The sequence below is a fragment of the Myotis myotis genome, unplaced genomic scaffold, assembly GCF_014108235.1.
Source record: "Myotis myotis isolate mMyoMyo1 unplaced genomic scaffold, mMyoMyo1.p scaffold_m19_p_19, whole genome shotgun sequence".
Lineage (NCBI taxonomy): Eukaryota > Metazoa > Chordata > Mammalia > Chiroptera > Vespertilionidae > Myotis > Myotis myotis.
In genome coordinates, this window is record NW_023416323.1 from 19708553 (window position 1) to 19769500 (window position 60948).

A 60948-nucleotide genomic window follows, 5' to 3' on the forward strand; every position below is an offset into this window, starting at 1 on the left:
CCTGCTTTGTTGTGTGTTTTATAATTTTTCTTTCTTTTTATTGAATTTATTGGGTTGACATTGGCTAATAAAACTATATAGGTTCCAGGTGCTATTGAGGCCCGGTGCTCAAACACACACACAATATAGATATACAATTCTATAATATATCAACTGTATATATTATATGTGTGTTCACCACCCCAAGTCAAGTCTCCTTCCATAACCATTTTCTACATAGTTCCTGTCATTATCCAATCCTCCTAAGTAATAAAAGAGTAACATGCAAATCGACCAAATGGCAGAACAACCGGTCGCTATGATGCATACTGATAACCAGGGGGCAGACACTCAACGCAGGAGCTGTCCCCAGCCCACAGGCCCTGATCACCCGATAGGGGCCTGCCAGCCAACCTCTCGGTCCCTTCCCCTGGCTAGCAGGCTCGGATCGCCTGATTGGGAATGGGGAACTAGGGGAGGTGGGGGGATGCGGGACGGCACCAGGCCAAGGCCCCCACACCGCCGGTAGCCTCACACACAGAGGGCAACCCGCAGCGGGGGGTGAGGCTGGCAAGCAGGCAAGAACGGCCAACTTCTCAGTCCTTTCCCCCAGCTGGCAGGCTCCGATCACCCAATGGCAAACGGGTTACCAGAGGTGGGTTGTGGCATGGGGTAGGACTGGTAAGCAGGCAGGAACAACCAGCCTCTTGGTCCCTCCCCATGGCTGGCAGGCTCCTATCGCCTGATGGCAAACGAGAAACAGGGGATAGGTGGTGGCAGGGCCAGGGACAGCAGCTGGGAAGATGGCCCTGATCACGCTGAAGACGCTGCCCCCTGGTGGTCAGTGCACTCGGCCAGAAGCTGGGCTCACGGCTGGCAAGCACAGCAGCGGTGGCGGGAGCCTCTCTTGCCACCGCCACCGGGGCAGTCAGACATCCATTGAGGGATCCCAGACTGCGAGAGGGTACAGGCTGGGATGAGGGACCCACCCACCCTGAGTTCACAAATTTCGTGCACCAGGACTCTAGTATCATATAATATCTCATATTATATATTCTAGCCCTTTCCACTATCTGATTTTGCAATATATGCACTATGAGATGTATATGTCTACCTCTCTGTCTCTCTGCCTGTCTGTATGTATGTCTCCTCTTTCAGAGCCAACAAATTTTATGTGAATGATATCCCTATGCTATACAATACAGTAACCCTGCACATTTGAATGTCTACTGCATGAGGGCAGAGACTTTGCTATCTCTTTTACCACTATGACCCTAATCACTAGAATAGTACTAAAACATAGCTGTGCTCAATAAATATTTATTGCTCAATAATATTTGTCTAATTAATGTATGTCAACCTGGAGAATGGTCACTAAAGACTACATGACTCTGTCCTTGGCCCTATCCAAAGTATTAACTCTGACCCAGATAAGGAGAAATAAAATAAGAGAATTTATTCTGAGTCCATGTCAATAAAACATTTATTATTATTATTATTATTATTATTATTATTACCACCACCATCCCCTACTATGCAATAGGCACTTACATTATTGTTAATGCTCAGAACAAACCTAAAAGGAAGAAATTATTATCATTTTAATTTTCATTATGAGCAAGCTGGGCTTGGGAGTTTAAATAACATGCCAACATCAGATAGTGGGTACATGAAGCTGGAATGAAAAAACAAGATCTGGCCCTAGCTGGTTAGGCTCAGTGGATAGAGCATCGGCCTATGGACTGAAGGGTCCCAGGTTTAATTCCAGTCAAGGGCAAATGCTCCGGTTGTGGACTTGACCCCCTCATATCATTGATGGTTCTATCTCTCTCTTCCCTCTCTAAAATCAATAAAATTATATTTAAAAGAAAACTGAAGATTGCATACAAAATTTCTTTTAAAAACACACACACAAATAAGATCTGTCTCACTGCAAAATGCAGGTGTTTTTGGTTTTGATTTTTGGTTTTTGGGGGTTTTTTACAATACTGTGATAACACTTATAGCACTTATGGAAAACCTACTTAAAGTTCCTGCTGACATAAAAGCCAATACATTGGATGAAAAAATCAAGATTTTATATATAAGAGTTTGACAGATTTGAATGGCAGGTCAGAATTCAAAAACATATATAGTAAGTATAAAAGTAAAGTGCCATATGTCAATTTTAAGAATTAAATTCACAAGTATATGGCAGGTGGAGGGGGAGAAACAGTCATTTATTTAAATAGGCCACATGGCACCAATTGACCAACAAGTTCAGTATGACCCAACATTAATATGTGCTGTTAAATTAACTAAAACAATATTGAATTATATTATGAGAGACTTTGAAAAGAAGGGGGGATCCAACCCTATTCTGAAGAAGCTAAACCAGGAAAACCACAACCAAAATAGAGTGTCAAGAACTCTAGAATGGTGAAAATCTTGTTATGAACAAAACTAGTGTCCCAGTGCACGGATCCATGCACATTAAAAGGAAATTAATTAGAAGGTGGTGTGTGGTGGTGGGGGGACTGGGCCAGACAGGCCGAACAAGCCCTGGAGCCAACCTCCCACGGACCCTCCATGGCCGGCCGCACCTGGGGTGGTGCTATAGCACAAAGGGCTTCTTCAGAATGAGCAGGGTCCCTTTGACAGTTGGGGTCCCTGGGCCTGACTTGCAGGGACCAGGCCAAAACCAGCTCTCCGACATCTCCCGAGGAGTCCCTGAGTGTGAGAGGGTACTCTGCAAAGTTTTTGTCATATAGGGTGTGGAATGCAAATGCAAGTGTGCAGTAAACCAGATTCAGGGCCAACAATGCCCCAGCAACAACATAACCCATGGCTGAAGGTGGAACTATGCAGCCCACAAGGAATCGGGCTCATTCCTCTCTGCTTTCGGGGTGCGTCACTTGAGAACCGCTGCTGCAATGTCACTACAGCTCGGCAGCTCCTCCTGCATTGAGCGTCTTCCCCCTGGTGGTCAGTGCATGTCATAGCGACCAGTCAATGGTTGGACACCTAGCATATTTGGGTTATATATATATAGACTAGAGGCCCGGTGCACAAAAATTTGTGCACTCGGGGGGGGGGGGTCGGGGGGGTCCCTCAGCCCGGCCTGTGCCCTCTCGCAGTCTGGGACCCCTCGGGAGATAATGACCTGCTGGCTTAGGCCTGCTCCCGGGTGGCAGAGGGCAGGCCCAATCCCTAGGTGCAGCCCCTGGTCAGGCTCAAAGCAGGGCCGATTGGGGAGTTGGGGCGCCGCCCCCTGTCATGCACAGAGCAGGGCGGACTGGGAGGTTGCGATGCCACCCTCAGTCATGCTCAGGGTAGGGCCAATTGGGGGGTTGGGGCACCGCCCCCTGTCACACTCAAGGCAGGGTCGATGGAGAAGTTGCGGCGCTACCCCCTGTCACGCACAGAACAGGGCCAATCAGGGGGTTGGGGCGCTGCCCCCTGTCACGCACAGAACAGGGCCAATCAGGGGGTTGGGGCGCTGCCCCCTGTCACGCACAGAGCAGGGCCCATCAAGGGGATGAGGAGCTCCCCCCTGTCACTCACAGAGTAGGGCTGATAGGGAGTTGGGGCACCGCCTCCTGTCACACACAGAGCAGGGCGGATCAGGGGGTTGGGGTGCCACCCTCTATCACCCACAGAGCAGGGCCGATCAGGGGGGTGGGGTGCTGCCACTGTCACACTCAGGGCAGGGCCGATGGGGAGGTTATGGCTCTACCCCATCACACACAGAGCAGGGCCCGTGGGGTGGGGGTTGGGGCGCCACCCTCTATCATCCACAGAGCAGGGCTGATCAGGGGGTTGGGGTGCCGCCACTCTCACACTCAGGGCACGGCCGATGGGGAGGTTATGGCTCTACCCCATCACACACAGAGCAGGGCTGATCAGGGGGTTGGGGCGCCGCACCCTGTCACACACAGAGCCACAGGGTGATCATGGGGTTGGGGAGCTCCCCCTATCAGGCACAGAGCAGGGCTGATCAGGGGATTGGGGCGCCTTCCCCTGTCACGAACAGAGCAGGGCGGATAGGGAGGTTGTGGCTCCGCCACCTGTCACACACAGAGCCGCAGGGCAATCCGGGGCTTTGGGCGCTGCCCCGTCACACTGATCCCGGTGCCAGGAGGCCTTGCGGTTCCGCTGATCCCGGTGCTGGGAGGCATATTACCCTTTTACTATATAGGATAGAGGCCTGGTGCACGGGTGGGAGCCGGCTGGTTTGTTGAAGGGTGTCCTGGATCAGGGTGGGGGTTCCCACTGGGGTGCCTGGCCAGTCTGGGTGAGGGGCTGAGGGCTGTTTTCAGGCTGGCGGGTGACTGAAGCTCCCAACCGCTCCTATTTTTCTTTTTTTTTTTATTCTGGGTCAGCTTTAGCTTTGAGGCTTGGCTCTAGCTCTTAGGCCTCCGCTGCTGAAAGCAGGTTTCTGGCCTTTGTTTACCTTCTGTATTTGAAACAATGTTGCGATCCTGCTGGCTGAAGCCCGACGGACTAAAGCAGGTTTCTGGGGTTTTGTTTAGCTTCTATATTTGTAACATAGTTGCTTAGAGTTGCAGCTCAGAGGCCTGCAGTGGCAGGCGGGGAGCGTTGGAGTCCTCCGTCACTGAAGCAAGCAAGCCTCATGTTCGCTTTAAGCTGCCTGGCTGCCGGCCTGCATCTTGGCTGGCAGTTAATTTGCATATTGCCCTGATTAGCCAATGGGAAGGGTAGCGGTCGTACGCTAATTACCATGTTTCTCTTTTATTAGATAGGATGATTAAAGGGCCTGGTGAAGGTTGGCTTGAGAGAAAAGAGACTCAGGGGGGTAAAATAACCATTTGCATATCTGAAGGACCATCACAACAAAACAAGAGGACATTCTGTGTTGCTCCTCATGAGTGAGACTATAGGACAGTGATGGTGAACCTTTTGAGCTCAGCGTGTCAGCATTTTGAAAAACCCTAACTTAACTCTGGTGCCATGTCACATATAGAAAATGTTTGATATTTGCAACCATAGTAAAACAAAGACTTATATTTTTGATATTTATTTTATATATTTAAATGCCATTTAACAAAGAAAAATCAACCAAAAAAATGAGTTCACGTGTCACCTCTGACACATGTGTCATAGGTTCACCATCACTGCTATAGGAAATAGGCACAGCTAAAGACACAAAGTTTACTAATTAAGATCCTTTTGAGCTATGACCTCCCAATCTATCAGGGGAGATACTCAAGTAGAGGCTGCATGGCAACCTGCACAGACACTTTAATATCTACCTGCAGGAACCCTAATCAGTCAGTGGACACCAGATGTTCAAGGCCACTCTGAGCATGGGAATCCTAATCAGGGTGTTCAAAGCTAATTTGCTACACGCAGGTGCAAAAGCAAGGACATAGCAAGCTATACACTGTGCAGGCGTGCTCTTCTATAACCCAAAAGACTGAGGTCACTATTTGGCACGAAACCTCTTTTGTCTAAGTTAGTATAAAGAGTGTTACTTACCAGCCAGTGAGAGGCTGATGTTATGCAAGGCTGCTTGTTAGTAAAGGCTCCTGTGTTTGCTACTGTATTAGCAAGGGCTGCTTTGTGTTTCTACTGTGTTAGCAAGTACTGTTTTGTGGATTGCCTTATTAGCAATGGCTACTTGGACTACAATAAAGACCCTCTTATATACCCACGACTTCTCATGTCTTCTCCATCTTCTAATGCCCAATATCCAAGGAGTTCCAGTTCCTGGCAGGGGAACTGAGGCCCTACCGTTGGCATAGTGGAGCAGGATGAAGGAGTGAGTACTCCCCAACACTACCTGAAGGAGTGGGAAATTAGATTGATTTTGTGTTGTTGTTTTTCAATCAACCTCCTTCTATATACAGTGACCTTATTTTCCAAACTCTAAATCAAATCTGTGGTCCTATTACAGATTTGTGTATTGCTACTGGGTTTAAAGACAGTCTAGCTAGCTATTAAAATACTGAGTTTCTGGAAGATGTCAATGATTAAAATAATGGGAAAATTTTTTGAAATTGGGACTCTCCTGGGAAAAGGATAATATAAAATTACTGTAGGGCAGGCATTTTTCTCTCTTTGAGTAATCATGTTTTAACAAAATAAATAGAAACTTGTTTAAATTTCACTCGTTTATTTTTTTCTAGCACAGTAAGTTTTCTTGAACTATGGCCTCTTCCTCCAAAGGCTGAGTACCAAACTATAACTACCTATTTCAGCTCATTGGAATTTAGAAAATTAGGAAGCTCTTAGAAAAGCTTCTTAAAGCATAATAAAATTCCAGACCCTCTGACAGAAGCTATACCAAAATTTCCCTCATGACCTCACCTCCACCCCTGTCAGGATGTTCCAGTTTATGCAACTTATCAAGGTTACAAACTATCCTGGTTCTTCCAGCCTAAACCAGAGTGCCTCCCCATCAACTCCTCACCTTATGGTTCTTACACCAAGCGATGGGTGGGTCACAAGACACTACCACCACCATTCTTGGCCAAATCTGGACTATTTCCTTTGCCCATAGAAACCAATCAGACTTATTAAAATACTGTAATTCCAGATATCATTCATTGGGCTGATATCAGCTGTCCCCTAATAGACACAATGTTCTTTTCAATAGACCACTTTGTTTCACACTGACAGTCATTTTTCACCCTGCATGGCAGAATTTCAAAGCCAACAATCCTGTATTACACAGTAAACAAACAAAATTAGACTCAAAATTGCCTTTTTTGATTTTGATATATTAATCAAGTCTTCAGGAAAGCTTCTAAACATTTTTCAATTACATCAAAAACAGGCTGGCAACATTTTCCAACTTCAAAAATAATCAGACTTAGTTAAAGGTTTGTTTTCTATTCCACTGATACTCTATATTACATATTAGCAATGTTTCTGTTTTAGGATAGATTAATAGCACCAATTCTAAAACCCCAGTAAATCCACAGGAAAAAAAGTATATCCATCTGTGATCTTCATTAACCACAGCAGACCTATCCATTTTTGCTTCTTCCTTCAGCTGCAGCCTTATCCCTGCATTATCTCTGAGACTATGGGCCTCATGGTTGTCATTAAATGGTAATTTTAAGTCAAGTGTGTGCACTCTAGAGATAGAGGATCAAATGAGCCAAGGGGAAAGAGAAGTCTTGACACCCCCAAAGACCCATCCTCCCTCCAGTACTTTATATCTAACTTGACTGGGCAGGAAAACTGGTATTTGAATTAACAATGAAAATATGCTAAAAAAATAAATAATAATTAGGAAATAAGTATGGTCAACAGGAATGTACCTTGAAAAAGTGCATACTGAACAAATTATATGTTGAATAGATCAGATGATGACAGTAGTGAAAGTGCTTAAATTATGTCTATCATTACTTCTTTAAGAAGTGGAAATCACCCTAGCCAGGTGGCTCAGTTAGTTGGAGCATCATTTCTTACACCAAAAGGTTTCTGGTTCAATTACTGATCAGGGCACATACCTAGGTTGCAGGTTCAATCCCCAGTCGGGGTGCATATTGGAGGCAACCAATCAATGTTTCTCTCTCACATCGATGTATCTCTCTGTCTCTCTTTCTCTTTCTCTCTCTCTCTCTCTCTCTCTCTCTCTCTCTCTCTCTCTCTCTCTCTCTCTCTCTTGCTCTCTCTCTCTCTCCCTCCATTCCTCCATCCCTCCCTTCCCATCTTCTCTCTTTCCCTTCCTTCCTCTCTCTTAAAGTCAATAAATATATCCTCTCCTCAGGTAAGGATTTTAAAAAAAGGAAGAAATGGAAATCATATAAAAAATACCAAGACAACTGAAATGTTTACATCCTTCCCTAAATGTATTCCTTAAGAAAAGAGCTTTAAAACTGCTCCTGCTGTTAGTTGCTAAAGTTTTTTGTAACCTTTAAAGCACTATCTTATCTACTAGTTAAAACTCTACGTTATCAGGATTTGCTGAATCCCTACAGTTCACAGTGTGTGTCATGTGCAAGAATACAAAAGAATATGACTACAGAAGATTCACTCATGCAAACAGATTACAATATATGGCAGACACTGAATAAAAACACTTGTAAAATGTGTCAGAATACTCTGAAATGTGAAAACAAATATAATCTATTATATAATTAGGTTATATCATTAGATTATATAATTAGATGGGGCTGTATGTGTCACTACATTGGAAATTCACCTACCTTACTCAAGTTAAATACAGAATTTGACAGCTTTGCCCTGGGACATTTCTCTCTCTCTCTCTCTCTCTCTCTCTCTCTCTCTCTCTCTCTCTCTCTCTCACACACACACACACACACACCAGTTTTGTTAGCACTCTTTAATACACATGAGTCATACTAAAATTTTCAAAAGACTATTGTGTAAATGCATCAAAGCAGTCGAGTTTATAGAGTCCAGCCTCCCTCCTATAGCGACATAAAACTCTTGGCCCCCACAAATATCCACATTCTTACTCTCCAAAGGAGCTAGTGATCCAGCACTAATCTGAGACTGTGGACCTCATGGATGCAACTTTTATGTCCTGTCACAGGACTCTCAAAAATCTGGGATGCCTCTGATCTCCTGCATAAACTATACTTCAATTCTTTGTATCATAATGTGGAGAAAATTACAGGGTGCCAGAAGATAGAGATTCATAGAAGAACCTCACACACTTTTTATTTCCTATCAAATGCAATGCCAAACAGTAGCTCAGTATTATTCATACTGTTTCCAGCATTATGCCTAAGGGGAAGAATGTTTATCATTCAAAACTGGAATTGCTCAATTAGGAAGTGAAATGGAGAGTGGAAAGGAGTGCCATCCCTACAGAAAGGTGAGAGTTTCTGCAGGGACTGAGTTGGAGGAAGGTTTCCCAGCAAGCAGGCAGAGTTCAGAAAACGGTATTACTTGTCTATGGGCAAAAATTAAAAGCCCATAGTAATAGTCAGTGACACCTGTTTTGCCTTATATGGAACAGTAAACAACAAGTTTCTTCCCAATATCTCTCTATAGACATACCTACTAAAATGTGCTGGCAGGCAGGCGTTCTAAATTAACAGGCATTAAATAAGCATTTCTTAAGCTTTATGTACATATATTTCTTGTCTTCTTTCCCAATGTAAATATATAGTAGCCTGTCTACCAAAAAAAAGAAAATAGGGTTTTGTGCTTTGGCTAAAAACAATGATCACAATCTATTAGTCTCTCTATTACCAAGAGAAGAAGAAATCACTATATAGCAATACCCAACTGCTCAGGCCTCACATAGGGACTTTTCTAAGGGTCTCTTTGAAGAAGCCCTGTCTGTTCAGTTCACTGACAGTTTGTTTTGCCAAATGACTGACAGAAATACCTGACGGCACAGTGTCACCCTTAACTAAGATCTGATGGTCTGGACCGTAATTGGTCTGATGACAAATCTCTTGATGAAACCACAAGAGTTATTCACATAGTAATGGGGAATACTATTCAGTCAGTAATTATGCATGGTTAGGATGTGTAAAGGATTGGCAGCCAAAATGGAGCAAATTATTCGGGAGTGAAAATAATTAATGAAGATTTTCTAAAGGTTGTAAAACAACCCTATAGACTTTATCATTATCCAATATCATTTATTTTATAAGGCTCTTATAAACTGTAACCTTGGAGATTTACATGAATCAATCAATATCTATGTCTAGTGATCATCCAGCAGAAAGATTAAATATATCTTAAATATGTCAATTTAACTTTTTGTTTCATTTATCACAACATTAATTCCAAGTCACATATGTTCAGTCTTCCTAATCTACAATTGCTATTGCATGATTCTATGCTCATGACTTTAAAAAAAGGAGAAAAGTTAATTTTAAGATACCAAAATTAAGCATTTTTGTTAGGAAAACAGTACGTCAGCTCAAAGGAGATGGCTGTGCTAATGTAACAAATGATCTACAGCAGTGATGGCTAACCTTTTGAGCTCAGCGTGTCAGCATTTTGAAAAACCCTAACTTAACTCTGGTGCCGTGTCACATATAGAAATTTTTTGATATTGGCAACCATAGTAAAACAAAGATTTATATTTTTGATATTTATTTTATATATTTAAATGCCATTTAACAAAGAAAAATCAACCAAAAAAAATGAGTTCGCATGTCATAGGTTCGCCATCACTGGTCTACAGCAAGCATGTCAAACTGGTGGCCCACGGGCCACATGCAGCCCACAACAAATATTTTTGTGGCCCAGCCAATATAATGGTATGTAAGAAAAGTTTTAATAAAAATTTCGTAACTTAATTTTTACAATATCCTGTTATACATAATTATTAATAACGAAGTACAACCTTCAATAATGACTGATTACTATAATCATGTTGCATTCATTTTCCTTACATGCCTTACGCGAAAGCACACCATTTCTCTCCACTAATACTAGCAGCGAATATTTGAGCAGCCAACTGCCACGTCATTAGTCTTGGACTCACTTGTTTGGTGTGCGCAACAGGAAATATTTTGCTTTTGGAGAACAAAAAAAATAGGTTTATTTGTGTTATGTTTATTAATTTGTGCAGTTATTCAGTGCCTGGTAAGTTAATGTTCAAGAAAAAAATATTAATTTTTATTCAAATGTCCTATTATTTTATGTTAATGATTACTCATTTATTTCAGCCCTTTGTATTCAGCATGTCTCTATTGAAATAAACTTACATTTTTATAAAAATTGAAGATTTTGTTTTTTTGCAGCCCACATAAACTTGAACCTTGTTTATTTGGCCTGTGTTAGCCTTTGAGTTTGATATGCTTGGTCTACAGCATTCTTTGTACTGGCTGAGGTAATTCCCCATTCAGGTTGGCCTCCTTAAGTGTACTGTGCCCCAGAATGATGGTACCCAAGGAGCTTACGAGAGGAAAAAGAAACTGCAACAAAAACAGACCCTAAATGATTAATAATTTTATAATTTAATAGTTACATGATTATATCTAAAGTACTAATTTAAGGTATAAATATCACTGCTTAATATAAGTTTAAATACTTACAATTATGAAGATAGTGGCCATTGGCAAGTGGAACCACAAGAGAAGAGGCCCATGCCTGGTCCTACTGAGCAATTTTCAGACTTGAGCTCATTCTGGCAACTACAATAAAAAAGTACAAAGAAACCTGAATTATAATTGCATGCTTTTATATTGTATCAACATACTGAAAATAGGGGAAGGCCAAGTAAAATTGGCTTAAATAATGTTTTTATTATATCACAAAACAAGAGGTCTAGGTAAGTTCACTTGGTAATTCACTGACATCAAGAAGGACTCAGTCCTTTCTATCTGTGCACTCTACCAATGTAAACATGTTGGCTTGTCCTCTAAAGCTGGTCCTCCTTAAGGCCCTAAGATGGCTTCTGTAATTTCAGGCACCATACAAAGATGACAAAAATCAAGACAAAAATGTTTCCCAGAAGCACCTTACTCCCAAAGACTCTCTCACTTCCCATTGGCCAAAATAGTGTCACATACCCAACGCTAAATCAAGCATAATTACAATGTCTGGTTTAGACCAGTGGTCGGCAAACTGTGACTCGCGAGCCACATGCAGCTCTTTGGCCCCTTGAGTGTGGCTCTTCCTAAGCCTTAGGAGTACCCTAATTAAGTTAATAACAATGTACCTACCTATATAGTTTAAGTTTAAAAAATTTGGCTCTCAAAAGAAATTTCAATCATTGTACTGTTGATATTTGGCTCTGTTGACTAATGAGTTTGCCGACCACTGGTTTAGACTATTCAAGATTTGCCTCCACTCAAGGCTGAGGGGAACCCCAACTTCCTGTAAAGCACATGGATGGCCACCCAATATTTGAGAAAAATTAGGGTTCTACTAGCAAGAGAAAACGCTAGTGATAATGACAATGGAATAGGAAACCTAAGTGTCTGCCACATATACCTAATAAGAATAGAAATAGAGCTTAACTCACTCACATGACTCAATGCATAGAGCTGACATTAGCAATTTAACTGGTGGACAGTATCATATATCTAAGATTAGCCATTGTTGCTATAGCAACATGTCTTAATAGAGAGCTACAAAGACATAAATCTCTCTTTAAAAGGCAATAAGTGATTATAATTGAAGAACAAATCATTGCTAAATCCATATCATCTACATGAACCCATAATAGGTATTTCCTTCTTTATTGAAAAATCAAGGGTTCGCTTTACTGGAAACTTCAGTTCCAATGAGTTCCAGTAACATTATCACATTCCAGATGTGCATTTATAATAAGTTTGTATTGGTTAGTTGGGCTTAATTTATCTAATAAGCCACTAAAGTGATCAATTGTTTATGCAAATTAGGAATTGTGGCTGTATTAAAAAGTAATTTATTATATAATGTACTACCTAAATAAACTCACACATACATTTAATTTTTTTATTTCATTCCAAATTAAGCATTTATTACACGACCATCTCTCACTTGCAAAAATGATTAAGATAATACTTGTTAAATGTGTTCTTTTCTAAAGTATTTAATCAATTCTAATGAGAAGTAATGCTATTGAAATATTTTACTGTGTTTAAGGGATATCAGGATAGACAATGTGGTGCAACTATAAAGCAATCAATTGAAAGGTAGGAGATATGCATTCTAATTCTAATAGCATACCTTTTTTGGTCAGATTGGCAAAAAATATGTTTTTGTGTGTGCTGCAGAATTTTAGTAATTGGTTTATGTGAGCCATAAGATTTAAAAGAGTTAAAAATCACTGATCTAGAGAAAGAAATAACTAAAGTCAACCATGATGTACAAATCACAGGAAAAATACATCTTGGTGGAATAAGGTTGCAATTTATCAGACCTGTTTAATTCATTAATTGTCCTGTATACTGGGGTGAGACCTACCTAAAGGGGAAGCTACAGAACAGAGTTTCCTACAGCATGGCTTCTGAATTAACATAAGACCTTCCAAAGCAAGCTACATTTCCTGATAGTAGGAAGTGAAAAATTCTTCCCTCTTCAGAGCAAAAAGGAGCTTCTTTGTCTGGGCCTTCTAAAGAAGTTAGAATTGAATTATTTTAATCTCACCAAACATAATTGTGAGTATTTATAATTCCTCAAAATATCCTCTTTGGGGTATCCAGACTCAGAGATACAGAGTAGACCTATACATTTTTTTATCCCCCCATAAACCTTCCTCCATTTCTACCCACCAGGTTTCCCACCCACATTAATCATCGAACTGTTGTCTATGTCCATGAGTTCTTTCTCTTTTTTTTTTTTCCTTTTTTGCTCAATCCCTCCACCCCCTCCCAATGCCCACCCACCAGAGCTGTCTACCTGCTCTCTATCTATGAGTCTGTCTCTATTTTACTTGTTAGTTCAGTTTGTTCATTAAATTCCACATATGTACGAAATCATATGGTACTTGTCGTTCTCTGACTGGCTTATTTTACTTAGAATAATGTTCTCCAGGTCCATCATGCTGTCCCAAAATGTAAAACTTTCTTTCATTTTGTGGTCCAGTAGTATTCCATTGTGTAAATGTACCATCGCTGTTTTATCCACTCATCTGTGGATGGACACTTGGGCTGCTTCCAAATTTCCAAATCTTGGTAATTTTAAATAACACTGCAATGAACATTGGGATGCATATATTCTTTTGAATTATTGTCTCCAGTTTCTTTGGATAAATTCCCAGAAGTGGAATCACTGGGTCATAGGCAGTCCCATTTTTTATTTTTTTGAGGACAGTCCATACTGCTTTCCACAATGGCTGCATTGCCAACAGTGCATGAGGATTTTCTCTACATCCTTGCCAACACTTGTTTGTGGATTTACTGATGATAGCCATTCTGAAAGGGGTGAGATGATATCTCATTGTGGTTTTAATTTCATTTCTCTGATGATTAATGATGTTGAGCATCTTTTTATAGGTCTATTAGCCATCTGTGCGTCTATTCAGGTCCTTTGCCTATTTTTTAATTAGATTGTTTAGGGTTTTAGTATTGAGTTTTCTAAGTCTTTATAAATGTTGGATATTGACCGCTTACCAGATGTATCATTGGTGAATATGTTCTCCCATTCAGTGTGTTGTCTTTTCGTTTTTTTGACGGTTTTCTTTGCTGTGCAGAAATGTTTTAGTTTGATAAAAGTCCCATGTGTTTATTTTTCTTTTGTTTCCCTTGCCCAAGGAGTTATACCACAAAAAATATTGCTATGAGAAATATCTGATATTTTACTCTTTTTCTTATAGAATTTTTATGGTTTCAAGTCTAACATTTATGTCTTTAATCCATTTTGAGTTTATTCTTCTGTGCAGTGTAAGAAGGTGGTCCAATTTCATTATTTTGCATATATATGTGTCAAATTTCCTCAACAGTATTATTAAATAAACTATCTGTATCCCATTGTATATTTTTGCTCCTTTGTCAAACATTGACTATAAAGGTGTGGGTTTATTTCTGGGCTCTGTAGTCTGTTTCGTTGATTTATATGTTCTGTTTTTATGACAGTACCATGCTGTTTTTATTACTGTGGCTTTGTAGTATAGTTTCATGTCAGGTAGCATGATTCCTCCATGTTCTTCTTTCTCAAGATCACTGCAGCTATTTTGGATCTTTTGTGGTTCCATATAAATTTTTTAATATTTGTTCTAGTTCTGTAAAATACACCATTGGTATCGATATGAATTGCATTGAATCTATAGATTGCTTTGGGTAGTATGGACATTTTAATGTTATTAATTCTTCCTATTTATGAACACGGTATATGCTCCCACTTATTTGTATCTTCTTTAATTTATTTCTCCAGTGTCTTATGATTATCTGTGTATAGTTCTTTTACATCCTTGGTTAAATTTATTCCTAGGTATTTTATTCTTTTTGAAGCAATTGTGAATAGGATTGTTTTTTAGTTTCTCTTTCTCATAGTTCATTATTGGTATATAAACATGCAACTGATTCCTGGATATTTATTTTGTATCCTGTTACTTTACTGAATTCATTTATCAGTTCTAATAGTTTTTTTGGTGGAGTCTTTAGGGTTCTCTATATACAGTATCATGTCATCTGCAAATAATGAGTTTACTTCTTCCTTTCCAGTTAGGATGCCTTTTATTTCATCTTGTCTGACTGCTGTAGCTAGGACTTCCAGTACCATGTTGAATAAGAGTGGTAAAAGTGGACATCCCTGTTTTTTCCGATCTTAGGGGGAATGCTTGTAGTTTGCCCACTGAGTATGATGTTGGCTGTGTTTTGTCATATATGGCCTTTATTACATTGAAGTATGTTCCCTCTATTCCCACTCTGCTGCAAGTATCATAAATGGGTGCTGGATTTTATCATATGCTTTTTCTGCATCTATCGATACAATCATGTAGTTTTTATTCATTTTGTTTATGAAGTAGGTATATCATGATTATTGTTTTGCAGAGATTGTACCAACCTTGCATTTCCAGAATAAATCCCACTTGATCATGGTGTATGATCTTTTTAATGTATTGCTGGAATGGGTATACTAATATTTTGCTGAGTATTTTAGCATCTATGTTCATCAGGGATATTGGTCTATAATTTTCTTTGTCGTGTCTTATCTGGTTTTGGAATGAGGATAAAGCTAGCCTTAAAAAAATAAGCTTGGGAGTCTTCCCTCTTCTTGAAATTTTTAGAATATTTTGAGAAGGATAGGTGTTATTTCTTTTTTGAATGCTTGGTAAAATTCACCTGTAAAGCCATCCAGTCCAGGACTTTTGTTTGTTGGGAGTTTTTTTTATTATTATTATTATTGCTTCAATTTCACTTGTAATCTGTCTATTCACATTCTCTGATTCTTCCTGATTTAGTTTTGGAGCATTGTATGTTTCTAAGAATTTGTCCATTTCATGCAGATTGTTCAATATGTTGGCATATAGTTGTTCATAATATTTTCTTACAATCCTTTGTATTTCTTTGGTGTCACATTGTTACTTCTTCTCTTTCATTTCTGATTTTATTTATTTGGGTCCTCTGTTGTTTTTTTCTTGATGAGTCTGATTAAAGGCTTGTCAACCTTGTTTATCTTTTCAAAGAATCAGCTCTTGGTTTCAATGACCTTTTGTATTGTTGTGGGGTTTTTTAGACTCTATTTCATTTATTTCTGCTTTGATCTTTATTATTTCCTTACTTCTACTCACTCTGGGCTTTGTTTGTTATTCTTTTTCAATTTCCTTTAAGTGTAAAGTTAGATTATTTATTTGAGCTTTTTCTTCTTTCTTGAGATAGGCCTGTAATGCAATGAATCTCCTTCTTAGGACTGCTTTCCCTGTGTCCCACAGATTTTGGGTTGCTGTGTTTTTTCATTTGTTTCAAGGTATCTTTTTTATCTCTTCCCTGATCTCATTGTTAGCCTATTCATTGCTTAGCAATGTTATTTAGCCTCCATGTCTTTGTGTGTTTTCCAGTTTTCCACTTGTGATTGATTTCAAGATTCATAGCATTATGGTAGAAGATGCTTGATATAACAATCTTCTTAAAGTTGTTGAGACTTGTTTTATGTTCTATCCTATCCAGGGGTCCTCAAACTATGGCCCACGGGCCACATGCGGCCCGCTGAAAACATTTTTCTTTCCATTTGCATGAAATATTTTTCTCCACCCCTTTACTTTTAATCTGTGTATATCTTTTGTTGTGAGGTTGGCCACTTACAGATAGCATATACATGGGTCTTATCCTATATAGCTATCTTATGTCTTTTGATTAGAGCATTTAAGCCATTTATATTTAAATTGGTTATGGATAGGTACATACTTATTGCCATTTTATTTTTTAATTATGTCCCATTTCTTTATGTTCCTATGATTTTTTTTTTAGATCTTTATTGTTGAAAGTATAACATATGTCCTCTTTTTCCCCTCACTGACTCCTTTCTAGCCCTCCCACGACCCCTGCCCCAGGCCTTCACCACCCTATTGTCTGTGTGCATGAGTTATGCATATATGTATACAAGTCCTTTCATTCATCTTTCTCAGAGATGTCTGAGATTTTGCTGCCTATGATTTCTTCTAGGATTTTTATGGTTTCACATCTTATATTTAAGTCTTTTATCCATTTTGAGTTTATTCTTGTGTATGGTGTAAGTTGGTGGTCTAGTTTCATTTCTTTTTCATGTATTTGTCCAATTTTTCCAACACCATTTATTGAAGAGACTGTCTTGACACTATTGTATGCTCTTGCCTCCTTTGTCAAATATTAATTGAGCACAATGGCTTGGGTTAATTTCTGGGGTCTCTGTTCTGTTTCATTGATCTATATGATTGTTCTTGTGCCAGTACCAGACTATTCTGATACAGCAGCCTTATAGTATAGCTTAATATCTGGCATTGTGATCCCTCCAACTTTGATCTTCTTTCTCAACATTACTGCGGCTATTTGTGGTCTTTTTTGGTTCCATATAAATTTTTAGAGTATTTGTTCTAGATCTGTGAAATATGCTGTTGACATTTTACTAGTAATATGAATTGTATTGAATCTGTATATTGCTTTGGGTAATATGGACATAATAATGATGTTAATTCTACCAATCCATGAACACTGTATATTCTTCTACTTGTTTGTATCTTCTTTTATCTACTTTTTCAATGTCCTGTGGTTTTCTGAGAACAAGTCTTTTACCTCCTTGGTTAAGTTTATTTCTAAGTATCTTAATTTTTTTGTTGCAATGGTAAATGGAATTGTTTGGTTTCTCTCCTCTGACTTCTTTTTCTTCTTCTCCTCCTCTCCTCCTCCTTCTAGCAAGCCCTTTAACATTTCTTGTAATACTGGTTTTGTGGTAACAAACTCCTTTAGCTTTTTTTTGCCTGGAACCTCTTTATTTCTCCTTCAATTTTAAATGATAGCCTTACTAGGCAAAGTAGCCTTGGTTGTAGGTCCTTGCTTTCCATCACTTTGAATATTTCAATCCCTTCTGGTCTGAAATGTTTCTGTTGAGAAATCAACTCACAATCTTATGGGAACTCCCTTGATTGTAACTGACTACCTTTCTATTGTGGCTTTTAAGATTCTCTCTTTGTCTTTAACTTTTAACATTTTAATTAGGATGTGTCTCTTTGGGCCCATCTTGTTTGGGACTCTCTGAGCTTCCTGAACTTGTATCTCCTTTTTCTTCACCAGGTTAGGGAAGTTTTTGGTCATTATTTCTTTAAATAGGTTTTCTATCCCTTGCTCTATTCTCATCTGGTACCCCTATGACGCAGATGTTGTTATGTCATGTTGTCCCAAAGGTCTCTTAAACCATCATAATTTTTTAAATATCTTTTTTCTTTTTGCTGCTCTGATTGGGAGTGTTTTTTTTATCGTGTCTTCCAAACCTGCTTCATTGAGGTTTATTCCTTCCAATGTATTCCTTATTTTAGATATGGCATTCTTCATTTCTGACTGTTCCTTTTTATGAATTCTATGTCTTTTTTCATGTTGTTGAGCACCCTTATAATCATTAATCTGAACTCTATATCTGATAACTTGCTTACCTCCATTCCATTTAGCTATTCTTCTGGATAATTCTCTTGTTCTTTCATTTTAGGCCTGTTTCTTTGTCTCCTCATTTTTGGCTGTTTCTTTGTGTTTGTTTCTAAGTATTCAATAGATCTGCTATGATCCCAGTCTTGATAGGGTGACCTTATGTACTAGGGGACCTTATGTACTAGTGGAACACAGAGGTGTAGTCTCTCTGATCATCTGAGCTGGGTGCTCTAGGATTATCCCTTGTACACATTATGAGGGCCCTCCTATTGTAATTAAATCTTGATTGCTATTAGCTCATTCATGCATGGGATCAACCCTCAGGATGCAAGATGCTATGCAGGTGCTGTTCACACGAAGCGGAATTCACCTCACCAGGGTTTGGTGCCTGCGATATTTCCCTGTGGATATACTGCTTGTGAAGCTTATTGGATCTTGTTTTGTTGTCTGAAGCTGGCCACTGTGTTTGGTTTGAGGCCTCTTCTAAGGGTCTCTGATGTAGGCCAATGTCATACACTGTCTGTGACTGGCCCTGGGCAACCTATTTGGAGCTATCAGCGATCCACAGCTTGTGGTTCCCTCTGCTGGCCCTGGATGCATGTAGAAAGGCAAGAGCTATACATTTGCATAAGAATTAATATTAAATGTATTTCTCCAACTCTGTGAACTACCCATTAGAGTGACCTACCATTCAGCTTGTCTGAAGGGCAAAATTTTAAATCTAAATCATTTAAGTTTCAAGTCTTATTTTAATAATATAAGAATTGGACAGTATCTTCCTGTGGTCTATAAAGTAGTTTGTAACTTGCTGTACTTTTTCACTGTGCATAAGTGGTCTAAGTTCTGGAAGACTGTCTCATCAGCAGTATTTTCTCAGGCCAATCTGTAAATCTCCTATGACCCCCTGATGGGACAGCTAGAGCAAAGGAGTACAAAGGATAGAAAACTTCAAACCACTCATCTTCTTCAATAATCACTTGAATAATTTCAGCAAATTTTTGTAAGGATTGATTTTTCTTTGGCTTAGACAGTTTTCCTTTAGGTACACAGTAATATCTCAATTATCTCCAGTAGTTAACAAATATAATAATGTTTTAAATAAAAAATAATTTATGTGGGGCTGGATGAAAGGGTTAACACACACACACAAGCTCATACACACAGACAACAGTATGGTGACTATCAGAGGGAAAGGGGAAAAGAGGCCGAGGGGGAGTTAGAAGAGAATGTAGGGGGGATAAACAGTAATGGAAGGAAACTTGACTTGGGGTGGTGAGCACACAATACAATGTCTAGATAATGTATTGGAGAATTGTGCACCTGAAACCTATATATTTTTATTAACCAATGTCACACAATAAATTGAATAAATAAATTTATGCATATTATAGTATTTATAGATATTATATATGTAGGTATGCTATTTTATAGACTAATTTGCTTTCCCATTGCATTCTTTTTAATGTTAAATAATAAATTAAATTTGTTACTCCTGAACTAAAAAATGACCTTAAAAAGTACATATAAATTTGCTACAGTATACAAGAACTAATCCATAACAACTTTTTTTAAAAGTTAGTTATAGTTTGTTTATATCTACAATTTCAAATGTATTCCATATACTTGTAATTTTGCTGTCCTATATTTATGGGATAAATTAAGACCTTGATGACATTTTGCACCAAGAAAGAATGGTTAGATAATTGGAGAACTATAAAGAAAGCCCCTAATAACAAGAACCATCTACCTATTTTTAAATATTTCTCAAATCAGAAAAACATGAAGTTCTTCAGAAGTTATTTCTCCCCTTAGTTTTTTACTCCAGTCAGATTTCTAGGGGAAAATGAGAAAAATTACTACTCTATCTTGCCTATCCCATTGAGTTTATAGTAAAGTAAAATAGTTAAGTGTAATATGGAATTAATCAACAGCAGAGTCAAGCAAATATGAACTGAAATAACAAAATTCATTCTGTAACAGTGAGATATCTTCAGAACCAAGGGAAGTGAAATCATCAGTGAAGTTAAGATTAAAGCCTGGGCACAGGAGTCTCAGCACCTGTTCCAAGCCTGGTCAGCTTCTTCCAAACCTCTGGCAATCTATCTACTCTAGATCATGCTTCTTCTCCTGTAAAAGGTGAATACCTACCTCAAAGGGTTATGGTAAGAAATAAGTAATCTGATTGAGAGCACCTGTCAAAGTGCCTGGCACATACATAGCCAGCACTCTATGCATGCTAGCCGCTACTCTAACAGAGGAATAATATTATCCAACTGAGAATGTCCTTCCTTTCACATATTGACATAATTTATTTAAGTTCTTCCTTTCATGAATTCTTTTTTGAAAATTTAATTCCAAATATGTATATATTTTTAAATAAAAAATACTGAGTAATAGATCAAAAGTCATAGTCCTTTCCCCATCCCCATTACCAGCTACAGTGGGGCCTTGACTTACGAGTGCCTCGACTAACGAGTTTTTCGAGAAAGGAGCCGTCTCTTGGCCGATTTTTTGCTTTGAGTTGCGAACTAAAATTCGGGTTACGAGCCAGCTTCAGATACCCCAATGCTAGTTAGCGCAGCAAACGTCACAGTGAACACCATAACATCAGCCCAGCATCACGTGTCTCACTCATTCACTTTAAGATTTGACATACGAGTAATTTGAGTTACGAGCTCCATCATGGAACGAATTAAACTCGTAAGTCAAGGCCCCACTGTATGATTATTCTTACTTTAAAAGTAACAACTGTTCTTGTTTTGGGATATATGTTTCTAATCCTTTTGCATGTTTAAACAAATATAAACGTAGTTATTTATAATACTACAATTTCTATTTTTAAAATAGAAATTGAGCCATGTTATAAAAATATTATAAAAATTATTATATAACTTGCTCTTTCACTTAACAACATATCCCGGATATCTTTCAGTTTGTGTTAGTATATGTAGATTTATACAATTGGCATACATTTATTGTTAAACTTTAAATAAAAAGACAAATAAGTTAAAGGATAAAAATAAGGACATAAAGTATTCTTTCATTGTTTAACTCTTGTTGTTGCTAATCCTCACCTGAGGATATTTTGATTTTTAGAGAGAATGGAAGGGAGGAGAAGAGAGAGAGAAACATCAATGTGAGAGAGACACATCAACTGGTTGCCCCTCACATGCCCCCAAGCAGGGCTGGGATCGATCTTGCAACAGAGGTACATGCCCTTGATCGAATCAAACCCAGGACCCTTCAGTCTGCAGACTGACACTCTATCCACTGAGCCAAACTGGTCAGGGCTCATTGTTTCACTTTTAAATGTGATGAAAGTATTGTGATTATGTTTTTTTTAACTCCTTACCATTTAGAGTTATCTACTGAAATACAAATAAATTATATGATGACTATGACTGGCTTCAAAATATTGGAAGAGGGATGGAGAGAAGAAAAATGTAGGGAGAGAGGGGACATAAATAAAATAAGATTCACCATAAGTTGATAATTAAGCTGGTTGATGAATATATGGGTGATACTTAAACTATCCTCTATTTTTGAAATTTTCTGTAACAAAAAAATTTAAGTTTTCTAGTCTTAAAATTTATCTACTAAATATCAAACAGCTATACATTTAAATTACAGCAATTAATTTCTGATTAGATAATTTAATCAACGACACTATCATTCCTAACACCTATCCCCTAGGCAGCACAAACAAACAAAAACCTTGGCTCCCTTGCAGTTTGAATGTTGTCATAAAAGTCCAAATAAAATAACCAGCCTGGAGAAGCAATGTTCACTAATATTATAGGAGGTATTCATCAGCCACTATAAATTATAAACTATTATAATTGTTGCTTTTTAGAGTTAATGAAGAAGTGTTTTCCTTGTTTTCTTATATTAGAATTATTGCAGCTGGATGATAAAAGAAAAAGTTTTTAGCCTATGTACTGTCAAGAAATCAAGAGTATGTGCTCTGTTCAACCAGAAAAAAAGGACACACACAATCTGGGGTACACTCACCAAAACTCTGCCTTGCTGAAGCTAAGAAAAGGCTTTTGTTATGCTACTGGAGCAGAATAATATTTTGTCTTTAGTCTTTGTTTTGCTTTATGCACTCCTCAATAGTTCCAATAAGGCAGCCAATATTCTAATATTCTATAGGACATTGAGCAGAAGCTGCTTGGATTCTATAGGTCTTCCTGACTCTTGTTAAAATCTGTACTTACTAAAGAGCAATGTCCATGTGGACTGGAGGCAAATGGGAAAGCTAGAGTACCTTTTAGGGCAGCACAAGGGAAGAAGGAACATTTTCTCAATATTGGGAAGAGGTCAGAATTCAGAAAATCTTATGAGACACAGAATCTAGCAAGACAAGGGACAGTCTGTGCAGTACACCTGAAGAGGTTAGACACTTGGCCCCAATCCTTTCAAAGATTCCTGAAGAGCAAGCATGGACTAGAAGTTTGGAGGAGCAGAATATAAAAGGATCAACCTGGCTCTACAAAGGCCATCTCCATATTATCCAGTGAGATCCAATGATCAATGACTAGAGGGACCTTCACTTATGCTTTGTACCATTTAGAATCCTGAATCTTGGCACAACATTTGGGACAAGAGAACACTAATAAATATTTAGATTTAATTCCTGCCATCCCAGAAGTATGATGAGATCTTAGATTTGGATTTAAGTGGGTTTAAAGAAAATACAGATGTGCAATTGTTTTTGCAGATCTGGGAGTATATTAATTCACATAGACTACTCCATTTTAAAAAGCCACCATGCTGATAAAAGTGGCTATAAAAGCAACCTGCAACCATGCTGTAATAATAACCATTCTTTCATATCTGCACAGTTTTATACATTTGGTAAAGTATTTTTACATACATTATTTCATTTGATCCTTACAGTGTTAAAAGGGTTCAATGGCTCTCTTCTCTCTCTCTCTCTCTCTCTCTCTCTCTCTCTCTCTCTCTCTCTCTCTCTTGTTAGAAACAAGAGGAAAAATTTATTCAACACTTCATTTAAAAACTTCTATGCAAAGTTGTAATTTTTAAGATGAATTTCACAGAACCCAATGCCAACAATAAGTTAACTTCTTAAGGGATTGCAATTTAGGCTGCCACCCAATCTTGGTAGTAAGTCATGGACAAATCTCATGAAATACAGAAAAACAATAAAACAAAAAAACACCTGTAGGAATGTTTAAGAAAAGAAATTATCACGCTTTGCAATGCCTTTTTACTGTTAGAAAGTTACCTTTCTTAAAACAACAACAGATATAAAGTTTATTCAAAGAGTATTCTTTTAGCACTTTAAAGCCAAAGGATTTCAGAGGTTGTCCTCTGAGGAATGGGAGTTGGAATGAAGTAGGTGAGACTTTCATTTTCTACTTTGTACATTTCTATATTTTTGTATTGGTTGCAATGATTGGAAAAGTTAATCATTTTAATCAAAGGAATCTAATTAGATTCTTTTCCTTTTTATCACAAAACATCATTACTAGTTGCCTTGTTTTATACCTTACAGGGATTCAAAAAGAGAACTTCATTTCTTTCCTACAGTTGTTCACTTTTGTCATGAAAATCCCTGTCCTGGATTGTCCATGCCCTCTAGACCAGAAATTTCCAAGTATGGCAAGAACACCAGACAAGGACTCAGAACCAGCATCAGAATTAAGAATTCACTCTCAATCAACCTATACCCCCTGGTAAGAGGGCTGATTGCATCCATTGATTTTTCAGTATATTCACAGCAAACAAGTAGTTATTTAGAGCAGATTTGTGTTACTACTTTAAAGTTATAACAGGAAAAATTTCTCCAAAAGGCAAAAGCATTTTGATGTCTGCAAAACTTACTACAAATTATAAATAACAGAAGAGTAACAATTAACTGTCTTATTAAGAAAATAATGGGACCTGGCCAGAGTGGCTCAGTTGGTTAGGCATAGTCCAGTGCACCACAAGATTTCGGGTAGATCTCTGGTAGGGGGCATGCAGGAGGCAGCAACTGATTGATGTTCTACTCTCACACTGATGTTTCTCTCTCACTCCCTCATCCTTCCTCTTTCTCTAAAAAAAAAAGCAATAAAAATTTTTTTTTAAATAATTGGCTTTTTCTTTTTATACTGGTGTGACTCGTATTCTTACAGTAGAAGAATATACAACAGGAAGAGCCACTAATTTGGCTTGGTTCAAAGTCCCACAGCCCCCCTTTTTACTACTAGCTTTGACTTCTATAACCTGACCTCTTCTTTTTTATGAGTAAGAACTTGTGGTAGGAAAGAGAAGACTGTTTAGTCTCTTCCAGCCCTCTGATTTATGACTTTCTCCCTGCTTTGTTTTTCCTTCCTCCATTTCCCTATTTCACTTTCAGCCAAAGTGATCTCAAAGAAGATACAATTCTAATTGTACAATTGTTAAATGATGTCATTTTCTACTCAGCGTAGTTCAATAGTTTCACAGAAATTTTCAAAATCTTACCAACTTTAAGATCTGGCCCTACCTTGCCTCTCCAAATTTTTCACTTACACAATAGGCATTATTCAAACTCCTTTCCATCTGACTGAAACACTCCTTCATTCCTCCTGCCCCTTTCCCTTTTTGGTCTGGAATACTCTTAAGTATCTTGCCAACTCTGTTTAGATGTCACTTCTCCAAGGAAGGCTCTCCAATCTTCTCAAATCCGATTAGGAGCTATATCCTTGTCTGTGACATACAGGGAGGGTGGGGAGGAGTAGTTTCCCCAATACCTATTAAGGATTGGGAACATGAGATTATCAAAAATATGTGTTAAAGAATGAAAAAGGCAGGAGACATATAAAATAGGAGTCTATGGAAGTCAGACAGTCATAAAATAGTAAGATTTAGCCATTAAATTCAGGAATAGGCTCATGACAATGGAAAAGAATGAATGAATGGGACACAATAAATATGAATTCTGAGTTGATGTAATTTGGTATACTATATAATTAGGAGAGTCATCTAGCTCAGTAGTTTTCTAATTGTGGCTGACCCTCAAAATCATCCAGAAATCAGAAATTTTTTTTAAGTGTTGTAATTTCCTCTGGTCATAGCCACTGACTGATGTTCAGGAATTACCTGGATGTTCTATAAAGGCCACTTCCCAGCACTAATGCTCAATTTAAGATAGCCACAAGATAACTACAAACAAATAGTTGATGAGTAACTAAAGGTACGAGCAGAAGGGATGTATTACACTAGATTTTTAAGCTAATTGACCTAGAGTCCCAATTTACACATAACAGGCAACCAATAAATATTTGTTTATTAAATGAAAATAGGGGCCGAAACCGGTTTGGCTCAGTGGATAGAGCGTCGGCCTGCGGACTGAAAGGTCCCAGGTTCGATTCCGGGCAAGGGCATGTACCTGGGTTGCGGGCACATCCCCAGTAGGAGATGTGCAGGAGGCAGCTGATCGATGTTTCTCTCTCATCGATGTTTCTAACTCTCTATTCCTCTCCCTTCCTCTCTGTAAAAACTCAATAAAATATATTTTAAAAAAAAAGAAAAGAAAAGAAAATAGGGGAGCCTGACCAGCATGGCTCAGTGGTTGAGCTAGTCAGGGCTCATGCCCAGGTTGTGGGTTCAATCCCCAGTGTGGGGCATGCAGGAGGCAGCTAATCAATGATTCCCTCTCATCACTGATGTTTCTATTTCTCTCTTTTAAATCAATAAAAATATTTTTTTAAAAATATAAATGAAATAGGGATCAAGAGGAGGGAGAACATTTTTATGAGAAAGGGTAGACTGGATGTTGGATATGAGTTTTTCAACTGACATTCTACCATTTGTCCTTCAGGGCTATGTCAACATAATGTTCTACTTTCCTGCCTTAGATATTTGTCCTTGGCATTGCTGTTTTAGCTATAAGGATTACCTCTTATAGCCAATTTCTCTTTTAAAAATTACCTTCTTTTATTTTGTATACTCCTACAGAGACTATAAATCAGAACTTGTCCTCTCTTAACTAACGCTCTATGAGACTCTCTTCTAGATTTTGAAAACTTCAGTAGAATGTCCCAAAAACAGAGAAATCAGTTGGTGTTCTTCATTCTTGCAGTGGCACTAAATTCCTGCTTCCTAGATTCTTGGGCTACTCTAGTTTCTGTCCTGTTAGCTTGGCTTTATTCTCAGACCAGCATTATTTCCATAAACTACCCAGCATCCTTCTAACAAATCTCCTTTATGTTTAATAACTCTTTATCAATTTCTGGTATTTGACAAACAAAATAACAGAAAGTTATACAAATGGTAGCGGAAGGAGGGACGAAGGGAGGGAAATGGAAGACAGATATGTAATTTTAAATTTTCTAGCAGCCTCATTAAAAAAACAAACTGATAGAATTAATTTCTTAAATATATTTTTATTGATTTCAGGGAGGAAGGGAGAGAGAAATAAAACATCAATGATGAAAGAGAATCATTGACTGGCTGCCTCCTACACACCTCACACTGGAGATAGAGCCTGCAACCAGGCCATATCCAGACCAGGAATGAAACCGTGACCTCCAGTTCCATAGGTCAATGCTCAACCACTGAGCCATGCTGGCCACGCTGGTGGAATTAATTTTAATTCTAGGTTTTATTTAAGCCAATACACACAAACTATAACATGTACTCAATATAAAAAAATTAAGATATTTTACTTCACCCTAGCCATTTTGGCTCAGTGGATACTGTGTCAGCCTAGGGACTGAAGGGTCCAGCGTTTGACTCCGATCAAGGGCACATGCCCTGGGTTGTGGGCCGAATCCCTAATAGGGGGTGTGCAGGAGGCAGCCAATCAATGATTCTCTCTCATCATTAATGTTTCTCTCTCTCTCTCCCCCCCTCCCTCACTCCCTTCCTCCCTTCCTCTCTGAAATCAATAAAAATATATTTTAAAAATATATATTTTTAAATTTTATTTTTGTTCCAAATCTTTGAAATGTGATATGTATTTTACACTTATAGCCCTTCTCAACTCAAATGCTAAATTTTCAGTTTTAAGTAAAATGTAGTCCTTCCAAAATAATAAAATGTATACAAGAGGAAAATACTTTACATTGCTAAGGTTTTAAATTTAACTAAAATTAAACATTCAGTTCCTCAGTTACGTTGGCCACATTTCAAGTGCTTGGTAGCAACATATGACTACTGCAATCAGGTGCATATGGTGGGGAAAATATAATTAACTAATAATAATACAAGAGTAAACTTTTGCAACTCACAATTATAAATCTACTTTTGCTCTACCCCGTATAATTGGCTATACTAGTAAGAGTGAAGAGACTCGGGAGCCCTTTTCTTGATAGATCTAGTATTTGGAAGGAATTAGAGGTTTTCACACTTCTAACAAATTTCATTATGAAAAGATTCAGAATTATATGAAGACCTATAGAAATATCTCTCCCCAAAAATAATGTTTCCTTGCCTGTGTAACTAAAACAGATTAACACATTATTGAGTTTGAGATCTATCCTCTGTATCCTAAAATTTAGTGATATAGAGATCAGAGTTATCTTCCCTGTCAGGGAGTTTAATTTACAGTTAAAAATAACTTCTCATTTATTATATTTAGATGGGTGGGAAGAGATTTTGAAGATTAGCTTTAATTATAAATAGTTCCACTGTCAAATAAAAATGTAGAATTTTGAGTGGCAGGTTGAAGAATTTGACCTTCATACCTCAGATAATAAGTTATTGTACATTTTGGAGTAGAAGAGTACATAATGAAGTCTATGCTTCCAGAAAGCAAATCAGAATCCATTGTGTAAGTAGACTGGTAACAACAGAGGTCTGTAGAGAAAATGTGGAGCTTCTAGCATCCCTTAGCTGATACATACTCTTATTTCTGTCAGGAATTATTTTCCTCTTACATTGACAAGACAAGAGCTTATCCTTCAAAATCTAGTTCAAAGTCAGCTGTTTCCTGGAAGCAGTTGTCAGACTGAGTCACTTCACCTCTGATCCCACTGAACTTCTTTCCAAATCCTAAACAGAAGTCAAAACATAGAGAAACTAGAGTAGTGGCTGTAGCGGAGGAGGGGATGGAGAATTATTGTTTAATTGGTGTAGTTTCCATTTTACAAGATGAAGAGTTCCGTGGATGCATGGAGTGATGGTAGCACAGAACTAAATGATTAAAAGGCCTTTCCCAGCCTAACTCCTTCCCTTTCAGGTCATAACTTAGATGTCCTTCCCTTTTCCAGGCCAAAAGGGTTTAGGTACATTTGCTATACCCTCTTATGAACTCCATACTTTTCTGATAGGGCTTTCATTCCAATTACAATCTACAGCAAATTATGTGGTATATTAGTTTTCTAGGGCTTCCATAACAAAACGGTACAGACTGGGTAGCTTAAACAACAAAACTTTATTTTTTTCACAATTCTGGAGGCTGGAAGTTCAAGATCAAAGTATAGGCAGGTTTAGTTTCTCCTGAGGCCTCTCCTTGGCTTTCAGAAGGCTGCCTTCTTCCTGTGTCCTCACATGGCCATTCCTCCACGCATGTGCATTCCTGGTGTCACCCTGTGTGTCCAAATTTCCTCTTCATATAAAGACACCAGTCAGATTGAATCAGGACCTACCATAAAGGTCTCATTTTAACTTATCACCACTTTAAAGGCCCTATTTCCAAATACAGTCATATTCTGAGACGGAATTCTAATGAACTTTGGAGGAACACATTTTAACCCTCTTACCTCTGTTGTTCCCACTTGATAAACTGACAACTCTTGTTCTCATTTCAGGGTCTTTAGAGTTGCTATTCCCTCTTCCTAGAATATTCTACTTCCAATTTTTCATACAACAGGTTTTACTCAACTTTCAAGCCTGAGCACTATCATCTGGCAAAAACCATCCCAGACCACCTTATTTAAATTAACCCTAAAAGTCCCTCTATCACCTCACTTTTTTTTCTTCCATGGCACACACCAGAATGCCAGTTCCAGGAAAAGGAGATTATGTGTTTTTCTCAAACTATTGTAGCCCAGATATCAGCCCAGTGTCTTGTGACGCTGGACTAATAAACTCATGGGCCAATGAATTTTATAACCACTTACCACAGTATAATAACTTTATTTAATCCACTGAGACAACCTGCCCAGGAGGGGTCACATTTTTATGAAGCTTTCTGAATCTGAGCTCTAACACTTACTAACCGGGAGATCTCTGGCAAGTCACTTAACCTCTGTGGGCCTCAAGTTCCCCAACTGTATGCCAACAATTCCTTCTTCAGAGTTCTTCTGAAGATTAAATAACATAAGGCACGTATGCTACGCAGCACAAGACTTTGGCCTATCGCACACGGTCTTTAGGGGGTACAGACCGTTGAAGCTATTATCGTTTCAATTCTTTGGATTAAAATAAGGCCTTCTTTCCTCATATGTCTTTACTATCTCCTGCTTTTCTTTTTAACGGAAATAGCATTTAGGTTCAAGGACACACAACAGTTAATACGTGAATTTAACACTGTTTTCTATTGCATTTCTGAAGCCAGGCTGCCCGGGTTTACACCCACCTCCCTCAGTCTGACTTCGGTCCAGTTAAGGAACCTCTCTATTCCTCAACTTACTCAAATGCAACGCGGGGACAAGGACAGTACCACCTCCACAGGGTGTCGTGAATATAAAATGAACTACTACGCGTAAAGCGATGCAGGACATAGGAAGCCCGCCATCCACGTTAGAAACATGTGAAAGAAACGATCCGTGCGGGATGGTTTGGCAACAGTCTCAAAGGTCTCACCAGGACAACTGAGTCAGCGATGCGCGGCAGGACCGGGCCTGCGAGGCGGGGCGGCACTCGCCACCGCCAGACCTGCGGCTCGGCCGGGCGCGGGGTCTGAGGGGCCGGCCGAAGCCCCCGGGGGACCAGAGCTCGGGCCTCCTCCGGCTTCGGCCTCTTTGGGTCTCCCTCCCGTTGTTGAGAGACTCGACCCTGCGTGGGCGGTCGCGCCCTTACCCTGAGTTTCCTCCACAGGTAAGCTCTCCCCCGAGGCGGACGCGAAGAGCCCGGGAGAGTTCTGGCGCGAGAAACAGGGGCGGGGCCACGGGGCGGGGCGGCGCACGCTACGTAAGACGCCGCCGCTGTGTGCGTCGCAGTGCGCATGCGCGGTGGGCTGCGTAGCGGAGATCCGGACCCCGGCGGGAGCCAGCATGGCGTCTGAGCGTAAAACTAAGTTGTCCAAGAATTTGCTGCGCATGAAGGTACGGGGCGCGGGGGGAGCCAGGATGGAGGGCAGGGCCACCGGGGCCTCCTGGCCTGGCCGAGGCCGGGACCAAGGGCGTACAGGGGCCCCAGAGGGCCTCCAGCTGTCGCGTTCATTCATTCACTTAGCGCCTGCTGTGTGTTAGGCCCTGGGGACTGGATTAGAAATCCGGCTGGCCCTCTCCTAAAGCCAGCTGTCAAATAGGAGAGACAGAGACGTAAAAGTGGACACAGCGTAGTGAGAGCAGTGATGCCCGGAGCGCCGGCCAGGAACTTCGGGCTTCTGCGGGAAGCGGTGCTTTAGTAGAGACTGAAGGGTAGGTGGGAGGGTAGGGGCATAGCAACACAAACTGAGGCAAGAGAGCGTTCAGAAGGCTGAGAGGCAAAACCCAAAAATTCTATGCTGAGTGTGAAGAACTGAAGATAATTCTGTATGTCTGGAAGGCAAGTAGCAAGAAATGGGCCTGAAAAAGTAGTCAGGTCACAGCAGGGAATGTTAGACCAGGTTAAGGATATTTATTTATCTTGTGAGCATTGGGAAGCTGTTGAGTTCGGGGAACAGTATCATTAGCTGTGCCTCTTACTCTGTCCTGTGGGTAATATTTAGTGAAAGAAAGGCCCAACGGGGACCAAAATTGCAGTCAGAAAGACCACCCAGAAGTTCTGGTCATCTGGGCGAGTGTTGCAGTGGTGGTGCTATGGAATTATAACAGTTGAGGTGAAAGTGAGTTATGTCAAGCAAAATTTACTTTTATATTTCAGATTTAACCAAATAAGATCAAAATGGACAAAAACAAGGGTAGTTAAAATGAATACAGGAATTAAAACGGGAAACAACCAATCCTTAAAACTTAAATAATAGCAAACATTTTAGTTCTTGCTGTGTTCTAAGTGCTTTGTATATAGGAACCCAGTAATTCCACATAATCCCTTGAGGTGGGTTAGTATCCCTCTCTAACAGTGGAGACAACTGAAATGGAGAAGTAAGTAACTTGCCCAGAGGTACTTACTGCTAATAAACAGTGTAGACAAGACTCAAACTCAGAATTCTGTCCCTAGACCCCATTTGCTATCAATTACTACTGGTTGCTGGACACTTACAGATGTAAACTGTTAAATGTTATGTTTAGAGGGGTGCGCAATTTTCAGGAAGAGGAAGCAAGGCGTGAATAACGTTCTGAAAGATTGAAGAGTAAATATTGCATGTGCAAAATGTGAATTGAGTTGAGCTAGGGTGTAACTAGGGATGAATAGGGTGATTGAAAGTGAAGGGTAAGTCAGCATAATTTATAGTTTCTAAAGCATTTCTTCCATGCATATTAGCAAAATTTGAATCTTTACTGAACAGAGTTTTCTCTTGGTTTATGATTTGAAATCATGTAGATTTCAAGGAAGTGGAGTGGATTGACAAAGCAAGCACTGAAAAGATTTTAGAAGTTGTTTAACTCTCGGAATAAGTCAAATGAAGATGTGCTGGGTAATTAAGGACCAGACCAAAGATCTGACTTGGAAGTTAGGAATGAAGAAATTAACTCTAAAAAATCATTTACCCCTTACCTGAGTGGTTGAGAGAGACTCAACTAGACATTGGAAGCAAAGAAGAGGTTCTCTATTTGGGTTCACAACTTCTGTCATTGTTAAGAAAGAACTCACTGGCAGGATAGCAGAAGACACTATATATACAGTTAGAGTGGAATGTCTTATGAGAAGGACTGAAGCAGCTGCCTGAGGTTATTGTATTCAGTGTAGCTGTTCATCAAGAGCTAAATATAGAGCAAGAATGACAGGGTAGAGGATTTAATATAGACTCATTTATTTTCCAGTGTACTTGAAGTCTGACTTGGGTCATCTATTGGGGGCTGGAGGTCGATCCTAATGGGAAGTAGAAAGTAAAGGATGTAGGTGGAAGGTCTGTGAGTATGATGGAAATATAGAGAAGGTACTTATTTGTGATAACTCTTTTGGACTCAAGACAGGAGTTAGTGAACTTTTTCTGTAAAGGAATAGGTAAATACTTGAAATTTGTGGGCCAGTCTGTCTAACCAACTTGGCCTTATACCTCAGAACCAAATGAGTATGGCTTTGCTCCAGTAAAACTTTACAAAAACAGAAGTTTAGCCTAAGGACTATATTTTGTGATATCTGTTCCAAGTCCTTGTTGTGAGTAAAACTAAATCAGTAGCTTTAGAGTATGTTCTTAGGGGCTGTGGAGAAAGAAGAATTGAACTGCTGCCTAAGTCTGGAGTTGCTTCATTCATAGTCACAGGGTTTTTTATCCTTTCCATATGTATAGAAAAATGTGTGTGTGTGTGTGTGTGTGTGTGTGTATTTTGGGACATATGAATATGGCTATTTCTATACCATAAAGAATATCTACTTAAAAATAGGAGGTAAAAGGGCAGTTGGACCGGATTTGTGAGTTTTACCATGAAGAATATGAGTAATGAGATAAGGCATCTATGTTTAAAGAGAACCAGCCAAGAAAGGAAATCTGGAAAAATTAGACAAGTCTAGAATCAGATTCATTCAGAAAACCTTTATTGAACTCTTTTCTGTGTACCAGTTGCAGCCTACTTACCAATAATGCAAAATGAACAAGATGTGGTCTGCATTCACAATCTTAGTCTTTTGGGAGACATCTATCTATATACAGTGGGGCCTTGACTTACGAGTTTAATTCGTTCCGTGACGGAGCTCATAACTCAAAAATTACTCATATGTCAAATCAAAAAGTGAACGAGTGAGACACGTGATGCTGGGCTGATGTTGTGGCGTTCACTGTGACGTTCGCTGCGCCAACTAGCAGTGGGGTATCTGAAGCTGGCTCGTAACCCGAATTTTAGCTTGCAACTCAAAGCAAAAAATCGGCCGAGAGACGGCTTGTATCTCGAAAAACTCGTTAGTCAGGACACTCGTAAGTGAAGGCCCCACTGTATATAAAAGTCTAAGCAACCATTTGACTGGTAGCTATGATGCCCATTGACCACCAGGGGGCAGATGCTCAACACACAAGCATGGAAACATGAAACAGACTGATGAATCTCCGAGGGAAGGGAGGGGCAGGGCAGGAAGAGATTAACCAAGATCTTATATGCATACGAGAGGCCCGGTGCATGGATTTGTGCACCAGTGGGGTCCCTCGGCCTGGCCTATGGGGATCGGGCCAAAGCCAGCAGTCCAACATCCCCCAAAGGGTCCCAGATTGCGAGAGGGTGCAGGCCAGGCCCAGGGACCACACCGGGCCTCTAATGAACAATAAGCCAGTGTTTATAAAGCTGTATTAGAAGCAAGAAATGTTTATCAAAGGACACGTGCTCTGAACCTTCACGAGTAAGTATTTTGCCAGGCAGAAGATAGAAGCATAACGTTGAATAGCAAAGGCAGAAGAACTGGGAAGTACAGGGTTTGCTTTCCTGAAACTGCCGGTTCTTTCTTGGAATGAGGGTATAAGCACAAGTAAAAGGATGAGGACAGATGAATGAACAGTGCAAAACCAGGACATTGATGGTGTTACAATCCACACAGTTTACCCAGATTTCACCATTTTACTTGCACTTGATTGTGTGTGTGTGTGTGTGAACTTTCCATACAATTTATTGTATGTAGATTTATCTAACTGCCATCACATTCAAAATACAAAGCTTTTCCATCATCACCTTTGTGTCATCCCTAATCCCTGGCCATCATTAATCTATTATTCATTATTATAATTTTGTTATTTCAAGGATGTTATATAAATGGAATCATAATATTTGAGATTGGCCTTTTTCACTCAGCATAATTCACTTGAGACCCAGTTAAGTTGTTTAGTGTTATGAATAGTTCCTTCCTTTTTATTGCTAAGTAGAATTCCATGCTGTGGATGTTCTATGGTTCATTTTAGCCATTCACCTATTGAAGAGTATTTTGATTGTTACAGTTCTTGGCTAGTACAAATAGAGCTGCTGTGATTATTTATGTGTAAGTTTTTTGAGTAAACTAAGTTTTCATTTCTCTGGGATAAATGTCCAAGAAGACAATTGCTGGGTAATATGGTAAATTCATGTTTAGTTGGATAAGGAACTATGTAGCTATTTTTCACAGAGGAGGTAATTTCCTCATATCCTCATCAGAATTTGCTGTTATCCTTATATTTATTTGTGAATGTTTTTCAAGTCATTTCATTTAGTAGTCATTGGTAAAGCCCTTATGCCTAAAAATGTTTATGATTTTGAAAGAGCTGGAGTTGAGGGAAGCACAATATAGGATAAAGGAAGGAAATAGAGCCTGGATAAAGGAAAGAAATAGGGGTAAATGGAAACCAGTGTAATCCTAGACCTAACTGCTGGATGATTTCTAAATTTATTTTTCCTGTTATTAATATTTCATCATTTTGCAGTGATTAACTTCTTGGTTTGCCTATCCCCTGGAAATAGCGCTATTGTTTGTGCTAGGGAGAGACTAGAGCAGGACTGCTGTTTTCTCTACTGGCCTATTTTTTTTTTTTTTTAATATATTTTTTATTGATTTTTTACAGAGAGGAAGGGAGAGAGATAGAGAGTTAGAAACATCAATGAGAGAGAAACATTGATCAGCTGCCTCCTGCACATCTCCTACTGGGGATGTGCCCGCAACCCAGGTACATGCCCTTGACCGGAATCGAACCTGGGACCTTTCAATCCGCAGGCCGACGCTCTATCCACTGAGCCAAACCGGTTTCGGCTCTACTGGCCTATTTTGAGTTGAGCTTATACAGATCTATCTTCTATCTATATATATAAAAGCCTAAGCAACTGGTCGACTGGTCGCTATGGTGCGCACTGACCACCAAGTGGCAGACGCTCAAGGCAGGAGCTGCTCCCTGGTGGTCAGTGCGCTCCCACAGCAGGAGCGCCGTCAGCTGACCAAGGGGTGCTATTCGCAGGTCTCACGGCTGGCCACCGCAGCCTGGAGACTGCAGTGGAGCGGCAGTGAGCCTACCAAGTGGCAGCGGTGGCAGACACAGTGGGTCCAGGATGAGCAGGAGCAACTAGCAGCGTTGGACTGCCAGTTTCAGCTTGATCCCCACAGGCCATACCAAGGGACCCCACCGGTGCATGAATCCATGCACTGGGCCTCTAGTTGTAAAATAAAGAGCAGCCATATAATTGATCAGCATTTCAAAGGATAGATCCAAGTGAAGAGCAGGCTTTATGGAGTCCTCAATCATGAGGTGGGATTTCTGGAGAAATGGGGAAGAGCAAATGAAAGAATAAAGTTATTTGAGGTTTTTTTAACTCTAAATTGGGAACATTAGTTGCTGGCACTGATTTTGTTTTGATTTGACAGTTCATGCAAAGGGGACTGGACTCAGAAACTAAGAAACAACTAGAAGAGGAAGAAAAGAAAATCATTAGTGAAGAGCATTGGTACTTGGATTTACCAGAGCTTAAAGAGAAAGAGTAAGTTTTATTAGAAATTACATTAATGGCACTTTGTGCAATCAGAGTGAAATCTCTATAAATGTAACTCATCATTCCAGTGACACAAAGCCCATGAAATAGCATCAATTCAGTTTCTTGAAATAGCCTTACAAGTACTTTTCTAAAATTGTTAAACCTATAAGGGGTCTACTTGAATTTTTATACATTTTGACTGACCCTTGGCTATCACTTATAATATTATCCTTTTTTTTTTTTTTTTTGCATTGCATGAAGGATTCTAGCCCATATCTCTGGTAGTAACTGGGGACCTTTTATGAGATTCCGTAATGTACTTGCTACATATTAAGTTCCAAAGATTAGGTGTGTACTCCTGGGCTCTCTAGTTTTATTTCATTTTAACAGAATTTTTCATTAGAATGAGCTTCTGAAACATAGGTCAAGACATTTTTGTTTCTTTTCTCTTTTTTAAGAAAATACGTTTTTATGTATTTCAGAGAGAGGAAGGGAGAGAGAAAGATAGAAACATCAATGATGAGAGAGAATCATGAATCACCTGCCTCCTGCACACCCCTTACTGAAGTTTGATGAGCCTGCAACTCGGGTATGAGTCCTGACCAGGAATTGAACTGTGACCTCCTGGTTCATAGATCAATGCTCAACCACTGAACCACACTGTCTGGGCTTTTAAAAAATATTTTGCTATTAATACCAATTATCTTAGCTAACATTCATTGAGTCTGTAATGTGTGCTAGGAACAGCACTTACATCTCTTTTTTCTGTTTTGTTTTGTATTTTTGTGGATTTGTGGGGGGTTTTTTTAATCCTCACCGGAGGCTATTTTTCCCATTGATTTTTAGAAAGGGAGGGAGGGAGGGAGGGTGAGAGAGAGAAAGATAAAAACCCCGATGTGAGAGAGACCCTGGGCTGGGTATTGAACCTGCAACCCAAGTACATGCCCTTGATCGGGAATCAAGCCTGAGACCCTTCAGTATTCGCTCAGTGGTGCTGTAACCATTGAGCCATACACATCTTTTAATTATTTAATCCTTATAGCAAACTTGAGAGCTGGCTATTATATTTTATCCATTTTATAGTTGAGGAAACTGAAGCTTAAGAGAAAATAACTTTCTCAGTGTCACCCAGCTAGTCATTGCTAAAGCTGAGATAACACACTAGTAGACCATTGTTCTTCCACTGTTAGCTTGTTTGGTGATTGATAAATAATTTTGAATGAAGGAGTGATGGATCCACATTATCCATTAATTTATGTAAATTTTTCTGGAAGCTACTTATCATTTCTTCTTGATGCTTATCTTACCTTAATAAGCTCGGTACTAAGATGGTTTTACTTAAACTTTGAAAGAACTAAAGATACTGCTTATTATCTTCAGGCATATTTATGTTTTTCCTTTTTGTACCTTATAATTCTTTGTTTTTAACATGTTACATTCCCTTGTTCATTTGGCTGATTGTCTCTGGATCTTTTAGAAGGTTAGATACTCCTCTCCAAAGATAAAAAAAAGTATGTCCCACCGGGAGGAATTGGAGAAAGCTACTTTGTTTTCTCTGCTTGCTTTTCTGTGTACTTATTTCTTTTTTTATTATTGCTTATCAGAGGAAGGAAGATGTTAAGGAGGTAGGGGAAGGTAATGCCAGTGATGGTATGGATTTAAACAGCCGTGGGCAAACTACGGCCCGCGGGCCAGATCCGGCCCATTTGAAATGAATAAAACTAAAAAAAAAAGACCGTACCCTTTTATGTAATGATGTTTACTTTGAATTTATATTAGTTCACACAAACACTCCATCCATGCTTTTGTTCCGGCCCTCCAGTCCAGTTTAAGAACCCATTGTGGCCCTCGAGTCAAAAAGTTTGCCCACCCCTGATTTAGAAGCAGGGAGTGTAGAAAAGGACCTTTACTGACTAGTAAGGAGCTATAATTTCATTTTATGCCTTGACTATACTTGCACAAAGTATCCCAGATAACCCAGGAGGATTTCCATCTTGTTTTCAGTATCCCCTGCCCCAATAAGTATATTATTCCCAGAAAAATGGCCTTTAGATTTCTTTCCTAGCAGGTAAATGTCTCAGTTCATTTGAGCTACTATAACAAAATACTACAGACTGGGTAGCTTATACACAACAGAAATTTATTTCTTACAGTTTTAGAGGCTAGAGATCCAAGATCAGGAGAATGTGTGCCTGAATTTAGATTCCCTCAGGGAGAGGCGGTCCTGCTGGAAGTGAGGTGCTAACTGGACTATAGGGAAGGAACCTAAAGAACAGTGGGTTCTCAGTGTTTTGGACTCAAGAATTACTTACATTTTTAAAAAATAATTTAGAACCCATAAAAAGCTTCTTAAAGACAGGTCAAGACAACTAGAAGAGAAAGAAAAGAAAATCATTAGTGAAGAGCACTGATACTCTTCATGTTGATATTTATATAAGAAATTAAAACATTTTAAAAATATTTATTTCAGAAACAAATGCATTACATGTTAACGTAAATAACACATTTTTGCATGCAAAAGAACTTTTCCAAGACAAAAAAAGTATTAGGGAGAAAAATGGCATTGTTTTACATTTTTGCAAATCTCTTTAATGTCCAGCATTATAGAAGACAGCTGGATTCTTCTAACTCCTGCATTCAGCTTGTTATTGGATGTTGTTTTGATTGAAGTACATAAAGAAAGTCCACGCCCATACTTGATGATGTAGTTGAGGATAGAGGGGTGTTGTTTGTGCTTATGATACCTTTTTCAGATAATTCTTTGATACTACTCCAAAACTCAATAAGTAGTAGTTTCTTAAATGTTAACTGCAGTGAGGAACCTGAAAACATCTTTATCATAATCATTGGTCTAACAATTTTAATAGATCTTTTGTCAGTGCATAATTTCATAACATCATGCATTTCTCATTTGGAATATATTAGCTTAATGAGTTATATAGATTTTCCAAATAACTCATTTCATTATACAGTATCAAAAATTACATCATTAATATTACTGTGGGTTTCATCGGAAAAGGCTTTAATTATTGGGAACCTGTCAAGCCCAAAATGACATATACAAGCTATTCAAAATTCTAATTTTTGCTTTAAAGCTTGAATTTTATTATTGGCAATAAGTATTGTCAGTTGTTTCCCTTGAAGTGACAGATTTACTTTATTTTATGTTCAAGAAAATATCTGCTAAGTACCCAAGTTTGAATAACTACAGTTATGGTGTATCAAGAAAAAAGTAGCTGCTGAAACCGGTTTGGCTCAGTGGATAGAGCGTTGGCCTGCGGACTGAAAGGTCCCGGGTTCGATTCCGGTCAAGGGCATGTACCTGGGTTGCGGGCACATCCCCAGGAGATGTGCAGGAGGCAGCTGATCGATGTTTCTCTCTCATCGATGTTTCTAACTCTCTATCTCTCTCCCTTCCTCTCTGTAAAAAATCAATAAAATATATTTTAAAAAAAAGAAGAAAAAAAAAGAAAAAAGTAGCTAGTTAACTCACAACTCAGTCACACAAGTGTATTTTCTCAAGACAGTCATACTTCACTAATCAGAATTATCTTATAAATGCTTCCCATTTTGTGTAGAGAATATTTGTAAAAAGTGTAATCAAGGACTGAGATCAATAAAAATTAATAAATTTTTAGTGCTTCATTTGGACAGTGGTCGGCAAACTCAGTCAACAGAGCCAAATATCAACAGTACAACAATTGAAATTTCTTTTGAGAGCCAAATATTTTAAACTTAAACTATATAGGTAGGTACATTCAACTTTAAATTCAACGTTAAATTCACGGTTTTCGTCTACCGTTTTTCTTTGCTTCTTCTTTGTAGCCATCTCAAACAGGGCACCTAAAAAAATGTTTCATTTTATAATAATAAAGCCACCAACACAAAAGAATTACAATTCTTAAATTGATGACAAAAATACATGTAGGATTTGCAGCTGATTGGAAAAATACAGGTAACTTTATGCCTCGAGTAGGTACTTTTGTCAACCGCGGGCGATTTGTGGACACAACTAGCACTAACCACTGCACATGAGACTGCTGACTGACTGGCTCACTCAACTCATGCATGAATTGGGCACGCACCTCCCCGCGCTGCGTATCCCGCAGCCCGCCTACCCTGCGCCGCGTCTCCCATCGCCCAACAGACCGAAACCCCCCACTTCTTCTAACACCACTTCTTCAAAATAGACTCGCCCAGGCCGAAAACTGACTTCTGTGCATGGGTCACGAAGTTTCAATTGCACTGTACATTCGCGCCCGCACGTGGTATTTTGTGGAAGAGCCACGCTCAAGGGCCAAAGAGCCGCATGTGGCTCGCGAGCCGCGTTTTGCTGGTCACTGATCTAGGACATAATTATTGGCTTTTTTTTTTTTTTTAATGTGAAAGTTAGTGGTAGACAGTGAAATGCTGCTAATTTAGTACAGTCTGGTATCACTACTTTAACTCATAATAAGATGTGATTTTACCCCTAATAGCTTTTGCACACACTGTGCAAATATCAACCTAGTAAAAAGGGCAAATAACGTCTTAGTATTATCAGGGAACATCCTAGTGTTATGAGGGTGGACTTTCTTTATGTACTTCAACCAAGACATTTTGACCTCCTACCATTTTTTACCTTCTCTCACTCTTCCCAGGTCAGAGAGGCTTCCTTATTGTTTCTCAGGAAGGCCACTTACATTCTCCTTTCAGGGCCTTTACTTTTAACTAGTCCTGATATTTTCCCCCTGGTATCCTCATATCTTGTGTCTCAGTCTCTTTTGAACTTTGTTCAAATACCATCCCATCCAAGAGGCCTACCCAGACCACACCTTATAAACCAACCAAACACAAATTTTTAGATAAAAAGAATTTGGATGAATTGGATAGAATTCTGTTTTCGTGTCTCTTGGTTTTAAAGGTGGATATGCTGGATCATATGGTTGGCATATATGTAACATAGGAGAAGCTTTCAGATCAGTCTCCAAAGTGATTGTACCATTTTTCACTTTCACTAAGGTAGTATAGGAGTTCTAGTTGTTCACACCCTTTCAATATTTTGTATTATCTTTTTAATTTTATCTATTTTAGCATTCTAGTGATATCTCATTGTTTTTAATTTGCATTTTCCTGGTGATGAATAATGTTAAAGAATGCTTATATGCTTATTGGCTATTTCCATATCTACCTTAGTGAAGTTCCTATTCAAATTTTTCATCCATTTTTTTTAAAAAAAAAAGGTGGTTTTTGTCATTTTTTTCTAACATTCCGTATTACATATTTTTCTACTCCTCTATATATCTGTCAATCTATTTTATTTTTTATGTATTTCACAGTAAGTAGCAGGCATAAGTACATTTTATCCCTTAACTAGAGTTTGATGTTTACATAGGGCTTTTTCTTTTTAAGGTAGAATTTACATACTTCTGTATAGATAGGAGTTCTTTATATTCTAAATTCAAATTCTTTCCCAGATATACATATGTATTGTGAATATTTTCTTCTAGTCTGTGGTGTGCCTATTTATTTTCTTAGTGTTTGCCGGGGTCCAACCCCAGCAGGTCCAGGGGTCCCCAAAGGTGTGGACGGAGTCGGAGAAGAGGGAAAGACTTGGAGGCACCGTTCAGTTGATCAGCATGGTTGGGTTCTCTTGCCTGGTTCTATTGCCAGGTTCTGTAGGTTCTCCAGCCAGGTTCTGTAGCCAGGTTCTGTCCAGGATCTTTTGCCATGTTCTCTCCAGCGAAGTTCTTCTGTCTCTAGGTTCTGTCTCCAGGCGCCAGCCAGATGCTGGGGTCCAACCCCAGCAGGTCCAGGGGTCCCCAAAGGTGTGGACGGAGTCAGCGAAGAAGGAATGACACGGAGACAGCGTTCAGTTGATCAGCAACCTAGCCAGGATCTCTAGCCGAGTTCTGGTCAGGATCTCCAGCGAAGTTCTGGTTAGGATCTCCAGCCAGGTTCTGTGTCCATGTTCTCTTGCTAGGTTCTCCAGCCAGGTTCTGTAGCCATGCTCCCTCGCTAGGTTCTCCAGCCAGGTTCAGTCACCAGGTTCTAGTCAGGTTCTCTTGCCATGTTCTATCCAGGTTCTGTAGCCAGGTTCTGTCTCTAGGTTCTTCAGCCAGGTTCTCTCGCTAGGTTCTGTCTCTAGGTTCTGTGGCCAGTTTCTGTCCAGGATCTTTTGCCATGTTCTCTCCAGCGAAGTTCTTCTGTCTCTAGAGAACGTTCTGTGTAGGTTCTGTGTCTAGGTTCTGTGTCCTGTTGTCTTGTTACATCTGTATTTATACCAGTTGATTCCAATCCTATCAATCTCTATTCCAAAGGTTAGGGTGTTTCTTATCTCCATTCCAGGGAGTAAAGATTATGTAGCTTAAGCATGATTGTTCGTAGTTAAAGTGATTAATTACCCACCTGGCACTTAGTTAAGGGGTTTTATTCCCTCCCTAACTTCAGGGGAAAATCCCTACCTGGGGAAACAACCTTTCTCAGAGAGGAGACCTTGGTTAAAACACATAGTGCCAAGAAGGTGAGCAAGCATATTCAGAACAGTATGCCATATATGCCAGGTCCCTTGAAACAGCAAGGATGGACCGGCTCCCGGCAATTATTGTGTTTTGATGAACAGTTTTTATTAATTTTGTTTCATTAATTTTTTTCCTTTTATAGTTAACTAGAGGCCCGGTGCACAAAAATTTGTGCACTCGGGGGGGAGGGAGGGTCCCTCAGCCTGTCCTGTGCCCTCTCGCAGTCTGGGACCCCTCGGGAGATAACGACCTGCTGGCTTAGGCCTGCTCCCGGGTGGCAGAGGGCAGGCCCAATCCCTAGGTGCAGCCCCTGGTCAGGCTCAGAGCAGGGCCGATTGGGGAGTTGGGGCGCCTTCCCCTGTCATGCACAGAGCAGGGCAGAATGGGAGGTTGCGATGCCACCCTCAGTCACGCTCAGGGTAGGGCCGATTCGGGGGTTGGGGCACCGCCCCCTGTCACACTCAAGGCAGGGTCGATGGGGAGGTTGCGGCGCCACCCCCTGTCACGCACAGAGCAGGGCCCATCAGGGGGGTTGGGGCGCCTTCCCCTGTCATGCACAGAGCAGAGCCGATCAGGGGGTTGAGGAGCTCCCCCCATCACTCACAGAGTAGGGCCGATAGGGGAGTTGGGGCACCGCCCTCATCACACTCAGTGCAGGGCGAATCAGGGGGTTGGGGCGCCGCCCTCTATCACCCACAGAGCAGGGTTGACCAGGGAGTTGGGGCGCCGCCACTGTCACACTCAGGGCAGGGTCGATGGGGAGGTTATGGCTCTACCCCATCACACACAGCAGGGCCCGTGAGGCGGGGCGGTTGGGGGGGGCGGATTGGGCGCCGCACCCTGTCACACACAGAGCAGGGCTGATCAGGGGGTAGAGGCGCCGCACCCTGTCACACACAGAGCCGCAGGGCGATCAGAGGGGTGGGGAGCTCCCCCCTATCAGGCACAGAGCAGGGCTGATCAGGGGATTGGGGCGCCTTCCCCTGTCACGAACAGAGCAGGGTGGATAGGGAGGTTGTGGTCCCGCCCCCTGTCACACACAGAGCCTAAGGGCGATCAGGGGGTTTGGGCGCTGCCCCCTGTCATGCTGATCCCAGTGCTGGGAGACATATTACCCTTTTACTGTATAGGATAGAGGCCTGGTGCATGGGTGGAGCTGGTTGGTTTGCCCTGAAGGGTGTCCTGGATCAGGGTGGGGGTCCCCACTGGGGTGCCTGGCCAGCCTGGGTGAGGGGATGATGGCTGTTTGCAGCTGGTCACACACCCTTCAGGGTGGGGGTCCCCACTGGGGTGCCTGGCCAGCCTGGATGAGGGGATGATGGCTGTTTGCAGCTGGTCACACACCCTTCAGGGTGGGGGTCCCCACTGGGGTGCCTGGCCAGTCTGGGTGAGGGGCTGAGGGCTGTTTTCAGGCCGACTGAAGCTCCCAACTGCTCTTTTTTTTCTTTTTCTTTTTTATTCTGGGCCAGCTTTAGCTCTGGCTCCAGGTCTGAGGCTTCTGCTGCTGAAAGAAGGTATCTGGTTTGTTTCGGTTCTATAATCGAAACACTGTATAACTCCAGCTCTAAGATCCCGGCCTCGCTGAAAGCAGGGTTCTGGGGTTTTGTTTAGCTTCTATATTTGTTACAATGTTTCTTAAACTGCAGGCTCAGAGGCCGGCAAAGCAGGCGGGGAGTTGGTTTCCTCCGTCACTGAAGCAAGCAAGCCTCATGTTAAGTTTCAAGCTGCCTGGCTGCCGGCCGCCATCTTGGCTGGCAGTTCATTTGCATATCTCGCTGATCAGCCAATGGGAAGGGTAGTGGTTGTACGCCAGTTACCATTTTTCTCTTTTATTAGATAGCATTCTTTCTCCTTTGTAGTGAATCTTTGCCTGTACCAAGGTTGCAAATATATTCAGTGTCTGTGTTTTCCTCTAGAATTTTTGTAAATTTTATCTATGCTCTGTCTCTGATTTTATGTATATGGTGTGAGTTAGGATTCAAGGTTCTTTTTTTTTTTTTTCTTTAGATAACCAGTGATCCCAGTACCATTTATTAAAAATACTTTACTCATTTCATTGTTTTGATGCTCTAGTCAAAAATCAATATGCTATGTTAGTATGGGTCTATTTCTGGACCTTAGCCTGTGCATTGATATATATATTATATTAGCTTGATTACTATGGATCGCAGTGAGTCTTGATATCAGATAGTGTAAATTTTCACTTTTATTCTTTTTCAAGATTGTTTTGCTAGCCTACATCTTCTGCCTTCCTATATAAATATTAGAATCACCTTGTTAATTTTTCCCCCATCATCTCCTTACCCCCAAAAAGTAAGATATTGAATGGTATTGCACTGACTCTATAGATCAATTTGGGGAGAATTGATATCATAACAGAATTGTCTTCCAATCCATAAATATGATATATCCATATATTTAGCTATTATTTAATTTCTGTCAACAGTGGTTCATAGTTTTTTTGTGTAGGGATTCTGTATAAATATACCTCTGCATATTTCAAATTTTTAAATTCTATGATGGCCTTTTCCTAAAAATTATTTATTTTATGTATGTAGAAATTGATGGTTATATGTTGACTTTGTATTCTATAACTATGCTAAATTGACTCACTAACTCTAGTAGGTGTTTTTTGAAGATTTCTTAAGATTATTTGCATATGCATTTTTGTCACTGACCCAAAAAAAGAAAAGTATACCTTTTATTTTCTTTATTACATTGGTTAGGACCTCCAGAATAATTATAAGAATGGACATCCTTGCATTGTTTCTGCTCCTAGGGGGAAAGCATTAATATGTTTACTTTTAAATATGAAGTACTGTGTGTTCTCATAGATGCCCTTTATCAGTGTGAGATATTTTCCTTCCCTAGCTTACTAAGGATTTTTATAAATAATGTTAAATTTTATGAAAACATTTTTGATGAGATAATTATATGATTTTTCTTCTGTGGGGATTATATTGATTTTTGAATGTCAAAGCAACCTTATATTTATGAAACAAATCCCACTTGGTATTTATTTATAATAAGTATTTTAATTTACTAATATTTTAATAGTGATTTTTGTATCAATATTCATAGAGGGTATTGGGATATAGACTTCTTATAATGCCTCTAGCTTGGGCAGTAGCATAACTTCAGAAGTGTTCCTCCTCTTCTCATTTCTTAGTTTGTATAAAATTGGTATTATTTCTCGCTTAAATGTTTGATAAAATTCACCAATGAAGCCATCTGGACCTGGAGTATGAATTCATTTTATTTAGTAGATATAGGACTATCCTGATTTTTCACTTTAGTTTTTTTTTTTTTTTTCTCTAAAATTTCTATTTGGTAAGTTTTCGTTTCCATTTTTTAATTCACATTATTTGTATCTTCCTTCCATTCATATTTCCCTTTAAATTCTTGACCATATTTATAATAGCTATTTTAATGTTTTCTATTCTATCATTTTTCTTTTTTTATTGACTTGTTTTCTGTTAATGGGTCAAATTTTTCTGCTTCCTTACATTTTTTTTTAAATCCTCATTCGACAATATTTTTTTTCATTCATTTTTAAAGAGAGGAAGGGCTGGGGGGCAGGGGAGATTGATTGATGTTAGAGAGAAACATCAGTAAGTTGCCTCCCATATGAGCCCAACTGGGAATCAGACCCACAGCCTTTTGGTGTATGGGACAATGCTCCAACCAAATGAGCCACCCAGCCAGGGCTCTAGTAATTTTTAATTGTGGGCAATACATTATGTTATATTGCTGAGTACCCATCCTTAATAAAGGGTTGAAATTTGTTACATTAGTCAGTTAATTTACATACTGACCAGCTTGATCCCTGTTTTTGTTAGAGTAGGTTTTATAACCTTTACTCTAGGGCTAGCTTAGCAGTTCTCTAAGGTGTGACCTTTCTATTCATTGTCACATGGTATTCAACTTGGTCTCTTCATTTTTGGTACAAAAGTCAAACATTTCCATCCTCTGTGCAAAGTCTCATATTTGTTCAACATACAATTTCAGGGTAAATTTTCTTTCCCAGGTGTGGTAAACTGAAAAATGGTCCCTCAAATAATATCCAGGCCTTCATCCCTGGAACCTGTATTACCTTATATCCCCAAATTGACTTTACTAATGTGATTAAGTTAAAGATCTTTAGATGGGGAGATTATTGTGGATTATCTCGGTGAGATCTAAATGCAATTAATTATATCCTTATAAAAGGGAGACAGAGAGATTTCATACACACAGAGGAGAAGACATTGTGACCATGGAGGCACAGAGTGAAGTGATGCAATCACAAGTCAATGAATAGTGGATGCCAACATAAGCTGGAGAGGCAAGGAATGAGTTCTTTTCTCCCTCCCTTTAGAACAGGGATGGGGTATGTCCAGCCAAGGCCGTATAAGGCCCACGAAATCATTTGGTCTGGCCTTGCCAAGGCGTTAGGAATGAGTTAATTAAATGTTTGACCAAATATAGCAGGCTGACTTTTAAGTTGATAATTGTGTATGGCCCATGAATCCTATATAATAAAAGGCTAATATGCAAATTGTCCCCTCGGCCGGAAGTTTGACCAGGGGGGCAGGGCCAGCCGACCTACTGCCCGCAGCCCCTCCCCCTGGCCAGCCTTGCCCTCCCCACCCCAATTGGGGTTGGGGCCAGCCCACCAACCGCCCACAGTCCATCCCTGCAGCCGGCCCAGCCCAGCCTGATTGGGGCAGGTGGGCCAGACGCCACCCATGCATGAATTTGTGCACCAGGCCTCTAGTAATGTTATAAATATCCAAATGGCCCTTGGCAGAAAAAAAGTTCCCCACCCCTGCTCTAGAGGGAGGGCAGCCCTGCTGACACCTTGATTTTGGTCCAATGAAATTGATTTCAGACTTCCAGCATTATAAGAGCATAAATTCCTGTTGCTTTAACCCACCAATTAATTTGTTACAGCAGCCCTAGGAAACTAATGCACAGGTAATTGTTCTCCTGGAAATCGTTATTTTTCCTTTGACACTGTGGACTCACCCTGCACATATGCAGCCTGGTATTCAGCCAAAGATTCAAGGCGACCCAATATGTAGGTCCTGAATTCCTTTGTGTATCTCCCTTGCTTTGGTGTCTTGACCCATGAATTTTAGCCACCTCTGGAACCCAAACTTTTAAATTGTCTCTTCAGTGCATTGAGACTGGGTGCTCTTAGAGATTCCTCCAGTCAGAAGATGGGCATTCGTGGAGCTCATTTCATTTGGTTTTCTTTTCTCATGCATCACATCCCTGTGCTTTGACTTGTTCACTGTTTCCTATTTTGTCCCATTTTAAAGTTGCCTGCAGTAGGAGGGCTAGTTAGGTACCAGTTACTCCCTTATGTTCAGGAGTGAAATAACCTGCTCCCTTTTTATCCAGTATATAATATTAATCCTTTATTATCTGGCACCACTCTAGAATGTAACGTCCATGAGAGCAGAGGCTCTCTTCTTCATGGCTATCTCCCCAGCTTCTAGAACTGCCTGACACACAATTTGGTGTAATAAGTGTTTGCCGATTGAGTGAATGAATGAATGAATGAATGTTGACAAGAAGCAGGGCTGACTTTCCACCAAAGAAGCCATAAAGGCCAGTATTTGTTTTACTAGCATGCTTTATGGTGGACATCAGAACTATAGACAGATATGCTCACCTAGGATTGGGATCATGAACTGGTGACTCAGGAGAATACATTTTGGAGACTGAAACATCCACACCTGCACCCTGTTACCAGGGCAGTGGCCTTCCCGGTGCCCTCTGTAGTGTCCAGTACTATTTAGCCCTCTGAGCAACAGCGTCATTTTCATTAGGGTAGTTTTATAGCGTGATTTTGGTTTTAGATCGACTACCTATCTACCCTTGTTTCTGCCCATTTTCTAGTTCTCATCCAGCTTTCCCAGTGATTCTGTGAGATACCCAGTATTTTTACAGTAAATTCCTTCTATGCTTAAATCATCCAACCTTAGTCATGTTTGTAGCTAAGAGTTCTGACTAATAAACTCTTTTAAAACTGCCCAGGACTCTGATTTCACAGTATTTAATAAGAACTAGGTGAGTGGTGTAAACATCAAGGATATTTTGCTTTAAATATGGAAAATCCATGTTTATTATAATAGGTCTCTACCTTGTGCATTTATGTAAATCAAATGTAGTGTTCTAAAGAGGCTATGACTCCAGCCAGCAGTTCCTGCCTCCTAATGTGTTTGCTGGACACATTAATCAGTTTTTATTTCTAACCCTAGATTAGAAATCTTATTGTATTTTTACTTGATTCTACTGAGAACTGTAAGATTGATTTTTCACTTGAAATCTTGACTTATATTTGCTTTGCTTTGTTATAAGTAGACATGCTATTAATACAGGTTTATTTTCCCGTTTAGGAGTTTCATAATAGAAGAGCAGAGTTTCTTGTTATGTGAAGATCTTCTCTATGGAAGAATGTCATTCAGAGGATTTAATCCTGAGGTTGAGGTATTAATATAATTACTTTAAATTTAAAATTTTTCCAATTGAATTCTTTCTGCTAGTAATTGGGTTTAGGTTTTTCCCCACCAGGTACCATTTCTCTTTATTATATGGAAAATAACAAATCTTGAAATACTGCCATAGCTATTTAAAGAAATTGCAAGCATTGCAGTCTAGTTTTACGGTGGAATTGAGTAGATAATTTAATATAGCAGTATAAGTTCTTAACAGTGCCACTGTAAGTGCTAGAATTTCAGCTCGGGTCTTTTATAGTAACATCAGGATTTTATTCATATGATGCTATTATTAAAAATTATTCTCTGGCATCTATAAATGAATCTTTGCTACTGGAAAAAAGTGTTACTTAAAAATTGAGTAAATTGACTTTTTAATGGACAGGTTTTGATCCAAACTTGTAAATAGATTTTTAAAAGAATCCTTTGGTAAGTTGGTTTGAAAAGTAAAATAGTCGCCTTATAACTGCTCTGTTCATTTGAATTTTCCTGCCTCAGGTTTTTAAAGTAGCACAGGCCTTCACTTAACAAATATCAGAATTCTGGTTGTATATTAAAAGCCATCCTATCAGATACTTGACCAACCAAATGGAGGTCTGTGATATAAAGCTTTAGTTTTATGACACTTAAAGCCAGGGTTTCTCAGCCCTGGCACTGTATGATGTATTGAGCCAGATTGTTCTTTGTGGTGGGGGCTGTCCTGTGCATTGTAGGATGTTTAACAGCATCCCTGGTCTGTATTCTCTACTCCCTAGACTCCAGTAGTGTACACACACACACCAGTTGTAACAACCAAAAATGTCTCCAGACATTGCCAGAGGTCCCCTGGTGAGCAGAGTCTCCCTGGTTGAAAACCACTTCCCTAAAGATGCCTATAGACAACCACAGCTAACCAAGTTAATTGCCAAAGTTTATTTTTAAAGATTCTAGTTTAATTTTCTCCCCCTCCTCTTCCTTTTTAAAGGGTATGATAATTAAGCTGTTAAATTTATTTTATACAAAATCAACACTAAAAGTGTTCGTTTTTACTATATGCTTTCCTTGCTTTGGCCTGCTTACAGCTTTAGATTGGGAAAAGAAAATGGGCAGTGGAACAAAGGAGGGGGAAAAGCAGATAATGAGTGTGTTATACTCAAAGACTGGGGCTGTGGGTGGACAGGCATTCCAAAGTATGTCTGGTATGCGGGAAAAGGAGTTGATTCGGGCCTCAGAATTTAATGGGACTCTGTACCATTGGGTACATTCTCTCTGGGGGAAAGTTTTGAACTGTTTGGTTTGTACATCTGAGCTGTCATAAAATGTGAGAAAAGTTTGATATACTTGTTTATGGAAAGAATGATACCAACTTGAGAGCACTTTATTATAAGCAGGATGTATTTAGAACACATGTTTAATATTGTATGTGTTTCTAGTAACACCTGGCATAGAGTTTATTTTGTCAGTACATATTTATTCTGTGCCTGTGGTGCATCAGCCCTCTAGAAGCACTGGAGATGCAGCAGGGAACCCAAGTGTATGCCCTCACAGAGTTTGTATTCCCAAAATTATTTTATGTTTAGTCCTTTAAATGTTGGAAAAGCTAATTGAGACTAGTTTCTCGTCTGCTTTCCCTTCCTTGTTCTACCTTTGCTATAAAGAAAGTATTATACAGTAAAAATAAAATCTGTCAGAGGGTAACTGTCAAGTAATGGTTAATGTGAGATAAAAAGATGGAGAGAGGCCCGTGACACATGGACATCATAGGGGATACATTATCCACCCTCGTGTTTGGAGGTGAGGCAGGTCCTCCCCATTATACCAAGGCCCACTATCCAGTTCTTCCATCCAGCAATTTGCTGCCCCACAACCACCACCACCATTTAAAAAAAAAAAGCATATAAAATTACTCTTGACTATAAATACTTCTTACATTTGGCTCAAAGGTGGGAATTTTGGAGGAAATCTGAAAGTTTACTTTTTCTTTCCCCTACTCACTAGAATGTGTTACAGTGTGTCTGTTTTAATTTTAATTTTTTAATTACAATTGACATACAATATTATATTAGTTTCACGTGTCCACCCCCATGATTAGATATTTATATAACTATGAAGTGATCACCTCAATAAATCTAGTAACCATCTGACACCATACATAGTTATTAGAATACTAGAGGCCCAGTGCACAAAATTTGTGCACAGGTGTGATCCCTAGGCCTGGCCGGTGATCAGAGTGTGAGCATCTGGCATGGAAGGGCAGATCCCAGCTGACCTCTGGGCCCTGGGCAGCACCTGGCTCCCCCACCCCCCCGGGCCCCACCCAGCTTCCTCAGTGCCTAGGAGCCAGGTGGCGGCCCCGCCCCCTGCCACCACTGCTGATCATCGTTTGCAGGGTGGTCAGCGGGGTGATTGGGCCCTGCTCCCACCCACCTTGGCCTGGCATCACCCGCTCACCTGCTCTACCATCCTGCCATGGTCCCGTTCTTGTCTGGGCCCATTAGGGCCGGCAGTGCCTCCACTGCCACCCGCTGCCAGCGCCACATCGCTGATGCCTGCCATGTTCCACGCTGCCACATGATGGTCAGCACACATCATAGCAAGCGGTCAAACTCCTGGTCAAGGGGACAATTTGCATATTAGGGTTTTATTATATAGGATTATTGACTACATTCCCTATGCAGTATTTTACATCCCCATGATTATTCTGTAACTACCAATTTGTCCTTCTTAATCTCTTCACCTTTTTCACCTATCTCCCCAACCACCATCCCATCTGCCAGTGGTCAGAATGTTTTCTACATCTGTGCATCTATTTCTGTTATGCTTGTTTGTTTATTTTGTGTTTTAGATTCCACATATAAGTGAAGTCATCTGACATTTGTTTTTCTATCCGACTTTATTTTTGTCTTTCTGTCTCTAGGTCCATCTATGTTTTTATAGATGGCAAGGTTTTATTCTTTTTCTATGGTTCAGTCATATTCCGTTATATGTATGCACCACTTCTTTATCCATTCATCTATTGATGGACACTTAGGTTGCTGCCATATCTTGGCTATCCTATATAATAAAAGAGAAACATGGTAATTGGCATACAACCGCTACCCTTCCCATTGGCTAATCAGGGCAATATGCAAATTAACTGCCAGCCAAGATGGCGGCCGGCAGCCAGGCAGCTTGAAACTAACATGAGGCTTGCTTGCTTCAGTGACGGAGGACTCCAGCGTTCCCCGCCTGCCGCTGCAGGCCTCTGAGCTGCAACTCTAAGCAACTATGTAACAAATATAGAAGCTAAACAAAAGCCCAGAAACCTTCTGGGCTTCAGCCAGCAGGATCGCAACATTGTAAGCAAAGGCCAGAAACCTACTTTAAGCAGCAGGGACCTAAGAGCTGGAGCCAAGCCTCAAAGCTAAAGCTGGCCCAGAATAAAAAAAAGAAAAAGAAAAAAGGAGCAGTTGGGAGCTTCAGTCACCCCCAGCCTGAAAACATCCCTCAGCCCCTCACCCAGACTGGCCAGGCACCCCAGTGGGAACCCCCACCCTGAAGGGTGTGTGACCAGCTGCAAACAGCCATCATCCCCTCACCCAGGCTGGCCAGGCACCCCAGTGGGGACCCCCACCCTCCCTGATCCAGGACACCCTTCAGGGCAAACCAGCCGGCCCCACCCGTGCACCAGGCCTCTACCCTATATAATAAAAGGGTAATATGCCTCCCAGCACCGGGATCAGCATGACAGGGGGCAGCGCCCAAACCCCCTGATTGCCCTGCGGCTCTGTGTGTGACGGGGGCGGGGCCACAACCTCCCTATCCACCCTGTTCTGTTCGTGACAGGGGAAGGTGCCCCAACCCCCTGATCAGCCCTGCTCTGTGCCTGATAGGGGGGAGCTCCCCAACCCCCTGATCGCCCTGCGGCTCTGTGTGTGACAGGGTGCAGAACCCCAACCCCCCCGCCACGGGCCCTGCTCTGTGTGTGACAGGGTGCGGCGCCCCAACACCCCACCCCCCCACAGGCCCTGCTCTGTGTGTGACGGGGTAGAGCCATAACCTCCCCATCGGCCCTGCCCTGAGTGTGAGAGTGGTGGCGCCCCAACCCCCTGATCAGCCCTGCTCTATGGGTGATAGAGGGCAGCGCCCCAACCCCCTGATGGGCCCTGCTCTGAGCATGACGGGGCAGCGCCCCAACCCTCTGATTGGCCCTGCTCTGTGTGTGACAGGGTACAGAGCCCCAACCCCCTGATGGGCCCTGCTCTGTGAGTGACGGGGTGGCTCTGCAACCTCCCCATCGACCCTGCCTTGAGTGTGACAGGGGACGGGCCCCAACCCCCCAATCAGCCCTACCCTGAGTGTGACTGAGGGTGGCATCACAACCTCCCGATCGCCCTGCTCTGTGCATGACAGGGGAAGGCGCCCCAACTCCCCAATTGGCCCTGCTCTGAGCCTGACCAGGGGCTGCACCTAGGGATTGGGCCTGCCCTCTGCCACCCGGGACCAGGCCTAAACCAGCAGGTTGTTATCTCCCAAGGGGTCCCAGACTGCCAGAGGGCACAGGCCAGGCTGAGGAACCCCACTCTCCCCCCCGAGTGCACAAGTTTTGTGCACCGGGCCTCTAGTCTACACTAATAAAAGAGAAAAATGGTAATTGGCGTATGGCGCTACCCTTTTCATTGGCTAATCAGGGCTATATGCAAATTAACTGCCAACTAAGATGGCAGTTAACTGCCAACAAAGATGGCGGCTAATTTGCATATGTAGGCACAATGCAGAGAGGCGAAAGGGAAAGCAGGAAGAAGCCCCCTGCCACTGACAGTTATCGGAAACCCAGGGGGGAGCTAAGAGCTGGGGGGCAGCCATGATCAGAGAATCAGGCGCCTTTGCCGCCCTGGCCAGTGATAGCAGGAAGTAGGGGTGGAGCCAGCGATGGGAGCTGGGCACGGTCGAAGTTGGCAGTCCCGGGAGCTAGGGGTCCCTTGCCTGGGCCTAAAGCGGAGCCCACGATCGCGGGGCCGCTGCAGCTGTGGGTCCCCCGCTGCCCGAGCCGGACGCCTCAGCCAGAGGCATCCTGCAGGGGCAGGGGCGGAGCCCGCGCGATCGCGGCGCCCCCCGCCGCCACTGCGGGTCCCCGCTACCCAGGCCAGATGCCTCGGCCAGAGGCATTAGGCCTGGGCAGCGGCAGAGCCTGCAACCGCGGGGAGCTGGGGGTCCCCTGCCCAGGCCTAACGCCTCGGCCAGAGGTGTTAGGCCTGGGCAGGGGCAGAGCGGGAGATCGCGGGGAGCTGGGAGTCCCCTGCCCAGGCCTAACGCCTCGGCCAGAGGCGTTAGGCCTGGGCAGGGGCGGAGCCTGCAACTGCGGGGAGCTGGGGGTACCCTGCCCAGGCCTGATGCCTGGGCCAGAGGCATCAGGCCTGGGTGGGGGGCGGAGCCGGGGATTTGAGGGATATGATGGTCTCCTTGCCCAGGCCTGAAGCCTGGGTCAGAGGCGTCAGGCTTGGGTGGGGGGTGGAGCAAGCGATCAGAGGGAGATGGGGGTCCCCTGCCCAGGCATGATTCCTGGGCCAGAGGCCTCAGGCCTTGGCGGGGGTCAGAGCCAGTGATCGGGGGGAGATGGGGGTCCCCTGTCCAAGCCTGACACCTCTGGCGGAGGCGTCAGGCCTGGGCAAGGGGCCGATCAGGCGATCGGAGGGTGATGGGGGTCTATGCCTCTGGCCGAGGCATCAGGCCTGGGCAAGGGGCAGAGCCAGCAATCGGAGGGGTCTGGGGTTCCCCTGCCCAGGCCTGACGCCTGGGCCAGAGGCATCAGGCCTGGGCTGGGGGCAGAACCAGTGATGGGGGAAATGAGGGTCCCCTGCCCAGGCCTGACACCTCTGTCAGAGGCGTCAGGCCTAGGCAAGGGGCCGATCCTGCGATTGGAGGGTGATGGGGGTCAACGCCTGAGGGCTCCCAGTATGTGAGAGGGGGCAGGCTGGGCTGAGCGACACTCCCCCCCCACACACACACACACACACACACAGTGCACGAATTTCGTGCACCGGGCCCCTAGTTTATATATATAAAACCCTAATATGCAAATAGACCAAATGGCAAAACAACCAAACAGCCAGTCGCTATGATGTGCGCTGACCATCAGGGGGCGCGGGCGGAACATGGTGGGTGTCAGCAGTAGGCAGCAGAACGTGGAACATTGCGGACATCGGCCATGGTGGGATGGGGAGCAGGTGAGCAGGGGCGCCAGACCAAGGCAGGACTCCAGTTGCTGTCATTGGGGCATGCCTCTGCTGGTTACTGATAATTCTTTGTTCCCGCAAACCATGGTCCCTCCCCGCACTTGCACCTGCTGCTGGCGCTGGTCCCTCTCACACCCACTGCCGACACTGAAGCCACCGCCCACTACCGCTGCTGGCGCCGGCCCCAGTCAGTGGGTGCGAGTGTCAGCTGCCGGCCCTGATCGCCCCTCAGGGCTTCTCCATCTCCCCTTGCTCCTGAGGGGCAATCGGGGCCGGCAGCCACCACTTGCACCCACTGTTGGCTCTGGACCCACTCGCACCGCTGCTTGCACCATCAGCGTGTGGAAGTGGTGGCAGCTGGAGCGGGACTGCCAGGGAACAGGGGGCTGCAATGGAAGGGGCTGGGTGGGGACACAAAGGATGGGCCGAGACCCGCCCCTGTGCCCACCTCAACCTCGCAGCCCACAGTTCCTTTCAAGGTGCACAAATTTGTGCACTGGGCCCCTAGTTGTAAATAATGCTGCAGTGAACATGGATATATATATATATATGTCTTTTCAATTTAGTGTTTTCAGTTTCTTCATATAAATACCCAGAAGTGGAATTGCTGGGTCTTCCTTTGTCTCTTATTATAACCTTTGTTTTAAAGTCTATTTTGCTGGTATAAGTATTGCTTCTCCAGATTTTTTGTTTGTTTCCATTTTCATAAACTATCTTTTTCTATCCCTTTTAGTTTGTGTGTGTCTTTTGGTCTGAAGTTAGTCTCTTATAGACAGCATATGTAACAGTCTTGTTTTCTTATCCATTCAGCCACCTTATATCTTTTGATTGGAGCATTTAAACCATTTGCATTTAGTGTAATTATTGATAGATATGTAGTATTTATTGCCATTTTATTTATATTTTTATCTTTTGTCTTCTTTTTCTTATAATACTGTTTTGGTAGTGATGAACTTTTTTAGCTTTTGTCTAGGAAGCTCTTTACCTGTCCTTTAATTCTAAATGATAGCTTTTCTGGGTAGAGTAGTTTTGGTTGTAGGTCCTTGGTTTTCATCACTTTGAATATTTTGTGGCAGTCCCTTCTGGCCTGCACAGTTTCTGTTGAGAAATCAGCTGTCAGTCTTATGGGAGCTTTCTTGTAGGTAACTAACTGCTTTTCTCTTGCTGCTTTTAAGATTCTCTCTTTGTCTTTAACCTTTGACATTTTAATTATGGTGTGTCTTGGTCTGGGCCTCTTTGGGTTCATATTGTTTGGGACTCCCCATGCTTCCTGGACTTGTATGTCTGACACCAGGTGAGGGAAGTTTTCTGTCATTATTTTTTTCAAATAGGTTTTCAATTCCTTGCTTGCTTCTCCTTCTGGCACCCCCATGATGTGAATGTTGGTACATTTCAAGTTATCCCCGAGGCTCCTTATACTATCCTCATTTTTTTGTATTCTTTTTGCTGTTCTGATGTCTGTTTTTTGCTTCCTTAACTTCCAAATAGCTGATTTGATCCTCTACTTTATCTACTCTACTGTTGATTCCCTATAATGCATTCTTCATTTTAGTTATTGTACTCTTCATTTCTGACTGGTTATTTTTTGTTTTCTTTCTCCATTTTTATGTGTCCTATCTCTTCGTTGAAGTTGTCACTAAGTTCATCTACTCTTCCCCAAAGTTCATTGATTATCCTTATAACCAGTGTTTTAAACTCTGCATCTGGTACATTGCTTGACTCCATTTTGTGTAGTTCTGTTTCTGGAGTTTTGTTCTGTTCTTTTATTTGGGACATGGTTCTTTGTCTCCTAATTGTATCTGTATCCCTGTGTTTGTTTCTATGTATTAGGTAGATCTGCTACATCTCCCAGTCTTGATAGCCTTATGTAGTGGGTGTCCTCTAGGGCCCAATGGTGTAGCCTCCCCAATCACCTGAGCTGGGCACTCCAACTGTGCCCCCTGTGTGGGCTATGTGAACCCTGTTGTAGTTGAACATTGACTGCTATTGGCATGTCAGTGGTAGGAATTTACCCCCAGGTCAGTCATCTTCGAGGACTGGCTGAGACCAGCATGGAGGATCTGCTATATAGGGATTGACCCCACAAAGCAGGTCTTGCTTCGGCAGGTCTCTGGTGCCCACTGAGTTCGCCTCTTGAGTGTGTTACTCATGGAGGCGGTTGGGTTGTAAACTGGCATGGTCTGAAAGCTGTCCGGTGGGTGTGCTGGCTCTGGGGCCTCTCAGGAAGTACAGACCAAGGCTAGCAGCTGCCTGTGCCATGCCTTGGACCACAGCATGAACTACAGAACAATTTGCAGATGGCTGCTACATGTGTGGGCTTGGAGGAGCCCAGGAGGGGCCAAGCTTCGAACCTAGGCTGGCTGCTACTAGTGCTGGGCCTGGGGCCGCTTAGCAAGAAATGCAGATGCTGCTTGTTTGAGAGATTTTAGGAAAGTCCACAGCATGAGCCAAGATAGGCTATTTGTATGGAAAAGCTGCTGGAAATGGCTTGTGTGGGCCCACAAGTTGGATGAGGCCGGGAGAACAGTGTTTTAGCCAGGTTGATGAAGACTCAGATGCTGTGCCCATTTGCCAGCTTTGTTGAGGGGAGGGCTCAGCAAAGGAACAGTGGCCTCTGCCAGCACTCCAGTCTGGGAGAAAGCCCTTACGCTGATGCCAGACATTCATTTTCTCCCTGTATGTCCCTGGAACTTTTCAAGTTGCTGCCCCAGAGCTGGAGCTCAGGGCAAGTGAGTCTGAGTAAGTCCATGTGAGGGCCCTTTAAGAAGAACACCTGGAACTCTAGAGGCCTCTTGTGTCATCAGCCACAATTTCCCCTGGTTTTTACAGCCAGAAGTTATGAGGACTACTTTTCCCAGCACTGGAACCCTGTGGCTGGCAGGACTGGTGTGAAGCTGGGGCACTTTGCTCATCAGGTGGGACCTCTGCAGCTGAGATATCTCTCCCAATTTTTTTAACCACCATACATTGGTGTAGCAGTGTGTCTGCTATAGATATGAGTAACTAATAATAAGATTTATGATCTAAAATACGATTTAATTGACAAGTCTAATCTAGTGGGGCTTTCTCTTACTGTTTTTAATTCAGAGCAGACTTGTGTTAGTACACCGTGGAATAAAGTAGTACAGAAAACTGCTTATGAATTTTTGTTAGTCCTGTATAGTCTGACCTCTGCTTCTCTACCTTCAAATATATTGGACACCAGTTCCTTTCACAAGCCTTTTTCAGCCCTGTTGGCCATGTTGGTGTATTTTTCAGAAATTAATGCTTCAGATGAATGCTAAGAACAAAGCAGAAGAAGTTGAAGATGAAACAGTGGAGCTTGATGTGTCAGATGAAGAAATGGCTAGAAGGTAACCATTACCTTGGGACAACTTTGTGACCTGTGCCCAGCATTCACTGGCTCTCACATGTGTACTTCTCTTACCCCATGGTCTACCCCAGCAGGAAAATGACTGTTTCTACTTTCTCTGACCTGAGGTGGATTCATACTGTCACAGGCTGGCAGTTGAGGGCTCATTTCCAGAGCTGCTTCCAATGCATATTTGAATATACATCTCAATTTACTTAGGATAATAAAAAAAGAAAAAATAGGGGAGAATTTAATCATTCTTAGAGAAGTTTATACGTTTTTAAATCAGGTGGCTTATTTTAATCATAGTTTTGATTTTTCTTATTCTTTGTTGCATTTTATTTTCTTTTTTTATTGATATTTAGAGAGAGGAAGGGAGAGAGATAGAGAAATAGAAACATCAATAATGACAGAAAAACACTGATTGGCTGCCTCCTACACCCCTCCCCCTACTGGGGATAGAGCCTGCAACCCATGCTTGTGCCCTGACCAGGAATCAATCCAATGGCCTCTTGGTTCAAGGGTCGACACTCAACCACTGTGAGCCACACCTGCCAGGCCTTTGTTGCATTCTTGATAAGACTTGATTCCTGCCTTTTTTATTTGGAATTAAATTTGTGCTATTTATCATCTTAACAGATATGAGACCTTGGTGGGGACAATTGGAAAAAAGTTTGCCAAGAAAAGAGACCGTGCCAATTATGAAGAAGATGAAAACGGAGACATAAAACCAATTAAAGCAAAGAAGATGTTCTTAAAGCCCCAAGATTAAAATGTATGCCTTAAGATATGGCTCAGAGATGCCTTGTGAGAGTTAACATATTTTGGAACTGATTTCATTGGTTTCTCTATAGTTATTAGTATTGTAATGTTTATTTGTAAAGAAATGTATAATTTTGGAAACATGCTGTTTTTGAAACAGATGTATGATGGATGTTATACATCCTTTGCTTAATATGGTATTCATCAAGAGTGGATTTTTAGCCCTTGATCTTCAAATGTACAAAGCAATGTTTGCTTCCTAAAATTTTTTTTACCCCAGATTATTTTTAAATACATCTTTTTAATTGCTGACCTTAAATTGGCACATAACTTATAATAGTGTTTAAATTGTCCTTGTGTTTGCATTTTACTTTAAATTATTAATGTTAAGTCATTTCATACATTTTGGAATCAAATGTCGTGAGAATTTATTCTACGTAAATTCATCAAGAACAAGCATGCCTCTCTAGCCTAAAATATTTGCATGCAACCAAATCAGTCAGTTTGTGGAATTAAGCGGTTTTGTTTAAAGCTTTTCATTAATAAGAAAAAATAATGTTCTGTAATAAACATCTGTTTTCATATATTTTTCTGTTATCTTATACTTTCAAATAATAATTTTAATTAAATTCGGTACTGGAACTTTAAAAAAAGAGCCACTAATTTAGAAGATGGTGGTATAATTAGATTGAACTGTAGAAATTTACTTCTATGAGTCAAAACCATCAATTTTTTATAGTATAGCTCAGTAGAATTTGCCACCCCCCAGATTATCTCCTAGTCTGAACCTTATTCTCAGTAGTAAGTAGAGAAGCCCGTGGAATTTAGTGTATGTATGTGTGTGTCTCTGTCTGCCTGGAGATATGTACCTAGGACTTCATTTCATTTTGTTCCTAGCAATACACCTTCCAGCTCTCTACATCCTGGGGCAGAAGCCAGAAGTTCTCGCTGCTTTGCCAGCACCACAATCCATTAATTTATGGAATATCTTATTCACCCTTGTTCTGCACAGCATTACTTTTGATAACCGAACCCATTTCATAAAAAATTAGTGGGGCAATGGGTTTGTGCCTCTGGAATTCACTGCTCTTTGCCCATACCCCACATACAGGAGAAGCAGGTATAATAGAATGGTGGAATGGTCTACTTAAGACTCAGTTATGGCCCAAAGTGGGACACAAAACTGCATCTTACAAATTCCATGCTTTGAATCAGTGACCACTTAATGGGGCTGTTGATCTCATTAGAATAAATGGTCTGGAATTAAGCAGAGGTAGAGAAAGTGGCGCCTCTCACTGTTCCTCCCAGGAACACATTCACAAATGTTTTGCTTCCTATCTCCTCAGTGTTGAGTTCTGGAGGTCTGAGTTTGCAAGGGAGAAGTGCTCCCACCAGGGAACACGAGTATTCAGACAGAAATTGAAACAATCTGGTCATTTTGCCACTAAACCAGTAGGCAAAGGCGTTTCCTCTCCTGGCTGGTACAGGAGAACAAGGGCATTTGCGCTGTTTCTACATGGTGGGTGACGGAGAATGACATGTGGAACCCAGGGGCATCTTGTAGCACTTCAATGTCCACTGACAAACTTGAATGGAAAACAACCACCTCAGAGGCAGGAATGATGTAGACCCT

At 41.2% G+C, this 60948-nt stretch overlaps 1 protein-coding gene across 1 annotated transcript; it reads left to right on the top strand.

Annotated features, from left to right (window-relative positions):
• The first annotated feature begins 30556 nt into the window (after positions 1-30556).
• Positions 30557-59901, top strand: MPHOSPH6 (M-phase phosphoprotein 6). The gene is made up of 5 exons (XM_036346190.1): positions 30557-30607; positions 35916-36028; positions 48909-48999; positions 58460-58554; positions 59193-59901. Exons 1-5 carry the CDS (start codon positions 30557-30559, stop codon positions 59323-59325), a joined length of 483 nt encoding a protein of 160 aa, XP_036202083.1. The 3' UTR covers positions 59326-59901.
• The last annotated feature ends 1047 nt before the right edge of the window (positions 59902-60948 follow it).

What these genes read in the sequence shown, in the direction of transcription:
- MPHOSPH6 (XM_036346190.1), top strand. Translation starts at nt 30,557, where the DNA reads ATGGCGTCTGAGCGTAAAACTAAGTTGTCCAAGAATTTGCTGCGCATG. An exon ending in AGAATTTGCTGCGCATGAAG is followed by an intron (nt 30,608 to 35,915) that starts GTACGGGGCGCG and finishes TTGATTTGACAG; the next exon opens with TTCATGCAAAGGGGACTGGA. An exon ending in GATGAAGAAATGGCTAGAAG is followed by an intron (nt 58,555 to 59,192) that starts GTAACCATTACC and finishes TCATCTTAACAG; the next exon opens with ATATGAGACCTTGGTGGGGA.